Here is a 72,089-nt window from a genome sequence, read left to right as displayed (position 1 = left end):
GAAGTCCAACTCACCCACTTACTTGAAAAAAAATGTTGCTTCCAATGATTTTTCTTTTTTTTTTTCAAATTTTGCTATAGGACATCGCGACTTTGAGGTTTTAGCTATAGGACACTACACGAAGTGACTTTTAGGGAACACAATCTGTAAATGTGGTTATTTGCGAGGAGACACTTAATCCATTAAATTAATATTTTCATGCTGGCTAAATGAGAGGGTCCACTTTTTACATCATTTGACCAAATTACCCCTCCTTTCTCTTTCTCTTCTTCTTTCTCCCTCCTTTCTCTCTTCTCTGGTGAGGTCGGCATGTACGTGGCTGGCCGGTGAGTGCTATGGTTGTCGAGATGCTCCCGAAAGCGGCTAAGAACGCGACAGGGTTTGCTATTGAGGCATCGCAGCCGTGGCAGGCAATGGTGTCGAAGCTTTTGCAGGCGCATGGCCTCTGGCCTCTGCGGACGGGTGGTCACAGCGGAAGACAAGCTTGACGGCGGTGGCGGCGCCCAGAGCGCACGCGGCCTGCTCGGCGGCATGATTAGGACTTTGTACATGCAAGCTAGGCAAACGTCTTTGATATTCACATGTGCATCTAAATAGTAAAAGAGAACAGATCAACTTGGGATTAGGAATTTAGGATTGATTAGCCGTTGCAAGCCGCTCTCACGTGCTTGGAATGGGACGCCGTGAGCCGCTTGGATTTGGAGCCAAATTGTAACTGGTGTCCACTACAGCAAGCTGCTGGCAAGCGCTGCACGCTACTGGGTGACGAGACCTGCCAATCGTAAACTGTTGGGCTCTCGATCGAAGCATGAGCCGGCGCCCCGCGAAACGCATGGTGTGGACAGCGGCGCCGGGAGGCAACCATGCAGTGCGGATGAGGGCCAGGGGCGAGGACAGCCTATGCCCGGAGCAACCTACGCTAGGGGCGAGGGAGGTTCTTGGCCGCGACCAGCTCGGCCCCTGCCCAGCGGCATGGAGGAGATCCACGCTTTCACCGCCGGCCCTGCAGGAGCTTTGCCGCTGCCGCCGAGCAGATCGCATGCATCCGGGCACCGCCGCCATCGCCGAGCAGGCCACGCACATCCGGGTGCCGCCGCCGCCGCCGCCAAGCTGCGCACGCTCCGGCGTAGGCGTCGGTCGACGCCGCCCACCACGCTACCCACAGGGAGAAGAGATAAAGGAAGGAGAGAGAGGGGAAGAGATAAGGAAGAAGAGAGGAAGAGGAAGAGAAAGAGAAAGAGCAGGGTGGGGGGCAATTTGATCCAGCAGTGTAAAAAATGGACCCCCTCTCGTACGAAAATATTAATTTAATGGATGGAGTGTCCTCTGGCGCATAACCACATTTATAGAATGTGTTTCATCAAAAGTGACTCCGTGTGGTGTCCTATGACTAAAACCATGAAGTTGTGATCTCCTGTAGCAAAATTTTTTCGTCCGTGCATAGTTTGTGTCCTGTTCGGTGTCATATTTGTGTTTTCTTGTTATATCATCCGATACCTACTCAATGGCTGCGTGCGTAGGTGAGTCCGATTGCCGAGCGGCAGCGGGAAAGGGAGGAGGAGATCGTGGGCTATTTTTATACCCCACAGAGGAAGGCTAGATTTTTCACATTTTGGTCCTTTTCAAAAACTTATTTCGCAAATAGACCCTTGGAAAAACTTATCCTAGAAATGGTCCCTTTTGAGGCGCCAGAGTGGCTGGCGCCCCCCTCCAAAATTTTTTATTTTTATTTTATTTTTTTGATATTTTTTTCACGCTTAGGGACACACAAGAACCAACCATAGAAAAAATGAACTCAAATGGACGTAATATGTGACCTGTATAATTTTTCCTCTCCTCTCCTCTCTCTCCGAACTAGTGCAGAGGAGAAAGATGTGCAACTTTTTTATTTTTATTTTATTTTTTTGATATTTTTTTACACTTAGGAACACAAAAGAACCAACCATAAAAAAAATAAACTCAAATGGACAAAATATGTGGCATGTGGAATTTTCCAAAGCTCTACCGAAAAACTTCTCTCCTTGAAAACACAATCTTGCAAGCGGAATTTGGAGGTTTTAATTTCGCTGAACCCAGCAAAGCAAGGGAGAATCGGATGCAACTTTTTTTGTAGATGTCCGTGGATATATTATTTGCCTGATTCCGAGTCCGTATGAGAAAGTTACGCCTATTTTATTAAATGACATATTTTGTCCGTTTCGGTAGAGCTTTGGAAAATTTTACAAGTCACATATTTGTCCGTTTGAGTTTATTTTTGGTTGGTTCCTATGTTCTCCTAAGTGTGAAAAAGATATCAAAAAATAAAATAAAAATAAAAAATTGCATCTCTATGTACTATTTAACTTATGGCTATCATTTTATGTGGTAATATTTTGAATTAGATTAAGTAATTTTATATAGTGGTAGAGTGCATTATATTTAACATGCTGATTAAAGGGTTTTACTAAAGGTTATGGACTAATTTTGGTGAGGCTACAAAGTAGGCTAAGTGGTATGCTAGCTATTCTCAGACTTAGCTAAGTGGTATATTCCGTTCGAGTTTAAATTTTTTTTGTGGTTGGTTGTATCGTGATCCTAAGTGTGAAAAAACATCCGAAAAAATAAAACAAAAATGACACCGTTGCAACTCCATGCAGAGAAACAGGAATGAAGGCGAGGGGTGGGTGGTGGAGGGCGGCGTCAACCATGCTGGTGCCCTCCTCCTCCTGCCACGTCGGTTCGCGTGTGCCACGGTGGCAGGAGGAGGCTGGCGCCGTCCCGTTGGACGATGGCGCCAGCCACTCTGGCGCTCCAAAAAGGACCATTTCTGAGATAATTTTTTTCAGGTATCTATTTGCAAAATAAGTTTTTCAAAAGGACCAAAATGTGAAAAATCCAGTAGAGGAAGGTAGGGAGGCCCCGTGGAGCTCGAACATCGCCATCGATGGTGTCGTTCGTTGGAGGGAGTAAAATCGTCAATTATGGTTATTGAAAGCTCGATTGAGCGAGGAGAATTAGGGGCAACGATGCTCTCAACACAAGAAATTGATTTTCGCAGTCAATCAGAAGATGAAAGATCAAGAAGGGGCGGTGGTGCTAGCTAGGGTTCGTCCAGGAGGGAGAAAGACGAGTGGCTGGAGATGGAAGCTGACGCTCTAGCGTCCTGCGCCGGCTGGGCTATGCTCGAGTGAGGGAGGAGAGGGAAGCCTTGGCCTACTAGGTGAGGTGGGCCAGCGCGGGTACAAGGCGGCTAGGACCGGCCAGGGAGTGATGTGGACCAAAGAGAAGGAAGGGAGAGGGGAGGGGACGAGAAGAGGACTTGGGTAACAGATCGAGGAGAAGGAAGGGAGGACTTTGGGTTGCATTCGACCCAAAGAGAGGGAGAGAATTTTATTTTGGTTTTTTTTAATAAACTCTAAAATTGGTTTTTGTTGCTTTAAAATTAAGTATTTATTGTGCTCTTATACGTTTTGACTAGCTATGTAACTACCTATGTCTTTTAGTATTGGAAAAAATACAAATTACCCCCCTGAACCATAAAACTGGATATTTTTCAACCCCAACTATTCAAACCGGACAACTAGCCCCCCCTCCCCGCCTAAATCCGCGCTAGTTTTGGTCCTACGTGTCAATACAGTCAGCAATTCTTTTAATAAAAAAGTCGATGGGCCCCACTTGTCAGTTCCCCACCTCTCTCTATCTCTCTGTCTATCCCCAATCTCTCACTCTCTCTCTCTTCTCCCTCCCCTCACTAGCTCACCAGCACAGGCCATGGCGGCACCGAGGATGGTGGCGGACGACAGCGGCGGAGGCGGAGGTTGCTCGGCTGGCCGGGGGCAGAGGCTGAGGTCGCTCGGGCAGCCGGCGGAGACAGAGAGACAACAAAAGAGAGCGAGAATTCCACGAAAAGATTAACCTCTAGCTACTCCCCGCTTTTGGTTTTGGATTCACGTCGCCGTCATCGTGTCGCGTCGTGTCTCAACGTGCGTGTGCTGAGGAATCGAAACAAGGGAGGAAGTGGCTGGCGTGCGGCGGCGATAGACGGGGACATGAGAGCTAGTGGCGCCACGGCGTTGCTGTCGTCGCCGTCGTAAAGGAGCATTGATGGTGAGGACCACGGCGGTGGCGGAGGCAACCACGATGGCGGCCTTGGCCGTGCCACCGCCTCCCCCACGCACCTGCGGGTCCGGCCCGCTGGGTGACGACAACATGTCGGTGGCGACTGTGTTCGGTGGTGGGGCGGCGCGGAGAGCAGTCGAGCCGCTGTTGTCCTCAGGCCGAGGTTGGGAGGGGAGGGAGATCGAAGGGGAATACGAGGTGGTCGCCACCTGCCTCTCCGCCGCAGCTCCGCCTTGCCACCATCTCCAGCCACCATTCACGTCTCCACCACACCCCGCCTCGCCCGCCACGCCCGCAGCTGTGCGTGCCAGCTGCCCCTTCCACCTCCATCTCCTCCCGTCCCGCCATGAGCGCCGTGTCTGCGCCGATCGCCCGCGCGCCCGCCCCAGCGCCGCTGCCCACCACCTTGCCCCTGCGCGCTGCCCGTGAGAGAGGGAGAAGACAGAGGAAGAGGGAAAGAGAGTATGGCAGGTGGGTCCCATATGTTTTAATAAATAAAATGCTGGATTGCCACGCATACGCCATGTAGTACAAAACCGCTCTGGATTGGGTCGAGGGGTGGGGGGTAATTCGTCCGGTATTGAAAGTTCAGGGTAAGCAATGTCTGGTTTTCGGGTTCAGGGGGGTAATTCGGTCGACCGCGATAGTTCGGAGGTAATTCATACTTTTTCGTTTAGTAGTCCCTCCGTTTCATAATATAAAACATTCTAGTATTGATCATATTCATATAGATATTAATGAACCTATGTCTAGATTCATTAACATTTATATGAATGTGGGTAATGCTTGAAAGTCTTACATTATATAACGGAGGAAGTATTTAACAGTTATTTTATCCGTAACAAAACACGAGCATTTCGCTAGTAAGAAAGAAAAAAGAAAATCAAAAGAGGCGGCGTCTGCTCGCCCACATCCTAGGTGCATGCTCCTGGCGCGCGTGACTCCTGCCGCCCTTCCCAACTGTCAGGCACGACGCGACGACGCGCCCCACGGTGCACCTCCTTGCGCAGTGCGCTGCGCCCGTGCGGCTGGCGTCCTGCTTCTCCATTGCCGATCAAAATCCTTCATTCGTTCGGATGCCCCTTTCACTCCAAGAAACTGTAAGCGCATCTACCAATCATGACCAGTTATGTGCATCTACTATGGCCATGATGAGGCATTACAGCCATGATTCAGGGCTATATTATATCTGGCCTAATCATCTTCATCATTTCCCACACTGAGGTCAGACGACACTCCTTGATCAGAGCACAACTGTTGGAGTCTCCTGGAGGAACTCCTCTATCGACGCTCACATCGGCAGCAAGTCGGCTTCATCCAATCCATGTGCCTCTCTTGATGGCCACTCTAATTAAGCCTTACATTAAATAGGAAGATTGATTTGTTATTAACTAAATTGTCTGCTCTTTATGCAGGTTATGCGAAATCAGGTTTTGGTTCCCCCTTATTTGGCATAATGTTATAGGTAATACACTTTATAAACTTCGTTCGAGAAAATTCACGGCATTAGCTGATGATTCTTGAGCTACTTGTATATATACTAGTAATTGTACACCTGCAAGGCACGTTATGACCAATATGATGAAAATGCAAGCAGAACAGTATATTTATCTTTGAGAAACTAACAGTCAACTAATGGAAAGAGTATATAAGTGTCACACCCCAAAGTTTTTTCCCAAGCCTAAATTGAAAGTTATAAATGGTCTCAAGAAAATACTTGTGTAAATCAAGAGAAAACCCTAAGAAAGTAATACAAATAATAATCGAATTTGACATGTGGAATTTTTCTTGAGTTCTACATGTCGAAATTCACTAACAAGATTTTTAGTGGAATTTTCAGAGCCCTAGAAATAATTTTAACCAATTAAAATCGAGCATGCAATATTTTAATTCCAGGGAAAATCCTTTTCTTCCTGTTTCTTTTTCTTTTTCCCCCTTTTTTCTTTTCGGATGGGCCACCGGCCCATTCTCCTTCTTCCTCTCCCGCTGGGCCGGCCGAAGGCCAAGGCCCAGCTAGGCAGGCCGCCCCACCTCCCTCCTCTCCCGGGGTCGCCGACAGGTGGGGCCCACCTGTCGGGTCCTCCCCCAACCTCCCGCCGCCCGCGCCGGTCACCACCCCCGAAGCCGCCGCTAGCCGCCGCTAGGGTCGCTGCCGCACCGCGCCGTTGCCGCGGTCGGGTTCGCGAGGCTAAGCTCCACCCCGGCCGCCCCTTCCCCGTCGGGATTCATTTCCGGAATTCGCATCCCCTCGTGCTCCAGTGAGTTCAACCTCTACTGCCGCCTTCGGCCATGAATGCCGGTCGCCGTGGTTCATCTCCCTTCCTCTAATCTCTCTCTTCTCCTTCCTCAGGGCACCCCGAATACCGTCCGTCGGTTGCCGTCGTCCTCCCGTGGCTCGTCGTCGCCGTTCGCCGTCGTCTTCCTCCGCGCCGGCCACCCTCGGTGAGGCATCCCTCCCCTCTTTTCCCCTTCCTCCCCTCCTAGTGCCACGCCGCCGCTTCAAGTCGCGCGCCGTCGCCTTCGGCCGCCGCCGCCGCCTCCCGTGCCGCCGGTCGCCGCCGCCGTCGGCCGCATGCCGTCGCCGCTAGCCCTGGCCGGCCGGTCGGCTTTGATGCCGAGCCGAGCCCGGCGGCCGCCTCTATCGCCGCCCGTCCGATCGGCCCCGAGGGCGATCTGGGCCGTCGGTCCCGTGGACCGGCGGTGGACCACCCGCGTGGTCCCGGTCCACGGTGAACCGCCCCCCCCTTGAGTCGCTGCCCAGTGGGGCCCGCCTGTCGGCACCGCGCCTTCCCCCGTGCTGACGTCAGCCCTGGAAAATATTGCGCAATAAATGATTTAAGGACTTTTTGTTATAGTAATAAACACAGTGAATCTTCTAAAATTCATAACTAATTCATCCGAGCTCCGTTTAAGCCCATTCAAGTCTCAGTAAATCAAGAAAAATGTGTAGAATCCATTAAAAATGGTTTTGTTCTCTGTTTCAGTAGTCTTATAGCCTGTTTGCAATGTTTGCCTTGTATGTCGCTAGATTCCGGTTCTTCCGACGCTCCGGTGTACTTCGAGATAGTCGCCGAGGTTCCTCCAGTAGCAGAGCAAGGCAAGTCATGCTTGTCACTTGATCATATTGATCATATATTGCAAAGGTCCTAATGTTTTCTTTCAAATGCCGCATTTGTTTTGCAATTATACTATGGGAAGGTTACCTATTGTTACAGCCATGCTTTTTGGATACCATACTCCTTTGTTAGCTTGGGTTATAACATGATTAGACTTTGGACTAGGAATTGCTTAGTCATGCTTAGTTCAACTAGCACACAATGGGGAAATCTCATTTAAAACCTAGACTATAGGTTTATATGATAATGTTGGATTAGTATCACCGCTCTGGTGTTGGTTAAATAAAATGAATCACATGGTGGGCTGTGGGTGCATGGTTTTGCTAGTCGCGCCCTTGGCAATTAAGGACCGGTTCGCGGGATGCCCTGGAAGAACTTATCGTACTTACCACAAGCCAGCGTGGGCAACGGCTGGGCTTGTAGTGTAGCTTTCCTCTAGTCGACGCATCCAGGCAAGGGTGGGCGTGATGGAGCAGGGCGGGCCCTTCGACGGCCTCTGTCGCTTCCGGATTCACCTAGGCATGAGAGGGGACTGCCCGTTGCCCGCTGGGGACGGGGGTGAAACCTAAGGTGTGGTGTGCTTGGCTAGAGGGGGTTATGCGAAGGGTCCTGTCACGGCCTCTTTCCGGTATGCCGTGGTGGCATGTCGGCGCACAGAAACGTGTCGTGGGGCTGTGTCTTGTGGGTACAGTTGTACACCTCTGATCAGAGTAAAACTATTCGAATAGCCGTGCCCGCGGTTATGGGCAGTCAACCAGATTCACCGTGATTAGTCTCACCCTTGTTTAGTCTTTTGAAATTGGATAGTATAGGTGGATGGTTGGGCCTGTTGCAACGTAGGGTAGCGTTGGACAGTGGATGATTAATATTAATTAATTATTACAACTGTTTAAATCTTCCAACTTCTGTTTATAAATGCTCGCTTTATGCAAATGAACCACCCTAGCTCTCCTTTGATAACTCCCTGCATCATACCCCTATTCCGGTATGACCTGCAGTTCTAGTCAAGGCTTAGCTCCTGTTGTCTTTCGTTTTTCCGCTACATTTATGTAAGACTTTTATAATATTTGTAAGACGTGGATCTGAATGTCAACATTGTCGTTTGTGTACCCCGGCCGGTCCTGGATGGTGATTTTAATGCACATTCTGCTTGGAATTCTATTCGGGAATTTCTGGGCGTGACAAGTTGGTATCAGAGCCGACCTTGACCGTAGGACAAGCCAAACGGAAAAACCTAAGAGCCCTCTGAATCCTTTTCATTGCATATGTTCTTTGCAATTGGATTTGTTCCGGGAAAATTGGGATCTGTTCTTGTGGTTCAAGGGAAAAATCTTGGTCGCTCGTTTAAGTGAGATTTGTCAAAATAAGTCAGTCTAGGGTTTTAGTAAAATTATTTGGGGTTTATTCGTCAGTCAGTTGGGATTTGATGGGTGAAATGCATTAGGTCCTAGCTCAGGAATATGGGTTGAAAGGTATTTCTGCCTTTATTGTTATTATTAGTATGTATCTAATTTCCCCATTATTTTATCGTTCTGTAAGTCTGCCTTATTTATTCGCTCTCATGCAAAATGATCTATGCATAAAATTTCGCTCTTATTTGATTCTCTTATTTGAGTCCTTTATTGCTTTATCTAAATTTGGATTTGAGCATGCATTGATCCTACTCCTTTGTCTTCTTTAGATGGCCGGCCACCCACCCAACCACCACGGAGAAGGCATGATTGACTTTGTGGCAGAGTTAGCACGTATGACGCTGGTGGTGGGCTACCCCAACGCGCCAGAGTACACGACTGTTCCACCGCTCAGTGGCGAGCTTCCTCACCGTGTCCGCCTGGAGGTCCATGGCTATGTGGGCACCTGCCTCGCTAACATGGTGGTTGAGGCGTCTGGAGGCACAGCAGATCACGCATGTCAGGAGGCAGCATATCTGATGATGGCCAGACTGCGGGAGCGCCACAACTACATCTTCCACGACACGGCGTACCGCTTCCACCCTCGTTGAGCCAGCGGCAGTGATGTTAGTTCCTTCCGTCCGACAGCCGGCGAGAACGACACCACCTTTGGTCACATGTGTGCTGTAATAAGGGGATTGGATAGGATGCACTCGGACCTGCACAAGGCGTCAAAGGCCTTGAATGATGGGAAGCTCATGAGGATCGTCGCTCTGAAGGACGAGATCGCGCGCCTGAAGAGGGAGTCTCAGTTAAAGGGTCTTCCCACGCCAGGAGGAGTCCGGATTCGCACTACGCCCCGCAAGACGACGACTGCACCCGTGCGCATCCAGCTTGCGCCCAGGAACCCACCTCCGCCCGCAGTTCCCGCAGCTCTAGTGCCTGCAGCTCCAGCACTTCCCGTAGCTCCAGCGCCAGCTCCAGCTCCTGTTCCCGTGTCAGCTCCTGCCTCCGCTCTCTCCTTCGCTCCAGCGACAGCCGCCAGGGGTCCAGCCAGTGGCAACGGAGGTTGGTTGTCAGCTACTCCCAGTGGCAGCCGCGACCGTAGCAGCAGCAGCTCCAGTGGCTCAGAGCCGGGCAGCGGCGAGACTTATCTGCCAGGCTCCAGTAGTCGCTTAGAGGGACCTGGTGACGAGCAGGAGGACGCCTTCGACTCCACCGACCGCAGGAGCCGTTCCGAGCATTAGGCTCGTTTTCCATTAGTTTATCGACTGTCTAGCATTTGTTTGTTAGTTTGTGTGTTTAGGTTGCTTGCTCGTGGGTCAGTCGACGGTCGATATCATGTGCCTATGATATGGCTGCCTTAATAAGGATTTTTGCTTGTTTTTTTTAAGTGTTTTAATTCAGATCAGAACAATTGCAGTTTAAATTCCTATATAATAAAGCTTAGTTCTTGAGCATCTGTTTTTCTTCTTTTTCCCGTCTGCTCTTCCTCCAGATGGTCTACACCAGGAATGGTAGCCGTACAACAGGCGAGGGCAGCAACGGCGAAGAGCGCACTGATGGTGTGCATCCCAACGGCTATTCCGGCAATGGTCCGCCACTACTTCCCGAGAATCCGACGCTAGCCCAAGTGATGGCACATCAGACTCAGATGATGGCAGCCATGATGCAGCAGATGCAGCAGCAGCACCAGCAGATGCACCAAAGGATGCTGCAGCACGTCGAACAGCAGCACCAGCAGTTTGGTCCCCCTCCCCCTCAGTCCAAGTTGCCAGAGTTTCTACGTGTCAGGCCACCCACTTTCTCTAGCACCACCAACCCCACGGAGGCGAATGACTGGCTCCATGCCATAGAGAAGAAGCTGAATCTCCTGCAGTGCAATGATCAGGAGAAGGTTGCTTTCGCCACACACCAGCTTCAAGGTCCTGCGTCAGCTTGGTGGGACAATCACATGGCCACCCGCCCACCAGGTACTGAAGTCACTTGGGCAGAGTTCTGCCGTAGCTTCAGGAAGGCGCAGGTGCCAGATGGGGTCGTGGCACAAAAGAAGAGGGAATTCCGGGCACTCCATCAGGGCAACAGGACTGTGACAGAGTATCTCCATGAGTTCAATCGCCTCGCGCGATATGCACCAGAAGATGTCCGCTCCGACGCCGAGAAGCAGGAAAGTTCATGGCAGGTCTGGATGACGAGCTGACCAACCAACTGATATCTGGGGATTACGCTGACTTTGAGAGGTTGGTTGACAAGGCAATCCGTCAGAAGGATCAACACAACAAGATGGATAGGAAGAGGAAGGCCGCTCAGTTCAGGGCACATCAGGGAAGTCACCAGAGGCCGCGCTTCACTCCCGGGCAACAGGGTGGACCTACCACCATGATCATCCGCCAGTACCGCCCGTTCAACCCTAGCAACTTCCACCAGGGTGCCAGTGGCAGTCAGAACCACCATGGAGGTCAGCCCAACTGCGGTGCAGCTCCACGCCCACCAGTGGCACCGGCACAGTTAGGCCCATCCGCGCAAGCCAAGAAGGAGACTGGAACAAAATCAGGGTCCTGCTTCAATTGTGGCGAGCTTGGCCACTTCGCTGACAAATGCCCAAAGCCTAGGCGTGCCGGGCCAAGGTTTGTCCAGGCTCGTGTCAACCACGCATCTGCGGAGGAGGCACAAGCAGCACTAGAGGTCGTACTGGGTACGTTTCCTGTTAACTCAATCCCTGCAACCGTACTTTTTGATTCTGGTGCAACGCATTCGTTCATTTCAAAGAAGTTTGTCGGGATGCATGGGTTAATAAGAGAGGAACTTAGCACACCAATGCGGGTTCATACCCCAGGGAATAGCTCCACTTCGGTTCAATTCAGCCCTTCTATAACAATAGAAATTCAAAGATCACCATTTCTAGCCAACCTCATTCTTCTCGAATCCAAAGACCTAGATGTCATTCTTGGGATGGATTGGCTGACCAAGTTCAAGGGAGTCATTGATTGTGCAAATCGCACAGTCACCTTGACCAACGAGAAGGGAGAAACAGTAGTGTACAAATCACCAGACTCACCAAAGCAAGGGGTCTCTTTGAATCAGATTGAGGTGGAAATCCCAGTGGTCACCGAGGAGAAGAATTCGAGGAAATTGGAAGATATCCCCATAGTCTGCGAGTATCCAGAAGTGTTCCCCGAAGACCTCACTACCATGCCACCCAAGAGAGAGATTGAATTCCGGATTGATTTGGCACCGGGAACCGCGCCAATTTACAAGAGACCGTACAGGATGGCGGCCAACGAACAAGCAGAGGTCAAGAAGCAGGTCGATGAGCAACTGCAGAAAGGGTACATTCGACCGAGTACTTCACCTTGGGGTGCTCCGGTCATTTTTGTGGAGAAAAAGGATAAGACGAAGAGGATGTGCGTCGATTATCGCGCACTCAACGAGGTCACAATCAAGAATAAATATCCTTTACCGCGGATCGATGATTTGTTTGATCAACTGAAGGGAGCTAAGGTGTTCTCTAAGATAGACCTGCGATCAGGCTACCACCAGTTGAGAATTCGGGAAGAGGATATTCCAAAGACGGCTTTCACTACTCGGTACGGGCTGTATGAGTGCACGGTTATGTCTTTCGGACTTACCAACGCACCCGCATTCTTCATGAATCTGATGAACAAAGTGTTCATGGAATTTCTCGACAAGTTTGTTGTGGTATTCATCGACGACATACTTATCTACTCAAAGTCCAAAGAAGAACATGAGCATCATCTCCGTCTGGTACTCGAGAAGTTGAAGGAGCACCAGTTGTACGCCAAGTTCAGCAAGTGTGACTTCTGGTTGACGGAAGTCAAATTTCTGGGTCACGTCATTACAGCTCAGGGCGTGGCAGTTGATCCATCGAACGTGGAGTCAGTTACCAAATGGACCCCACCTAAGACCGTGCCACAGATTCGAAGTTTTCTTGGACTTGCAGGTTATTACCGCCGATTGATCGAAAACTTCTCCAGGATCGCCCGACCCATGACTCAGTTGCTTAAGAAAGATGAGAAGTTTAAATGGACAGCTGAGTGCGACAAGAGTTTTGAGGAGCTCAAAAAGAAATTAGTATCCGCACCAGTTTTGATTCTGCCCGACCAGATGAAAGACTTCCAAGTCTATTGCGATGCATCCCGCCACGGACTTGGATGTGTCCTAATGCAAGAGGGCAGAGTGGTTGCGTATGCCTCGCGGCAGTTGCGTCCACACGAAGGGAATTATCCAACTCATGACCTGGAATTGGCAGCGGTGGTTCATGCTTTGAAGATCTGATAGGCAACCGCTGCGAAGTATATACGGACCATAAGAGTCTGAAATACATCTTCACCCAACCGGACCTAAATCTCCGACAACGAAGATGGTTGGAATTAATAAAAGACTAGGATATGAGCATTCACTACCACCCGGGGAAAGCCAATGTGGTGGCAGACGCATTAAGCAGGAAGAATTACTGCGCTGCCCTATGCATCGAGGGCATGTGTGAGGAATTGCGGCAGGAGTTTGAGCATCTCAACGTGGGAATTGTTGAACACGGGTTCGTAGCCGCTCTGGAAGCACGGCCTACGCTCGTCGATCAAGTTAGAGCCGCTCAAGTTAATGATCCGGAAATAGCAGAGCTGAAAAAGAACATGAGAGTCGGAAAGGCTCGGGATTTCCTTGAGGATGAGCATGGCACAATCTGGATGGGGGAAAGATTGTGTGTACCTGACGACAAGGAGTTGAAGGATCTGATACTCACCGAAGCCCATCAGACCCAGTACTCCATTCACCCAGGCAGCACCAAAATGTATCAAGACCTCAAAGAAAAGTTTTGGTGGGTCATCATGAGGAGAGAAATAACTGAATTCGTCGCACTCTGCGACGTTTGCCAACAAGTGAAGGCAGAGCACCAAAGGCCAGCAGGTTTACTCCAACCTCTTCAAATCCCGGAATGGAAATGGGAGGAGATTGGAATGGACTTTATAACAGGACTGCCCCGGACATCATCGGGTCACGGTTCAATCTGGGTAGTCGTGGATCGACTCACTAAGGTTGCTCACTTCATACCAGTACATACGACATATACGGGCAGAAGGTTGGCGGAGCTCTACCTCTCGAGAATCATGTGTCTACATGGGGTACCCAAAAAGATTGTAACTGATCGAGGGAGTCAGTTCACCTCAAAATTCTGGCAGAAGCTGCAGGAAGAATTGGGGACCCGTTTAAATTTTAGCACGGCCTATCACCCGCAAACTGATGGTCAGACCGAGCGAGTCAATCAAATCTTGGAAGATATGTTGAGAGCTTGCGCTCTTGATTTTGGTGGAGCTTGGGACAAAAGCTTGCCATATGCGGAATTCTCGTACAACAACAGCTACCAGGCCAGTCTACAGATGGCACCGTTTGAAGCTTTATACGGCCGGAAGTGCCACACACCTCTCGTCTGGGATCAGACAGGCGAGTGTCAACTGTTCGGGACAGAGGTATTAGCGGAAGCAGAAGAGAAAGTCAGAACCATCAGGGAAAGGTTGAGGATTGCCCAGTCTCGACAGAAGAGCTACGCGGATAACCGCCGAAGGGAGCTTAATTTTGAGGCAGGGGATTACGTGTATCTTCGTGTCCCTCCGCTCCAGGGAGTACACCGTTTTCAGACGAAAAGCAAGTTGGCACCACGCTTCGTGGGACCATACAAAATCTTGGAACGAAGGGGGGAAGTTGCTTATCAACTAGAACTTCCATCCAATATGATCGGCATCCATGACGTGTTCCACGTGTCCCAATTAAAGAAGTGCTTAAGAGTACCCGAAGAACAGGATGATTCGGAGCATATTGATATCCAGGAGGACCTGACATATGTGGAGAAGCTGGTTCGTATACTGGATACCAGCGAAAGAAGAACTAGAAGCAAGGTGATGCCGAGCCGAGCCCGGCGGCCGCCTCTATCGCCACCCTTCCCATCGGCCCCGAGGGCGATCTGGGCCGTCGGTCCCGTGGACCGGCGGTGGACCACCCGCGTGGTCCCGGTCCATGGTGAACCGCCCCCCCGTGAGTCGCTGCCCAGTGGGGCCCGCCTGTCGGCGCCGCGCCTTCCCCTGTGCTGACGTCAGCCTTGGAAAATATTGCGCAATAAATGATTTAAGGACTTTTTGTTATAGTAATAAACACAGTGAATCTTCTAAAATTCATAACTAATTCATCTGAGCTCCGTTTAAGCCCATTCAAGTCTCAGTAAATCAAGAAAAATGTGTAGAATCCATTAAAAATGGTTTTGTTCTCTGTTTCAGTAGTCTTATAGCCTGTTTGCAATGTTTGCCTTGTATGTCGCTAGATTCTGGTTCTTCCGACGCTCTGGTGTACTTCGAGATAGTCGCCGAGGTTCCTCCAGTAGCAGAGCAAGGCAAGTCATGCTTGTCACTTGATCATATTGATCCTATATTGCAAAGGTCCTAATGTTTTCTTTCAAATGCCGCATTTGTTTTGCAATTATACTATGGGATGGTTACCTATTGTTACAGCCATGCTTTTTGGATACCATACTCCTTTGTTAGCTTGGGTTATAACATGATTAGACTTTGGACTAGGAATTGCTTAGTCATGCTTAGTTCAACTAGCACACAATGGGGAAATCTCATTTAAAACCTAGACTATAGGTTTATATGATAATGTTGGATTAGTATCACCGCTTTGGTGTTGGTTAAATAAAATGAATCACATGGTGGGCTGTGGGTGCATGGTTTCGCTAGTCGCGCCCATGGCAATTAAGGACCGGTTCGCGGGATGCCTTAGAAGAACTTATCGTATTTACCACAAGCCAGCGTGGGCAACGGCTGGGCTTGTAGTGTAGCTTTCCTCTAGTCGACGCATCCAGGCAAGGATGGGCGTGATGGAGCGGGGCGGGCCCTGCGACGGCCTCTGTCGCTTCCGGATTCACCTAGGCATGAGAGGGGACTGCCCGTTGCCCGCTGGGGACGGGGGTGAAACCTGAGGTGTGGTGTGCTTGGCTAGAGGAGGTTATGCGAAGGGTCCTATCACGGCCTCTTTCCGATATGCCGTGGTGGCATGTCGGCGCACGGAAACGTGTCGTGGGGCTGTGTCTTGTGGGTACAGTTGTACACCTCTGATCAGAGTAAAACTATTCGAATAGCCGTGCCCGCGGTTCTAGGCGGTCAACCAGATTCACCGTGATTAGTCTCACCCTAGTTTAGTCTTTTGAAATTGGATAGTATAGGTGGATGGTTGGGCCTGTTGCAACGTGGGGTAGCGTTGGACAGTGGATGATTAATATTAATTAATTATTACAACTGTTTAAATCTTCCAACTTCTGTTTATAAATGCTCGCTTTATGCAAATGAACCAACCTAGCTCTCCTTTGATAACTCCCTGCATCATACCCTTATTCCGGTATGACTTGCTGAGTACAGTGGGTAGTACTCAGTCTTGCTCTATTTTTTCCCCAACCCCAGAGTACGAGTATGTGTCAGATGGAGGTTTCTCCGAGGAGTAGGCTTCGTCCGTGCCGTCGAGGATGCCTGTCGAGTGGTGTTCCCGCTGCAGTTCTAGTCAAGGCTTAGCTCCTGTTGTCTTTCGTTTTTCCGCTACATTTATGTAAGACTTTTATAATGTTTGTAAGACGTGGATCTGAATGTCAACATTGTCGTTTGTGTACCCCGGCCGATCCTGGACGGGGATTTTAATGCACATTCTGCTTGGAATTCTATTCGGGAATTTCTGGGCGTGACAATAAGGGATCTAAAATGAATTTTAGGGGTATGGAAGGGACATAGAAGGGATTGGACGAACTTTCAGGGGTATACAGGGAATTTTCTCGCACAATATAGTCCGCATGATACTTTAGTAAGAACACGTGGGATATATGATATTCGAAATAAGGAAGCAACAGTAGTAAGGCACAAAATCTCATGATAGAGTGTAGCACATAGTCCGCATGATACTTTAGTAAGGCACAATAGTTGCTTACAGGTGCAGCCCCCCTAATTACGAGTAATTTAATAGCTCTTGTCCTGTTAGCCTAAGACCGGTGTTGACATTGTATTTAATCTCTATGGGTATAAAAAAGAAGAAATATTTAATCTAGTTTGCCGCTATATTGGCGTAAAGCTCGGGTAAAGCTCGGGTATGATGTCGGCGACTACCTGTCGTCAGCTTCCTCAGGAACTAACTCGATGGGATTAGAGGTGGCTTATAGTGCTGTGTATCTCTCACGGCTTGTCTTGTCTTGTTCCTTCCTTAAAATGGGTCTTGTATTAATACCTCGGTTGTCCCTTGTCAAACTATAATTACACATATTATCTAGGTTGTTCTTGTAAGGCTTAAATAGGACACTGACAGTAGTCCTTGAACTCTATTCAAACTTAGTCGGTATTGACGCCATCCGTAGGATCTCGATTGGACGACTGAGATTTCGTGAGCTTGGGACAAAACACACTCTTGCTGAAAAACCCTAACCCTAGGCCATTTCTCCACTTTTCCCCCATTTCTCCATCGTGAGTGAGGGAGACAACAGCGGCGGTGATTCAGCTGAGCGGGATGGGGTGCTTGTGCACGGTGGGGTTAAGCTGCACACGGCTACAGCTAAGGTCAAGCGGGCAGTGCGCCGTGGGTCAACATCCCCAAGTCCACTGAGTGGGGTGCCCATGTGTGCTAACGGCCAGCGATGACAAGGCGATGGTGGTGGTGGCGATGGCGCACAGTGGGCCGAGGTCAATAAACCGCTCCCCCACCACTATTCTCCTCCTCGTTGCGGCTGAGGCCACAACTAAGATGAGCCTAAGTGTCCTGCAACCAACTCGCAGGCAGGCGTGGGACCGGTCCAGGTGGTGGAGTAAGGCGGGTACACCATGGACCTGAAGCCGCACACCACTCGCATGAAGACAGAGGAGAAGCTAGGAGATGCGCACGACGACGGAGTTCATGCATAGCGTGGCTATCTCCTAAGTCCCAATCCAGTAAGCAAAGGCCCTAATTGCTTCGGAATTTGATCAACTTGGGTTTTTTTTGGGTTCATGATTGACTGATTTGTGAGTTTAGGGTTCTTGATTTTGGAGAAAATGCAATTAGAGTTTCGAATTTGAGGAAAACTGAAAATGAGGGTTTTGAATTCAGGGAAATTTCGGAAATTTTCTTGATTTCAATCCCATTCGTGATCACCTCCTTCTAATTGCTACCCAAGCCATGAATTCGGAGGCAAGATACAACTTAAATAGAAATTGAGCCCTAATTGCACTAGATCAGAACTTGAACATGAAAAGGGGAAATTAAGAACATGAACATGAATCCTAAAACCAAACAAGCTGACGGTAGCAAAAACTTGATGCGATCAGGAAACAGATGTGATTAAAAAAACTGATTGTTGTATCTATTTGGACTTGATGGTGGGCCTGAATGTGCAGATTGGGAAACGGATGTGATTACCAAAAAAAAAACTTATTACCCAAGGTGATTCTGCGTGCGATGGACGACGCACGGAAATCTTTACGTATTCTTTTATTAGGTGTATATATATATATATATATATATATATATATATATATATATGCACCATAAGAGCATCACCAATAATTTCCTTTATGAATCTCTAATCAGGATTTAGATTTTTAAAAACTAATTGTCCAAAATATTTGGCTCCCTAAACTAAAATAAAAATGTGTGTACCTTCAACTCCCCTCCGTGCGATCGTCCCTTTTCCCACTCTGCTCCGCACAATCGGAGATTGCGAGCAGCTGCGTGCACCCAACTTGTCGAGAGCGAAAAGAAACGGATACGAGACTTACAAATTTTTAGGAATTGATTAGGGAGGTTGTTGGTGATGCTCTAATTTATTTATGGTTACCAATTGTAGATCTTTTCCGGTACAGAGCCTTCCGCTGGCTCTGCAACGTGCAAGCCCTAGGTATGGGCTTTGTGCCATACAGAAATAATTATTTTTATGGGCGATCTACTAGTATGAGTAATGACTACTCGTGTTTGGGAGGTGAGGTTGGGAACTCACCCGCACGTAAAACGGAGCGACGCATTTTCTTATGGTCAATTAAGTTTTTTTTTGAAAAATGGATTAATATGATTTTTTAAAGCAACTTTCATATATAAATTTTTTGTAAAAAAATACACCGTTTAGCAGTTTGAAAAGCGTATGCGCAGAAAACAAGAAATGTGAGTTAGGAACTCAGTGGACACCAAGGTGAGGTTGAGTGTGATGGAGTTTGGTTGGCATCGGCTTAACGGATGATCAACTTCCGAATCCACCGTGATGCAAAGGGGATTGCTCACCTTGGCTATGGGTGAGGGTGAAACGTCAGAGTGATGTCGATGGTTAGAGTAAGATTATATGAAGGGTCCCTTGCAGTGAAGTACATCAGCAGTACAAATGCATTGGGGTTGTATATTGTGGGTATAGTTGTACACCTCTGGTCAGAGTAAAATTATTCGAATAGTCGTACTCGTAGCTATGGGTGATCAACTAGATTCATTATGATTAGTGTCAGGGTTATGGATAAGGCATACCCTCTACCCTACGACTTATGAAATATACCGATAAGGTATACCTTCACGTATACGGATCGTTTCCGTATACGCCGTTAGGAAATTGTCTCAAATTATGGAAATTCCATATCTCTATGAGTTAAAGAAATTGCCGAAGTCCTACTCGGAAGGGGTAAAATCTTTGTTATATCGTGTTGGTTTACATATCCCTGAGTCTTACTTGGGGGTCAAGGTATTCCACGGTATAAAAGGGACCCCTAGGGGGAGGTGAAGGGCATCGCATCTCATTGACCACACACCCACCAAAGTTTATGAAGCCGGAGTGCACGGAGCCAAGTCACCGGGAGATCTCGTCAAATCTCTCGACTACGATCTCGTTGGTACCATCTGTTTCGACTACTCTCTTTGTAATCTGTTTTCATCGTCATCAATCTCATATAAACTGGATTAGGGCTATTACCTGACAAGGGGCCTGTACCAGTATAATCCTTGTCTTCTGTTTGCTTGATGTCATACTACGTAGACCCTCATTCCAACGTACCCCAATACTTAACTCATCCGGTCCGCGAGTATCTGTCACGACCGGAAATAACCCAACGGGCGTTCCTTACGTGCGTGTATTATTCCTTGTCCCAGGAGGCAAGGTACACCAGAAGTTGATACAATTCAGAGTTTAATAAGCGGAAGCGTAAATAGTTAATTATTACATGGGCAGCGACGGCCCAGCACACTCAAAGACAATGGAAAACAGCGGAAAACTAAGGCGACGACCACAGGCGCTTGACGGCAGGCACGAGCTAGACACCAAAGCCTTCATCGTCCAGGGGCTCCTCTTCTGGGTTTGGGAAAAATTGAGCAAGACTGAGTACAACCACCGTACTCAACAAGACACACCCACAAGTGCAACATAAGTGCAAAGGAGTACAATGGAGTTATAGTATAGGGTTTAGGTTTTGCAATAAACAGCATTTTAAAAAAAAAACCCTTAGTTGCTCAAAGCTAAATTTAAAACACGATCCTAGAACTATTTAATATTATTAAACAAGGCCGTGAACCCACACGAACCTGTCTTAACCCAAGGCCTACGATGATTCAGACCGAACTGGCAACCCGACCCTGGGTCCCAGCTCGTCCCAAGCCAATCCAGGCCAACCATTCCACATTTTAGTTGTTAAGCAGGTTTTAAGAATTAAAACACTAACTTGGGTACATTGCTCGGCTTGCCCATAACCGAGGGCGCGACTATTCGAATAGATTATACTCTGATCAGAGGTGTACATCTTTACCCACAAGACACATCTTCCTCACGTGCAACCACGTGCCACATACCACCACGGCATATGGACGGAAGACATGACATAGTTTCCAACCCATCCTAGCCATAGACAAGAGTACCGACCCAACCCCACCTACGGCCGGAACCCCCGGGACAGGTAGGCAGGACTGAGCCCCTAGCAGCAGGACACCGGTCCTGTGCCATGACATCTCGACTACCGGGCGCGGCTCGTGTAGCCTTCATTTGTCCTAGAGATGTCCATCGACCCCCGACTTCGTCCATCTCCATCCGTGTACTTTTGTTTATAACCAGACTGAGCCACAAACTAAGCCTTACCCATTAGACATGTGGAAGTACGGTAGTGCTTTGCAACAGAGGCCCGAAGACCGGTCCTTATATGGCCAAGGTGCTACCATCAAAACCATGCACCCCGAGCCCAGCCTAAAACCATTTTGAGGGTTTTGAATAGAGGGAGAGGTGTGAATCCAATTCCACAATAATCCAACCATTCCATGGTGTCCAAGTGATATGAATATTCCCAAAGTCTAGAGTTATAAAACCACCCTATGTTGTCCTATTAAACAGCGAAACATCTACCTAACTTCATACTGGTGGAACCATGAATAAAATGTCCACTAGTTGGGGTTTTGTTTATCCTATGGTGAACAAGGTAATAATAATAACAATAACAATAATAAGTTCATAACAAAGGTAAATAGGCATGGCTAAATAAAACAGTGATAACGCGGGAATTTTAAATAAAGCGGTAATGCAATAATTTAAATCAAAATAACTTTATAAACTGGGATTCAATATGTTCAAGGATGATGTGACTTGCCTTGCTCGCTTTCCCAAACGTCGGCTTCGACCTCCACGAAGAGCGGATCTTCCGAAGCTGCAGCGTCTACACGACCAACGGAAAAATAAAAGGGCTTTTACTCTAATAAACTCCATATAACAAGCAGCAACAAAGCACAAAAATGGGTTCTTGACTTCTTAAGGAAAAATTAGAGACTTGAACGGTCCAATTCCGAGTTCAAATGGCCAAGTTATGGCCATTTGACGTTTATATGCTCTTTAAATGAATATTTACGAATTTCTTCATTTAAATTTTAATTTAAAAATATATTTATTGCGTCAGCCGGGAGAGAGGGCGCGCGGACCGGGTCCACGGGAGTGGGACCCACGCGGCAGCCTCACGGTCCACGGTGGACCGGGTGCACCCGGCTCACACCGGCCGGCGCCGTGGGCCCCACGCGTCAGCCGCACCCGAGGGCGCGGGCGGCTGACGGCCGGGCCCCACGCGGCAGCCGCTAGGCGCGCCCGGGGGCGGCCACGTCGGCGCGGCCGGCGGGAGGCGGCGCGCCCGCGACCCTATGGTCGCCGGCGGCGGCCATAGGCATGGCGGAGCGGCGGCCGAGAGAGGGGAGGGAAAGGGGGAAACGAAGCGGCGGTCCATGGCTCACCCCGGGTCGACGGCGACGACGGAAACGGCAACCGGAGCGGAGGAAGGCGGCGGCGCGGCTCGGGTGGACGGGGTCGACGGCGCTCCGGCGGTCGGCGAGCGAAACGGAGGGGTGGACGAGGTCGGCGAGGATGCGGTGAGGCCGAAGGAGGCGGCGCCGAGGTGGGAGGTGGTCCGGGGCGACGACGGCGGCGGACCGGAGCTCGGCGGCGACGGCGGAGAGAGAGAGCAACGGCGCGAGCTCGATTCCGGCGAGGAGAGAGGGCGGTGAGGGGCGGAAACGGTGGTGGGGAGCTCGGGGAGGGTTTATATAGGGTTGGGAGTGAGAGAGGGCGGCCGGAGGGGAAGGAAACCGGCGCGGGAGGTCCGGCCGCCATCAATGGCGCCGGCGAGATTTGCGGGGGCAAATCCGCCCGTTTGAACGCGAGAGAGAGAGGGAAAAATGGGGGGGAAGGGAGAGGGGATCACGGGGAGTGATTCCCCCCACTTTATTGCTTGCGGGGACGGCGGGAGGCGGCGGGATTCGCGGCGGCGGCGGCGCTAGGGCGCGGGGAGGCGGCGGGAGCGGCGGGAGGAAGGGGATGACGGGTGGGCCCCACCCGTCAGCAAGGGTGGCGGGCGGGCCCGCCCGTCAGCGGCGCGCGCGCGGGGAGGGCCGACTGGGCCGCGGGGGAGAGGAGAGAGGGGGAGGGAGATGGGCCGAATTCGGCCCATCAGAGGGGAGAGGGTGATTTTTAGGGTTTTCTTTTTATAAAACCTTTTTAACTTTGTTTATTTCTTAATAATTATTATTTGTGCTCTGAAAATTCCACTAAAATTTATTTACACATTTTAGGCTTTTAGGAAATATACAAAAATCCTCCAAGCCCTATTTGACTTTTAACTTTGCACATTTTAATTTTTGAAGGCTTTCACAAGCATTTTAATCATTCTAGGCATGATTTAGAGGATGTATTTTTGGGTCGATTTGGGACGCGACAATATCCCTCGTCGATAGTGGCGCGCCAGGTAGGGGAACTTGGTGCTCAAGGATCTACCAGTATGACTTCAGGACTTCCCGACAATAGTGCCATGGCCAGTGTCGATCAAGGAGTTTCTACCTCGACACCGCTAGTGTGGACTCAGGTGTCACACCCTAAAAATCCTAAATATATAAATTGTTGTTTAATTGGAATTATTAGAAATAATTTTAAAAGCCTTGAAAAGAAGATCTAATTTTAAATAATAAATTCCAATATAAAATGGGGCTAGATAAAATTTCATTAAATACTTTGCTTAATTCTATAAAATGAGCCCTCGCGCCGCCGTCGTCGCCGCCGCTCCAGCCGTGCGCCGCCGTCGCTCCAGTCGTCGTCGCTGCTCGGGAAGGTCACCGTCGTGGTCGCCGTCTCGTCGCCGTCCGTTGCTCCTCCGCTGCTACTTTGGTCACCGGTGAGTTCGCCGTGCCGTCCGCTACCCGTAGGTGCCCTCCGTTTGCGTCGTCGCGCCGTTGTTCGCCGGCGAGCTTGCGCGCCCGAGCCGCCGCCGGTGGTGACGTCATCGCCGACGTCATCGTTGCCGTCCGCCGTAGACCAGTCGTGGCCCGTTGGATCTTGGCCGTTCGTTTTGGATGGATCGATCTCGGCCGTTTGTTTCCGTGAGCCGCAGCCGTGCACCCGGTCCACCGCGAACCCTAGCCGCTGACGCAATAATTCCCTTTTCCTTTTCAAAAATAATTCATTATTGCGTCATAGCTCAATTAAAATCCATATAAGTGTTTTAATCCGATTTAATCTTTAAAAATTCATAACTAATTCATCTTAGCTCGGATTTAGTTGGTTCAAGTCTCTAATTTTTTCTAAAATTGAGATCTACATGTTAAAAATATCCACATGTACTGTTCATGCTTGTTTATGTGCTGTTTTGGTGTTTTTGCTCCTTTCTGTTAAGATTCCGACGTTTCTGGAGAGTCCGTTTTCGTAGGAGAAGAATTTGAGGAGTTCCAAGGCCAGCAAGGTAAGTCACACAGATCCCAAACAACCCTTTGAGCATGTTGATCCTGTTTAAAGCTATTGTTTCTATTCAACTATTGCATTTATTTTTGAATGTCATTGGGTGGAATTAACCTATTGTTTGTTATAGCCCTTTTGTTCTTGATTATTTTATTCCTTGATACCTTGGGTTATTATAACTTGACTAGTTGGGCTTTATATATTGGTTCAGCTAGATATTAGATATGATTGCTTAGCCATGCTTAGAAATATTAGCACACTATTGGAATAACTTATGACTCACTATTATGTAATGATGGCTTAATGATAGCTCATGATGGTTAATCATGATTGGTTAATTAATTAATTTGCCAACTAAAACCTGATAATGGTGGGTTGTGAGCACCTGGTTTTGATGGTCGTGCTCATGACAATTAAGGACCGATTCACGATTTTCGGTTGTGAAACATTAACCGTGTCAACCACAAGCCAGCGTGGGCAACGGCTTTACCTTTTGTATAGCATGGTTCATTGCGGAGCACCAGACTGAGAAGTGGCGGAGATAAGCCCACGGGGGTCGCTGGGGAGTCCATGCCTTGTTTATAAGGGGGTGATTATGATCCAGGAACGGTGCACAGTGGTGGATTGTGTTGTGTGAGGGGTACTGTCACAGCTCCTTTCCGAGGTACCGTGGTGGTATCGAGGCGCATGGTGACATGTCGTGGGGCTGTGTCTTGTGGGTACAGTGGTACACCTCTGGCCAGAGTAAAACTATTCGAATAGCCGTGCCCGCGGTTATGGGTGGGTCTAACAATGTCTTTCGTGATTAGTTTCACACTTCTCACCATAATAAAAGATGCTATAACTGGTAATAATTTGATTAGCTCCTGATTTGGAATGGTATATTCCTGGTTTGGAGATAGAACTATGCAGCTGGGATGGTTGTTCAGAATGGTTGGGCCTATGCAACAGGGTATGTTGTATAGCGTTGGATTAATATTGTTTAATTATTACTTAACTGTTTTATTAAATTCTGAAATGTTTATTAAATGCTGTTTATGCAAATGAAACCCTACTATGCCATCCTTTATTATCCTGTGCATTTGCATATTTGCTACGTGGCTTGCTGAGTATGTCATATACTCACCTTGCAATCATTCATCAGAGGAGTTCTACAGTGATGCTGATGGTGTGGAGGATTAGGTGTAGCCCTGGTCAAGCTGCCTGTGGAGTGGAGTCGTCTGCGCCGTTTATCTTATTTTCCGCTGCTTAGATCTTTATTGATTGAGAGGAACTATCTACCTCTGTAATGACATTTTATTCGCTTATTAATTAGAGTAATAATTGTACTCTATTATCAATTTGTTATTGTGTGCCTCGGCTGATTCCTGGACGAGGGTTCACACACATGTAAGCGTTTGGAATTTTGGATAGAAATTCCGGGCGTGACAAGTTGGTATCAGAGTCTCCTTGACCCTAGGTTATGCCAAATGGTTACCCATAGAAGCCCTCTAAAAATATTGGAAAAGTAGGACTGTTCTCCTCTCTTTCTCTTTTAATTAAACCAAACTAATGGCACATGCAGTTTATAATTCCTTTAATTGTTCTCATTTAAAAATTTACTTATTATTGTTGTGTTATTAGTACCGTACATCTATTACTGTACTAATGGCCCATTTACCAGCAAAAGTTTTACAACACTGTTTTATTTAATCTTGCTGCAATGAAATAAATTTAGCATGTTGATTTTATAACTTTCTTTTATTTCTTCTGAAACCTGTTGTTCAAAAGTGCAAAATTTGTGATCCTGTTTCCAACTTTTTCAACTTATCTTGCAAGCTTGGTTTACTTTATTTGTTTACTTACCTTTTACTTGGATTTTCTAACTTTATTCAAATTAATCCAAAAAACTTGTGCTATTAATTGGATAAATGTCTTAACTCCCTCCTTTCACTTGTCTTTAGATGCCACGCTACAAGCCTGAGTACTTGTTTGGTGTTGAGGGATTTGTCCGGGAGTTGCGTACGATGTCCTTTGCCATAGGATTTGGGACTGCCCCTTTGTATGCCCAGATTCCTCATGATCGTGATGAAGAGAAGTGCCGAGTCAAAGTCAACTTGAACAGTAATAGTGAAGATATCCCATCAGTGATGTTCGAAGCTGGAGGAGAAAACTACATTGATGCATGTCAGGAGGTGGCAAGGATCGCCATAGGAGAGCTCCGCGATCACTATAGTGATCAGTTGGCCGACACTGAGTATCGCTACCATCCTCGCCAACCCCAGGGAAGTGACCATGGTAGCTACCTTGAGAGTGAGGGGATTGAGAATGATGCTACCACAAGGCATTTGGTTGAGATGCTGTGGGCTATGGATGAGACCCGCGCGGAGGTTGTGCTAGCAGCTCAAGATCGTGAAGACCGGAATCGTGGAAAGATTTGCAAGCTAGAAGACAAGGTGGATCGTTTGGAGAAGGAACTAGCCGCATTGAAGGGAGAAGCACCGCCGCAGAAGGCCAGGGTTCGTCTTACCGCAAGGAAGAGAGCTCTATTCGTCCCTCGCTACCAATTGGCGCCAAAGGTCCGTGTGGTGGAGAAACAAGTTACCCCAGCCCTAGTGAATCCTCCGATCGTCAACGTAAGTGATGATGAAGGAGAAGAATCGAAGCGCACCCACTCAAAGGTCGAATGGGGAGCTACTCAAGATGATGGAGACGAGCCGAACGAGCCTTCAATCAACTCCGATGCCCGGAAGACCTAGAATGCCTTGTCAAGCCGTTGTCCTAGATCGTTGTGTTAGTTTGCTTGTTTTAAGCTTGGTTGTGTGTGGGTCTTGCATGTGGTTTACATCAGTGCTGGGATGTAAGTGCATGCGTTTGTTTGCTTTCGAGTGTTAGGTAGTTGGTGAGTTTAGTGGTGTGAGAGTTTTCAGTTTTGTAATAATGAAACTCAGTTAAGATCAATAAAAGTTAAGTTAGTAGAAAAATTAATTCTCTGTCCTAAGTAGTTTTCCCCGGTTTCTCTTCTTGTGCTCCTACCCATGCCAGATGGTGCTCACTCACAGCAACGGGAATGGCCCCAACATCAACAATAACAACAACAACAATGGAGAGAATCCCACACTTGCCCAAGTCTTGGCTCAACAGGCACAGCTTATGAACATGATGATGCAACAACTCCAGAACCACCAGAACCAGGGAAATAACCAAGCACCTCCCCAGAACAAGTTAGCAGAATTTCTTCGTGTGAGGCCGCCCACTTTCTCTAGCACCACTAATCCTGTTGAAGTTGGTGATTGGCTGCACGCCATAGAGAAGAAGTTGGATTTGCTTCAGTGCACTGATCAGGAGAAGGTCTCATTTGCATCACACCAATTGCATGGCCCTGCCTCTGAGTGGTGGGATCACTTTCGCCTTAACAGGACTACTGCTGAACCTATCACTTGGCTTGAATTCACCGCTACTTTCCGGAAGACGCATATACCATCGGGAGTGGTGTCTCTCAAGAAGAAGGAATTCAGGTCGCTCACCCAGGGATCTCGCACGGTCACCGAGTATCTGCACGAGTTCAATCGTCTGGCTCGTTATGCTCCGGAAGATGTGCGCACTGATGAAGAGCGCCAGGAGAGGTTCTTGGAAGGACTTAATGATGAGCTTTCTTACCCACTCATGACTGGAGATTATCATGATTTCCAGAAGTTAGTGGATAAGGCTATTCGTCAGGAGGACAAGTACAACCGCATGGAGCAGAAGAAACGCCGGATTGCTCACTTCAAGGCACAACAGGGGAATAGTCAGAGGCCGCGTTTTACTTTGGGACCCCAGTCAATGTCACAGGGAGGTTCTTCGTCTGTTGTTCGTCTGCAGCGTCAGTTCTTCAACAACAATGCTGGCAACAACAACCGCAACCAAGCTCCACGTCCAGTGGCAGCTTCGACACAACATCAGCCTGCCAAGAGGGAACAAGGAAACAAGCCCGGGGTATGCTTCAACTGTGGTGAACCAGGCCATTACTCTGACAAGTGTCCAAAGCCCCGACGCGTGAAGGTTGTCCCTGCCCAGAGCAACTCTACCGCACCAGCATCAAAGGCTCGTGTCAATCATGTTGCTGCTGCAGAAGCTCAAGATGCTCCAGATGTGATTTTGGGTACGTTCCTTGTTAACTCAGTTCCTGCAATAGTGTTGTTCGATTCTGGTGCTACACATTCATTTTTATCTATGAGTTTTGTGGGAAATCATTTTTATCTATGATTTTTATCTTAGACGTCCTTTGCTGGTTAGTACCCCGAGTAATCAAGCACTCTCTTTGCAACGTAGCCCCTCTGTCAGAATAGAAATTCAAGGAGTACCATTTCTGGCCAATCTTATCCTGTTAGAATCCAAAGACCTTGATGTCATCCTAGGGATGGACTGGTTAGCCAGATATAAAGGTGTGATAGACTGTGCCAACAGAAAAGTAACTCTCACCAGCAATGATGGTCGAGTTGTAACTGTTCATGCATTGTCTTCTGAGTCTTTAAGGTCAAGTCTGAACCAAATGACTTTGGAAGAGATTCCTATAGTCCGGGAGTACCCCGATGTGTTCCCAGACGATTTACCTGGTATGCCGCCTAAAAGGGATATAGAGTTCAGAATAGATTTGGTACCAGGAACCACTCCGATCCATAAGCGACCATATAGAATGGTGGCCAGTGAGTTGGCAGAAGTCAAAAGGCAAGTCGATGATTTGCTTTTGCTTCAAAAGGGATACATCAGACCGAGTTCATCTCCATGGGGAGCTCCAGTTATTTTTGTGGAAAAGAAAGACCATACCCAGAGGATGTGTGTGGACTATCGTGCACTAAATGATGTGACTATCAAGAATAAGTACCGCTGCCCAGAATTGATGATTTGTTTGATCAGCTTAAAGGTGCCACCGTTTTCTCCAAGATAGATCTTCGATCAGGGTATCACCAGTTGAGGATTAAAGAAGAAGATATACCTAAGACGGCTTTTACCACTAGGTATGGATTGTTCGAATGTACTGTTATGTCTTTTGGACTTACCAATGCCCCCGCTTTCTTCATGAACTTAATGAATAAGGTGTTTATGGAATACCTAGACAAGTTCGCGGTTTATAGATGACATTCTCATATATTCCCGAACAAAAGAAGAGCATGAAGAACATCTTCGCCTTGCATTAGAGAAGCTACGAGAACATCAACTGTATGCCAAGTTTAGCAAGTGTGAATTTTGGTTGTCTGAAGTGAAGTTCCTTGGTCATGTCATCTCAGCCGGAGGAGTTGCCGTTGATCCTAGTAATGTGGAATCCGTAACCAACTGGAAACAACCGAAGACAGTTTCAGAGATTCGCAGTTTCCTAGGCCTCGCAGGATATTATCGGAGGTTTATAGAGAATTTTTCCAAGATTGCTAAGCCCATGACACGATTACTTCAAAAGGATGTAAAGTACAAGTGGTCAGAAGAATGTAAGCAGAGTTTTCAAGAGTTGAAAAATCGCTTAATATCAGCTCCTATTTTGATTTTACCTGATCCAAAGAAGGGTTTCCAAGTGTATTGCGATGCATCCAAACTTGGGTTAGGTTGTGTTCTGATGCAAGATGGGAAGGTGGTTGCCTATGCATCTTGTCAGTTACGTCTGCATGAGAAGAACTATCCTACTCATGATCTTGAGTTAGCTGCAGTGGTTCATGCGTTGAAGATTTGGCGTCATTATCTTTTCGGTACTCGTACAGAGGTGTACACCGATCACAAGAGTTTAAAGTATATCTTTACTCAGCCAGATTTGAACATGAGACAACGGAGATGGTTGGAATTAATTAAGGATTATGACATGGGAATTCATTATCACCCAGGAAAGGCTAATGTTGTAGCAGATGCTCTTAGCAGGAAAGGCTATTGCAATGCTACGGAAGGACGACAGTTTCCATTGGAGTTATGCAAGGAATTTGAAAGATTAAATTTGGGAATTGTCAGTAGAGGTCTTGTTGCAGCCTTAGAAGCGAAGCCCACTCTAATTGATCAAGTTAGAGAAGCTCAAATTAACGACCCCGATATTCAAGAAATTAAGAAGAATATGAGAAGAGGAAAAGCTATCGGTTTCTTGGAAGATGAGCAAGGAACTGTATGGTTGGGCGAGAGAATCTGTGTTCCCGACAACAAAGATTTAAAAGATGCAATTCTGAAAGAAGCTCATGATACTTTATACTCCATTCACCCTGGTAGTACCAAGATGTACCAGGATCTCAAGGAAAGATTTTGGTGGGCAAGTATGAAGCATGAAATCGCAGAATACGTAGCAGTATGTGATGTTTGTCAGCGAGTCAAGGCAGAACATCAGAAACCCGCAGGTTTGCTGCAGCCTTTGAAGATTCCTAAATGGAAGTGGGAGGAAATCGGTATGGATTTTATCACTGGTCTACCCAGAACGTCATCAGGACACGACTCTATTTGAGTGATAGTCGACAGACTTACCAAAGTGGCTCATTTCATCCCAATAAAGACAACATATTCTGGAAGTCGGTTGGCGGAATTGTATATGGCAAGGATTGTGTGTTTGCATGGCGTCCCTAAGAAAATAGTGTCCAATCGAGGTAGTCAGTTTACTTCAATGTTTTGGAAGAAGCTTCAGGAAGAGATGGGTTCTAAGCTGAACTTTAGTACTGCTTATCATCCGCAGACAGACGGACAAACCGAAAGGGTAAATCAGATTTTGGAGGACATGTTGAGAGCTTGTGCTTTAGATTTCGGTGGAAGTTAGGATAAGAATCTACCTTATGCGGAATTCTCGTACAACAATAGTTATCAAGCTAGTCTCCAAATGGCTCCTTACGAAGCACTGTATGGTCGGAAGTGCCGCACTCCGCTTTTGTGGGATCAAACGGGAGAACATCAGGTTTTTGGGACTGATATCCTGAGGGAAGCAGAAGAAAAGGTGAAAATCATTCAAGAAAGATTGCGTGTGGCCCAGTCTTGTCATAAGAGTTATGCCGACAATCGTCGTAGAGATCTAAGTTTTGACGAAGGAGATTATGTGTACCTTCATGTCACGCCTCTTTGAGGGGTTCATCGCTTCCACACTAAAGGAAAATTGGCACCGCGTTTCGTGGGACCTTACAAAATTGTCAGTAGAAGAGGAGAGGTCGCTTATTAGTTGGAGTTACCTCAATCTTTAGCAGGAGTCCATAATGTGTTCCATGTGTCGCAATTAAAAAAGTGTTTAAGGGTACCTACCGAAGAAGCTAATCTTGAACAGATAGAAGCCCAAGAGGATCTGACCTATGTTGAGAAACCAATCCGTATCTTGGAAACAGATGAGAGAAAAACCAGAAATCGAGTTATCTGTTTTTGTAAAGTTCAATGGAGTAATCACTCGAAAGAAGAATCAACTTGGAACGAGAAGATGAATTGAAGTCAGCTCATCCGCATCTGTTCGCCAGTTCTTCCGAATCTCGAGGACGAGATTCTGTTTAAGGGGGTAGGTTTGTCACACCCTAAAAATCCTAAATATATAAATTATTGTTTAATTGGAATTATTAGAAATGATTTTAAAAGCCTTGAAAAGAAGATCTAATTTTAAATAATAAATTCCAATATAAAATGGGGCTAGATAAAATTTCATTAAATACTTTGCTTAATTCTATAATTCCTAGATTTTTCTGGGATTTATTTGAGCTAAGGAAGTATTTTTAATAAATGGAATTGCATTTCATGAATAATTTAAATTGGAAAAGGTTCTAAAAGTCCTCTTTTGGCTTTGGGCCAAAAGTCGGCCCAATCCATCTCTCTCTCCCTCGGCCCAAGCCGGCCCGCAGCCGCCGATCGCGCGCGTGTCCGCCCGCTGACAGGTGGGGCCCGCCTGTCAGGGTCGTCATCTTCCTCCCGACGAAACCCTAGCTGCGCCGTGCCGCCGCCGCCATTCCAAATCCGGCCGCCCCTTTCCTTTCCCGGTGAAATCCATAGAGGGGAAATGATCTCCGGGATCTCCTCTACCTTCTCCCTTTTGGAATCATCGTCTAAATCGCTTTGGAAATCCGTGGATTCGATCTCGAATCGGATTCATCTCTCTCTCGAACCCTAATCTTTCCTTCGCGTCGCCGGTCGCCGTGGGCCTTCGCCACCGCCTCTTTGCCCCTATAAAAGGACCCACAAGCCCGCCGCTACCCGTCGCCACCCTCGCCTTCGTCTCTCGTCGCCCGTAGAGCCCTAGCGCCGTGAGCCCTCGCGCCGCCGTCGTCGCCGCCGCTCCAGCCGTGCGCCGCCGTCGCTCCAGTCGTCGTCGCTGCTCGGGAAGGTCACCGTCATGGTCGCCGTCTCGTCACCGTCCGTTGCTCCTCCGCCGCTACTTTGGTCACCGGTGAGTTCGCCGTGCCGTCCGCTACCCGTAGGTGCCCTCCGTTCGCGTCGTCGCGCCGTCGTTCACCGGCGAGCTTGCGCGCCCGAGCCGCCGCCGGTGGTGACGTCATCGCGGACGTCATCGTTGCCGTCCGCCGTAGACCGGTCGTGGACCGTCGGATCTTGGCCGTTCGTTTTGGATGGATCGATCTCGGCCGTTCGTTTCCGTGAGCCGCCGCCGTGCACCTGGTCCACCGCGAACCCTAGCCGCTGACGCAATAATTCCCTTTTCCTTTTCAAAAATAATTCATTATTGCGTCATAGCTCAATTAAAATCCATATAAGTGTTTTAATCCGATTTAATCTTTAAAAATTCATAACTAATTCATCTTAGCTCGGATTTAGTTTGTTCAAGTCTCTAATTTTTTCTAAAATTGAGATCTACATGTTAAAAATATCCACATGTACTGTTCATGCTTGTTTATGTGCTGTTTTGGTGTTTTTGCTCCTTTCTGTTAAGATTCCGACGTTTCCAGAGAGTCTGTTTTCACAGGAGAAGAATTTGAGGAGTTCCAAGGCCAGCAAGGCAAGTCACACAGATCCCAAACAACCCTTTGAGCATGTTGATCCCGTTTAAAGCTATTGTTTCTATTCAACTATTGCAATTATTTTCGAATGTCATTGGGTGGAATTAACCTATTGTTTGTTATAGCCCTTTTGTTCTTGATTATTTTATTCCTTGATACTTTGGGTTATTATAACTTGACTAGTTGGAGATATATTGGTTCAGCTAGTTATTAGATATGATTGCTTAGCCATGCTTAGAAACATTAGCACACTATTGGAATAACTTATGACTCACTATTATGTAATGATGGCTTAATGATAGCTCATGATGGTTAATCAAGATTGGTTAATTAATTAATTTGCCAACTAAAACCTGATAATGGTGGGTTGTGAGCACATGGTTTTGATGGTCGTGCTCATGACAATTAAGGACCGGTTCACGATTTTTGGTTGTAAAACATTAACCGTGCCAACCACAAGCCAGCGTGGGCAACGGCTTTACCTTTTGTATAGCATGGTTCATTACGGAGCACCAGACTGAGAAGTGGTGGAGATAAGCCCACGGGGGTCGCTAGGGAGTCCATGCCTTGTTTATAAGGGGGTGATTATGATCCAGGAACGGTGCGCTGTGGTGGATTGTGTTGTGTGAGGGGTACTGTCACAGCTCCTTTCCGAGGTACCGTGGTGGTATCAAGGCGCATGGTGACATGTCGTGGGGCTATGTCTTGTGGGTGCAGTGGTACACCTCTGGCCAGAGTAAAACTATTCGAATAGCCGTGCCCGCGGTTATGGGCGGGTCTAACAATGTCTTTCGTGATTAGTTTTACACTTCTCACCATAATAAAAGATGCTATAACTGGTAATAATTTGATTAGCTTCTGGTTTGGAATGGTATATTCCTGGTTTGGAGATAGAACTGTGCAGCTGGGATGGTTGTTCAGAATGGTTGGGCCTATGCAACAGGGTATGTTGTATAGCGTTGGATTAATATTGTTTAATTATTACTTAACTGTTTTATTAAATTCTGAAATGTTTATTAAATGCTGTTTATGCAAATGAAACCCTACTATGCCATCATTTGTTATCCTGTGCATTTGCATATTTGCTACGTGGCTTGCTGAGTATGTCATATACTCACCTTGCAATCATTCATCAGAGGAGGAGTTCTACAGTGATGCTGATTGTCACGCCCGGAATTTCTATCCAAAATTCCAAACGCTTACATGTGTGTGAACCCTCGTCCAGGAATCAGCCGAGGCACACAATAACAAATTGATAATAGAGTACAATTATTACTCTAATTAATAAGCGAATAAAATGTCATTACAGAGGTAGATAGTTCCTCTCAAACAATAAAGATCTAAGCAGCGGAAAATAGGATAAACGGCGCGGATGACTCCACTCCATAGGCAGCTTGACCAGGGCTACACCTAATCCTCCACACCCTCAGCATCACTGTAGAACTCCTCCTCTGATGAATGATTGCAAGGTGAGTATATGACATACTCAGCAAGCCACGCAGCAAATATGCAAGTGCACAGGATAAGAAAGGATGGCATAATAGGGTTTCATTTGCATAAACAGCATTTAATAAACATTTCAGAATTTAATAAAACAGTTAAACAATAATTAAACAATATTAATCCAACGCTATACAACATACCCTGTTGCATAGGCCCAACCAATCTGAACAACCATCCCGGCTGCATAGTTCTATCTCCAAACCAGGAATATACCATTCCAAACCAGGAGCTAATCAAATTATTACCAGTTATAACATCTTTTATTATGATGAAGGGTGTGAGACTAATCACGAAAGACATTGTTAGACCCGCCCATAACCGCGGGCACGGCTATTCGAATAGTTTTACTCTGGCCAAAGGTGTACCACTGTACCCACAAGACACAGCCCCACAACATGTCACCATATGCCTCAATACCACCACGGTACCTCGGAAAGGAGCTGTGACATTACCCCTCGCACAACACAACCCACCACAGCGCACTGTTCCTGGATCATAATCACCCCCTTATAAACAAGGCATGGACTCCCCAGCGACCCCCGTGGGCTTATCTCCGCCACTTCTCAGTCTGGTGCCCCGCAATGAACCATGCTATACAAAAGGTAAAGCCGTTGCCCACGCTGGCTTGTGGTTGGCACGGTTAATGTTTCACAACCGAAACTCGTGAACCGGTCCTTAATTGTCATGAGCACGAGCATCAAAACCATGTGGTCACAACCCACCATTATCAGGTTTTAGTTGGCAAATTAATTAATTAACCAATCATGATTAACCATCATGAGTTATCATTAAGCCATCATTAAATAATAGTGAGTCATAAGTTATCCCAATAGTGTGCTAATGTTTCTAAGCATGGCTAAGCAATCATATCTAACATCTAGCTGATCCGATATATAAAGCTCAACTAGTCAATTTATAATAACCCAAGGTATCAAGGAATAAAGTAATCAAGAACAAAAGGGCTATAACAAACAATAGGTTAATTCCACCCAATGACATTCAAAAATAAATGCAATAGTTGAATAGAAACAATAGCTTTAAACGGGATCAACATGCTCAAAGGGTTGTTTGGGATCTGTGTGACTTGCCTTGCTGGCCTCGGAACTCCTCAAATTCTTCTCCTGCGAAAACGGACTCTCCGGAAACGTCGGAATCTAAACAGAAAGGAGCAAAACACCAAAACAGCACATAAACAAGCATGAACAGTACATGTGGATATTTTTAACATGTAGATCTCAATTTTAGAAAAATTTAGAAACTTGAACCAACTAAATCCGAGCTAAGATGAATTAGTTATGAATTTTTAAAGATTAAATCGGATTAAAACACTTATATCGATTTTAATTGAATTATGACGCAATAATGAATTATTTTTGAAAAGGAAAAGAGGATTTATTGCGTCAGCGGCTAGGGTTTGCGGTGGACCGGGTGCACGGCGACGGTTCACGAGATTGGACGGCCGAGATCGACCCATTCAAAACGAACGGCCGAGATCGACCGGTCCACGGCCGGATCACGGCGGACGGCATCGATGACGTCGGCGATGACGTCACCACCGGCGGCGACCGAACCGCGCGAGCTCGCCGGCGAACCACGGCACGACAGCGCGAACGGAAAGCCTCTACGGGTTGCAGGCGGCACGGCGAACTCACCGGCGACCAAAGCGACGGCGGATGATGACCGGACGACGTCGGCGACGAGGAAGAAGCGGCGGCAACCTTCGGCTGGACGACGGCGACGGAGTTCCGGTGGTCGACAGCGACGGCGGAGGGGCGGACGAGGACGGCGACGCGACGGCGACCACGACGGCGGCCTTCCCGAGCGACGGCGACGACCGGAGCGACGGCGGCGCACGGCTGGAGCGACGGCGGCGCACGGCTGGAGCGACGGCGGCGACGGCGGCGCTAAGCTACACGGTGCTAGGGCGCTACGGGCGGCGAGAGACGAAGGCGAGGGTGGCGACGGGTAGCGGAGACACCGGGGATCCTTTTATAGAGGCAAGGACACGGCGGCGAAGGCCCACGGCGAGCGGCGACGCGAAGGAAAGGTTAGGGTTTGGGAAAGAGAGACGAATCCGATTCGAGATCGAATCCTCCGCTTTCCAAACGATTTTAGCCGATGATTCCAAAAGAGAAAAGATAGAGGAGATCGAGAAGATCATTTCCCCTCTATCGATTTCATCGGAAACGGAAAGGATCGGCCGGATTGGAATGGCGGCGGCGGCGCGGCGCGGCTAGGGTTTCATCGGAAGGAAGACGACGACCCTGACAGGCGGGCCCCACCTGTCAGCGAGCGGGAGCGCGCGCGCGAGCGGCGGCTGCGGGCCGGCTTGGGCCGAGGAGGAGAGAGAGAAGGTTTTGGGCCAACTTTCGGCCCAAAGCCAAAAGAGACTTTTTAAAACCTTTTTCAATTTAAATTATTCATGAAATGCAATTCCATTTATTAAAAATACTTCCTTAGCTCAAATAAATCCCAGAAAAATCTAGGAATTATAGAACTAAGCAAAGTATTTAATGAAATTTTATCTGGCCCCATTTTATATTGGAATTTATTATTTAAAATTAGATCTTCTCTTCTAGGCTTTTAAAATCATTTCTAATAATTCCAATTAAACAACAATTTATATATTTAGGATTTTTAGGGTGTGACACTGATGGTGTGGAGGATTAGGTGTAGCCCTGGTCAAGCTGCCTGTGGAGTGGAGTCGTCTGCGCCGTTTATCTTATTTTCCGCTGCTTAGATCTTTATTGATTGAGAGGAACTATCTACCTCTGTAATGATATTTTATTCGCTTATTAATTAGAGTAATAATTGTACTCTATTATCAATTTGTTATTGTGTGCCTCGGCTGATTCCTGGACGAGGGTTCACACACATGTAAGCGTTTGGAATTTTGGATAGAAATTCCGGGCGTGACATCAGGTCGGATCTATTGTGTTTCCAGTCTATACTATGACACCAATCTCGGCTGGCCCAATCATCATCGGGAACGAGAGAGATACGGCAACGACAGAGAGAAACGACGTCCCGCCGACAATTCCTCCCACTCAGGTGGAGAACGGAACATCGACAGCCCCAACACCTGGGAGGAACCCTCAGGCGGCTGAATTTCACCCTCCATGTGAAAGATCAAAGCCGACAAGGATAACCACCCTAAGACCGAGATCTTGGTGTCCTGTGCATAAGACAACCAAGCATACTCTTGAGGACTGTCCGGTGATACTCCACGTGCAAGCTGAACTCTACGCCTGTTGGGAGCGAGGAATTCAGCGCACTTCACCAACGGGAATCACTTACCGTCTGATCTATAGATCTAGATCTCATGATCTCACAAACCGCAAAATCTTCCTCAGGATCCTCAAACCATCGCATCATCATGTCCAACAACGATGAGTTCAAACCCCGTGCGTTGCCAAAGAACCAGATGCGGTGCCGATTCCAGATCGGTTTGTGGGATTCGTCGGTACAAACGAGCCATCCGTGTTACACCTCCTTGAAGGCTACGAATCCTCTTCGCAGTCACCTAGGGATGTAAACGTGGTCGACAACATTGAGACAAGTGCGTCCGCAGCAGCGAGAACGCCCGCTCACCAGTTGTGGAACCTAGACGCGATATTGAGGGAAAGTCCTTTCGATCCAGTAACAAACCCGGACGCCAGCCAATGGGCAGAACGACTACCGGAGACTGTGACGAACCTCAATGTCGCATTTGCCGAAGCAGCAGGCGGCCCAGAGCCGCACAGGAACGAAGAGAGACCTACCGAAGACGCGGATGCAGAAGACCTCGTCGGAAGACATGCCACCGGCGACTGTTCCCCTCGAGAAAGACGTGATCCTACACCACCGCGCCGTGAAGATGGCGATCTTCACGAACATCTGAACGGACGTCGACAGAATAGGAGGGATCGAAACGAGAACGACCGTCGTTGCCATCACTCTCCTTCCCGTCGTGAGGACGGTACTCCGCATCGACAACACCGTCATCACTCTCCCTCGCGGCGAGAAAGAGACGACGGCCGAGGAAATACCCCTAACGAAGATCGAGACCGTCGGCCCCATAATGACTGACGCGACAACGACAACATCCGAGATCAGGAGAATAATCGCCAAAGACAGGAGAGGGACGGTGACAACCAACGAGATCGAAACTCCCAATCTCCTCATCCGAGTCTAGAACGAGGACGTGATCATCGCTCGAGAAGCCGAGCTCCTGAGCCAAGCGACCCTTCATCCTTGTCTTCGTCGTCCTCTTCTAATCGGCCTCCACGACGATGTTGCGACCACAGGCCACACCCTATCCCAGGAAACGGACGCAGGGCATTCACACCCGCGCTCCACAACGTGCGATGGCCCGAGAAGTCCACAATTCTCTATGCCGCTGGCGCAGACGACAATGCCCTGGCTAATTATTTGCCAGCGTTGAAAGGTTCTGCTCATTCATGGTTCGTCCATCTCCCGCCGAACTCGATCTCTTCGTGGGAAGATTTCTGGCAGCAGTTCATCGCCAACTTCCAAGAGACATACAAGCGCCACGCGATTGAAGACGACCTACACGATCTAACCCAGAACCTGGGCGAGTCATTGCGAGACTATATTTGACGCTTTAACGAGTGCAGAAATGCGATCCCCGAGATTACCGACGCTTCTGTCATCCGAGCATTCAAATCAGGCGTCCGAGATCGGTACACCACCCAGGAGCTGGCGACACACCGAATCACATCTGCCCGAAAGCTATTCGAGATCATCGATAGGTGCGCTCATGCAGACGATGTTCTGAGGCGCAAGGAGGGAAAAAGCAAGGCAAGAGATGAGAAGAAGAAGTCGACTAACAAGGATGCACCAGAGTCGAGCAAAAACAGAAGTCGCAAGAGTAGAAAGCACAAGTCCTCAGGAGAGGTCCTCGCCACGGAGCAAGTGGAACCGTCCAGATGCCCCAATCCACAGAGCGACGACTCGCGCAAGGCATGGTGCCCAATCCACAAGACAAGCAATCACGCCATGGAGGATTGTTATGTTATCAAAAAGGAGCTCGCGAGACAACTAGCGATCGAAAGGGGGAAGCGAGTACAAGTTGTCGAAACGGCAGAAGAAGCCGCCGCCGACAACTCCAACTTCGCCTTTCCAGAATACGACCTACACGTCTCGCACATCTTCCGCAGATCCACATCGTACACCTCTAAGAGAGAGTACAACAAAGCGGAACACGAGGTCTGCTCCACCTAACAAACGACAGCCGCCAAGATGAAGTGGTCCCAGCACAACATCGAATTCTCAGAGGCTGACCACTCTAAGATCGCGACTACGCCTGGTCGATACTCAAACGTGGTTGAACCCACCAAGGTGGTGAGAGTTCTCATTGACGATGGAAAGCTCGATCAATTTGCTTTTCGCCAACACTTTGGACGCGATGGGAATACCTCGAAGCGAGTTGATGCCCACAGATCAGCCCTTCCATGGAATCACCCCAGAATCGTTGTCCAAACCGTTGGGAAAAATTACGCTACCCGTCACCTTCGGACACGCCGAAAACTTCCGAACAGAGCAGATCACCTTCGACGTTGTGGAATTTGACAACGCTTACAATGCCATCATCGGGAGAACTGCACTCGTGAATTTTATGGCGGCGTCACACTGTGCTTACCAGGTACTCAAAATGCCAGGGCCAAAAGGGACGATCACTATCCAGGGGAACGCCAAGTTGGCGATACAATGCGACAAGCGGAGCCTCGACATGGTCGAGCATACTCCCAACCTGCCCGCCACAACCGAGAACCCCAAGAAAGTGAGCAAGCCCAAGAAGACACCAAAGCCTGATGGTGCCATCAAAATTATCCCGTTGTCTAGCGCCAAACCCGACAAAACTGTCAAGATCGGGGCATCGCTAGACGACAAATAGGAACTCGCGCTCATCACCTTCCTTCGAGACAATGCAGACGTGTTCGCTTGGCAACCATCAGACATGCCGGGAGTACCCAGGGAGGTGATTGAGCACAAACTGATGGTGCGACCCGACGCCAAGCCAGTGAAACAGAAGCTGCGGAGATTCGCACCCAACCGAAAACAAGGCATACGAGAAGAGCTCGACAAACTTCTCAAAGCTGGCTTCATAAGAGAAGTCCTCCACCCAGAGTGGCTCGCAAACCTAGTAATGGTATGCAAAGCCAACGGGATGTGGAGGATGTGCGTCGACTTCACCGATCTCAACAGGGCGTGTCCCAAGGACCACTTCCCCCTTCCTTGAATAGACCAATTGGTGGATTCAACAGCTGGTTGTGAGTTGTTAAGCTTCCTTGATGCTTACTCCGGTTACCAACAAATTAGCATGGCAAAAGAGGATGAGGAGAAGACAACGTTCATTACGCCCTTCGGTGTATTCTGCTATAACAAGATGCCTTTTGGATTAATAAGCGCAGGCAATAGATATCAGCACGGGATCCAAGGAGCACTCAGTAACAAGCTTGGACAGAACGTCGAGGCATATGTGGACGACATCGTCGTCAAGACCAAGAAAAGCGACTCACTAATCGACGACCTTAGGGAAACGTTCAACAACCTCCGAAGATACCAAATGAAGCTCAATCCGAAGAAGTGTACGTTCGGAGTACCGTCAGGGAAGCTCCTCGGTTTCTTAGTTTCAGGACGAGGAATCGAGGCAAACCCCGAGAAGATCAAGGCGATCGAGAACATGAAGTCGCCCACAAGGATCAAGGAGGTCCAACGGTTGACAAGATGCATGGCTTCACTAAGCCGATTCGTCGCAAAGATGGGAGAACGAGGACAACCTTTCTTCGCCCTGCTCAAGAAGCAGGACAAATTCGAGTGGAACCAAGAAGCCGAGAACGCATTTATCGCGCTCAAGCGCTACTTGTAAAATCCCCCTGTACTCATCGCTCCACACATCAATGATGAATTATTCCTGTATATCGTTGCCACGCCTTATTCTGTGAGTACGGTTATCGTCGTAAGAGGGAAAAAGTACAACATCCCGTGTACTACGTAAGCGAGGCCCTCCACGACGCAAAAATTATATACCCACAGATCCAAAAACTACTCTATACTGTGGTTATGACATCGAGAAAGCTACGCCACTACTTCGAGGCTCACTATGTCACCGTCGTCTCCTCCTTCCCTTTGGGTGAAGTCGTCAGGAATAAAGACGTGGTCAACCGAATTGCAAAATGGGTAGTTGAGCTAAGCCAATTCTATATCCACTTTGTGCCTAAAACAACCATTAAGTCACAGGTCCTCGCTGATTTCGTAACCGACTGGACTATCCCAGAGGATAGCCCAGCCGCCCAAATGGATAACGAAACCTTGTCACGCCCGGAAATTCACTAATAATTTCTGAACTAATTTGTGCATAAAATCCTCATCCAGGAATCAGCCGAAGTACACAAACTGACAATTTAATATACAAATCCATCATAATAATTACGTTACATACTTACAAAAGAAAAGAAAAACAGCAGCGGAATTAACGGTCTAGCGATGGCTTCAGCTCCACTCCCACAGGCAGCTCAACTGGGGTATAAGCCAAACGTCTTCTCCTTCTGGATCCTTTCTCTTCAACTGAGGTTGATTGATTATTGCAAGGTGAGCATATGACATACTCCGCAAGCCACACAGCAAATATGCAAGTGCACAATGATACCAAAGGATGGCATAATATAGTCTCATTTGCAAAAGCAGCATTTAGCAAATATTTAAGAGAAATAAAACAGTAGAGTACTTTAATCATTAATTTTAATCAACACTGAACAACACGCCCATGCTGCTCAGGCCCAACCATTTTGAACAACCATACCCGGCTGTAAAGATCTAACTCCAAACCAGGAGCTAAACAAATTATTACCAATTGTAGCATCAATAATTATTGTGAGAGGTGTGATACTAATCACGAAAAACATTGCTCAACTCGCCCATAACCGCGGGCACGGCTATTCGAATAGTTTTACTCTGGCCAGAGGTCTACCACTGTACCCACAAGACACAGCCTCAACATCATGTCTACCATGCGTCGCGATACTGGAAAGTACCCGAATAGAGGCTGTGACAATACCCCCTGCACAACACAACTCACCACAGTGCACCATTCCTGGATCATAATCACCCCCTCTATAAATATAACCAGAGGCATGGACTCCCCAGGGACCCCCACGAACTTCTCGCCGCTTCTCAGTCTGGTGCCCCGCAATGAATCATGCTATACAAAAGGTAAAGCCGTTGCCCACGCTGGCTTGTGGTTGGTACGGTTAATGTTTCACAACAGTAGCTCGCGAACCGGTCCTTAATTGTCATGAGCACGACCTTCAAACCATGTGCTCACAACCCACCATTGACAAGTTTTAATTATCAATTAATTATCATAACACGATTAACCATCGTGAGCTACCATTAAATATAATCATAAATAATAATGTAGTATGATTCATCCCATTAATGAGCTAACGTTTCTAAGCATGGCTAAGCAATTATATATATATATATATACATATATATATATATATATATATATATATATATATATATACAGCTTTTAGCTGAACCAAACCAATATATAAGGTTCAAGCTAATCAATTTGTTACCCAAGTTATCAAGGAATAAAGTAATCAATGCAAATTGGCCATAACAAAGGAATAGGTTCACACCACCCGGTGACATTCGAAAATAAATGCATAGTTGAAATAAATAGAGAATTTAAATATAGGATCAACATGCTCAAAGGATTTGTGTTTAGTATCTGTGTGACTTGCCTTGCAATAATCGGTCTTCAATTAATCTTCTTGAACACTTCCGACGCACTCACGAACCTTCGCAACGACGGAAACGGCAAGCTAACACGCAAAACAGAGAAAAAAACTAATAAAAACCAAATAAATAGTACATAAAAAATAAACAAACATGTAGATCATGATTTTAGATGAATTTAGAGACTTGAACGGCCTCATTCCGAGTTCATATGAATTAGTTATGAATTTTACAAGATTAAAGTGATTTTAATATTTATTTTTAGAAGGGAAAAGAGCTTTATGACATCATCGATGATGTCATCACCGGCGAGAGGCTCTGAACCATGAGGTCGCCGGAGCTAGAGGACTCGGCCGGGTCTTCCGAAGACTCCAACGCAAAGAGGACGACGACGCGAACTCACCGGTGCAAAGAACAACAACGGACGACGACGAACGACGGCCGGCGAAGAGGTTCGACGGTGGCTCGGCTCGGGTGCCCGACGGCGACGGCGCTCCGGTGGTCTTCGGCAGCTGCGAAGGGGTGGACGGGGTTCCTCTCCTCCGTGCGCACCCGACGGTGGCGACGGACGGCAGCGGCGACAACTACCGCGGCGGCGCGACGCGACTGGACGGTCGCCGGCGGTGGCGGCTAGGGCAAAGCGGCGGCGGCGGCGCTACGAGCGACGAGGGAGCCCAGGAGTTGGGGCAAACAAAAGAGGACGTCAAGGGGATGCTATTTATAGGCATGGGAGAGAGAGATCGGGCTTGGAACGCAAGGAATCGCGCCGGGAAAACCTAGGGTTTGGTGGAGAGATAAACTCGAATCTAGCTCGATTTCGCGTTGATTTCTTCGGGATAAAGTCCGATTCTTGGGGGAAAAGATAGAGGAGGATAAGAAGAATATTTCACCTCAACTAATTTTAGAAAAACACAAGGGGAAAGGTCGGATTTGGAGGAGAAAAACCGAGCCAAATCGGTCTCAGTTCGGCTGCTAGAGGTAGAAGATAAACAGTGTCGAGGGACGCAAATTAGACTTTTCGTCTTGGGCTGGCTGAAAACAAAGCAAAGAAAGAAAGAGAAGGGGGGAGCTCGGCTGGGCCGACTTGGGCTGCACGGCCGTGCACACAAAAGAGGGAGATGGGCTGGAAAGGGCCCAAGACTAGGAAGAGGATTATTATTACTTTTCCAATTAAATTAATCAATGAAATGATCTTTGAATTGTTAAAAATACTTCCAATGCTCAAATAATTTTAAGAAAAATCTTGAACATACTTGAACACTCAAAGTATTTAGGAATATTAAAACCAGACCATTTAATGATTAATTTAATATGTGGATAATTACTGAAATGTTCTTTGTATGATTAAAATTAGGAATTGAGCTCCGAAAAATCTGAGAAAATTCCAGAGAGTATAATTAACCATGGAGAATTTAATAAAAATTAAATCCATCCATGCTTTATATTTAGGAAATTTTATTTCCCACATTTAACTTCACTTGTAAACTAATGAACATTTAATATAAATTCTAGTAATAATTTATTAAATAATTTATAAATCCTAAAACGAAAATCAGGATGTGACAAACCTGGACCATGGCAGTCGACAGAGCACTGAACAGCCAAGGATCAGGTGCTGGATTCATCTTGACATCCCCCACAGGAGACCAATTCAAGCATGCAATCCATCTAAACTTCCGGGCAACAAACAACACGGCGGAGTACGAAGGACTACTCGTAGGGATAAGAGCTGCAGCTGCACTTGGCGTCAAGCGACTAGTCGTGAAGGGAGACTCCGAATTGGTCGCAAACCAAGTACACAAAGACTACAAATGCTCCAACCCCGAGTTAGCCAAATATCTCACCGAGGTCAGAAAACTGGAACGCAAGTTCGATGGAATCGAAGTTCGACTTGTCTACCGAAAAGACAACGTCGAACCAGACGACCTCGCACGACGCGCTTCTAGGCGAGATGCACTTTATCCCGGAACGTTTTTGGACGTCCTGAAAAAACCATCCGTCAAGGACACGCACGACGAAAGCACCACAGCCAATACCAGCATTTCGCAGGGGGCGGCAGAGGTCACAAACGTCGTTGCGAACATAGAGACGATAGACGACTGGCGCGTTCTGCTAATCAGATTCTTGGAGTCAGATGAGCTGCCGGATGATGACCTAGAGGTAGAGAAACTATCCCGTCAGGCCAAGATATATTGTATGATCGGCAACAATTTATACAAGAAAGCCCCAAACGGAATCCTCCTTAAGTGCATATCATCCGACGACGAAAAAGCTCTTCTCCTCGACATCCACGAAGGCATTTGCGGATCACATGCCAGCGCACGTACTCTGGTCGGAAAAGCTTTCAGACAAGGTTTTTTCTAGCCAACTGGTCTCAAAGATGCATGTGAACTAGTGCAACGATGTGAAGCTTGTCAATTTTTTAGCAAACACACCAAGTTGCTAGCACAAGCGCTCCAGACTATCCCTTTGACATGGCCGTTCTCATGCTGGGGCTTGACATACTCGGGCCATTCCCACGAGGACAAGGGGGCTACAAATTCCTGTTCGTGGCGAACAACAAATTCACTAAGTGGATTGAAGCAGAGCCGACAAGAGAAATTAAAGCCGACAACGCCATAAAATTCATCAAGGGGATATTCTGCATATATGCGTTGCCTCACCGCACCCTTACCGACAACGGGTCCCAGTTCACCAGCGGTGATTTCCAAGATTACTGCATCAAACTTGGAGTCAAGATCTGCTTCGCCTCAATGTCCCATCCTCAGAGCAACGGACAAGTCGAGCGGGCCAACGGAATAGTACTACAAAGGATCAAAACTCGCGTGCACGATAGGCTTATGGCCTACGACAAAAAGTGGGTTGAGGAACTCCCATCAGTTCTATGGGCCGTACGAACCACGCCGACAACATCCAACAAGTAAACACCTTTCTTCCTCGTATACGGATCTGAAGCCATGCTCCCAACGGAGTTACGACATCAGAGTACACACGTACAGAAGCATACTGACGAGGAACAGGACGAAAGGCGAAGCGACGATGTGAATCTTCTAGAGGAATATCATGAACGAGTTGCCATTCGAGTAGCCGCATACCAACAAGCCCTACGCCGATATCATGAGAAGCGCATCAGAGCTCGCACACTTACCATCGGCGATTACGTCCTTCGACGAGTTCAAAACTAGGCAGGGCGCAACAAACTCTCGCCTAAGTGGGAAGGACCATACACGGTGGTACAAGTACTGCGACCAGGCGCGTTCAAAATTGCAGATGGCGATGGCCGCGAGTTATCCAACTCCTGGAACATTGATTAATTACGTAAATTCTATGTATAAAGTCAATGTATCCCAAATGTGTGCAAATCAATTATCCAAAGGTATTTTGATCCCCTCATGAAATACATCAATGTTTTACCCAGAGATCCCTTACCACGATAAACACCTACTCTTGAAATCGAACCTATCGACCCTTTACGTCGTTTCGACAAGCCTCCGAGAAACCTACGGGAATTTCGGCTGGGGACACCCAGAGCAGATAAGGTCTTGTCGGATTCAAAGAGCCGAACGACCATGTAAGACCTGGTCATGTAAGAGTGCTCAAAAGGTGTATTAGCTAAGCCATGTAATCGGAAATTGGTTTTTCCAACTTCACGGCTGGGGGCTAGGCAAAATAGCAATTTCAGATAGGCAAGTTACGGGTCATTGAGCCTTCCCTTCCGAGAGCAGATCTCACCGAGGACAAGGCTAAGGGCTAGGGAGAGTACCTTACTCAATAATGGGCCAAAGGCAGCCTGTAGAAAGAGTAGTACTCGTTCACAGCATAACCTGTTTAACATTCACTAGATAGGTTTCTGCTCCGATTACAAATCCTTAATAAAGATAACAATATCTTACAAATTTCTGTTAGATGTTTTTCTTACAGGGACTAAAGCCTACCACGACGGCCATTGCCAATTCATGGAAGCAAAAACCTCCTCGGCTAGAGGAGCAAGGGATCGCGCCAATCGGTCGACCTCGTCCGCCGACAACCGCGAACGGCAAAAACCTCCGCGCAAGAACCCGAGATCCATCTGCGAGCGGCGATCTTGGATGCAGGCGAGGACGTGACCTCCAGCATAACGGCTGGCACGACGACATTCCTCCTTGAGACTGATGTCGATCCGCTGTCCTATGCCCTCAAGCTGAGCACACGCCCCCCTCATCTAGGACAAGTAGCCCACCGTACTCTCCTCGGGCTCCATGCCATCAACCTTTAGCTGACGACAGAATGTCGGCCATGGCATTGCAGCAGCTCTTAAGATACGAGTTCAACCAAACCTCGTGGCCTCGGAGAGCCTCCACGGCCTAGTCTTTCTTCACGACCACGAGTGACCGCTCAAGTTCGGCGACCTCGAACTTCGTCCTCCAGTACGCGATACGCCTATCTCGCTCAGCGATGACACCGTCGAGATCTACAAAGGGGAGAGGATGTAAGGGATACCACCTCTTAAACAAAATGACAAGTTTAAAAGGGTAAATTCTCTATGACATCGCACCCGAGTTCTCGCAGGGAAGTCCAACCACGCCGGATTAGGCGGGCCAGACGTCGTACCCACCTCCCCATCCTTATTAATAGAAGGGGCAGGCATATCGCTCAAGGAAGGCAGGTCGATTCTCGCGACATCAGGACATCCGCCTCGTTTATAGGAAGTCAACAAATGGCGCGAAGTAAAGGAAGTTGCTCCGTTCATAGGACAACAAAAGTACTTGTACAAAAATCACAATACAAGATGGAAAAGATTACTCCTCATAAAGGGGGAGGATGCTCTCCCCGAGATCTGACACGCTAGACATCACATCCTCCCACGTGGCATCAGCTGCCCCCTTCGACAAGATCTCCTTGAGATCGACGCCAGGGAGAGCTAGCTTCACACACGCGAGGACGTGACACGCCCCCGTGTGGATTCCATTGGAGATTTCCTCCAAGAACTTGGCGGCGTGCAGCGACAGGATGGCGTCCATCTCGCCCGCCAGCTCTGACAACGCCGATGTTAGGGACGTCTCGTCGGGGTACGTCGGGATCGAAGACTCCACGCCGCACGACAAGGCCAGCTCCTGCAGAGGGAGTCGCGGAGGGAGAAGAGGATGTCCTGCGTGTCGTTCATCTTCTTCTCCAAGCCCTGGCGTTGCATCTCATTGCCAGCCACGATTTCTTTCATCTTATGAAGGTTGTCATGGGCAACCTCGAGTTGCGCCTCCAGCTGGGCCACCCTTCCGTCCGACGCCGTCACGCGGGCCACCACACGATCCATCTGGGCCGCCACCGCCCGAGAAGAGTTCTCGAGAAGGCGGTGGCACTCAGCCACCATATCGGACCAAGTTGCCACTTCGGGCGGCGACGAGGCCACGGGTGTGGCAGTAGGCCCCACTAACTCAGCAACAACAGGGGCAACCTCCACGCGAGGAATGGAAGCGGCGGGAGATCCGCTCACAGCCGCCCCGCTCCCGCTTTGCGCAGAGACCGCCAATGCTTTCCTCCCAAGGACAAGGGATATCATCAGCGACATCAAACATGCGACAACGATGTGGGTCAAAAATTTCACTTACTTGCCGGCGGGCAGCTTTAATACCCTCCTCTTCGGGGGAGGAGCGAGCCTACTCGTGTCTTGCGTAAGATGGCGAATTAGGACCTCATCCTAGTAAAAGAGTTAAAGGGAGACAACGGTGCGTTTTACCTGGAGCTGGCAGACTTCTGCCGAGAACCGGCGGAAGCGCCCGACCTCGCCCAAGGCTTCCGCTTGGTCCCGCTGCTTCCTGCGATGGCAGGGACGGAGGAGATGTTGGCGACTTTGTTGGCAACCTTGTCCTTCAGCGAGACGGAGGTCTGGTGATCTGCGAGGGGGCCGACAACGTCCGTCAATGGCAAGACCTGCAAGAGTTGAAGTCACTTTGGCCCTTCAAAAGGATAATAACACGAGGTGCTCCCGATCTCGCTTACATTGATGGCGGCCGCCTTCTCGGCTGCCGACTTGTCGCACAGTGGTGCTGGTGGTTCGTTGGCTGTGAAGGCAGCACTGATCAAGACTTTCTTGACCCGCTACATCACGATGTCGGCAAGAAGACCTGAAATAAACGAAGATATAAGAGGGTCGGTTAGGCTTCGGCCTTAATGTCATCATCAAAAACAGGAGGAAGATCACAACATGAAGACAAGTACCCCGCGAAGAGATTCGAGTTATATCCTCCGCTCCTGTGTAGTCGAAAGTGGGGTTAGCATGGGCCTGTAGAGGTTGGATCTGACGGCTAACGAAATCTTTGACAACTTCGTAGCCGGTCAGCCCTCGCTCCCCAAGGTCACTCACGGCGTCAACAAAGGCTTGGAGGGAGGGTGTAATCGGGGGTTTAGAGGTCCAGTCCTCAGAACGCTCCGGTTGGACCTCGGGCACGACAAGAACCGGGTCGAGAGTTTTAATCTCGAGGTAGAACCATCTCGACCTCCATTGGCTTCGAGACAAGTGGCATTGGAGCGGGATGCACTTCGCCTTCATGCCATCACAAAGGCGGAATCCGCAACATCCCGAAACCCGATTTGGTTCCATCCACCGGAGTTCATAGAAAAAGCGGAAAAGGTCTAAGAAAGGCACTACCCCAATGTAGGCCTCGCAAAGATGAACGAATATGCTAAAAAAAGCGATGGAATTGGGGTTTAGGTGCAAGAGAGAAAGGGCGTAGAAGTTCAAGATTAACAAAAGAAATCCGGAAGGAGGAGGCAGAAAACCGCATCGGATGAAATCCTCTACCGCTACCATACGACCTAAGACGGGAGAAGGATCGGTACCTCCTACCTCCCTCGCCATGATCTGCTTCGGAGGGATGGCCCTATCGGCGTGCAGCTTCTTCAACGTAGTAGCATCGGAGGAAGACTGGTCGAAGTCTGCCATTGGAAGAAGATCGCTGGAAGAGGATCGCCGGTGGGAGGTGTTGAAGATTGGGGAAACGGAGAGTCCGAGGAAGCCGGGGAATAGTAAGGGTTTTCTGGCGAGTAGACCCGAAATGGATCCCAAAATTTCATTAAATAGACGCACTACCTGACGGTTCGTATTTTGAGGAAAGGGGAGATATTGCCGCTGAAAATTCCTAAGGCCCGTTGGAGACCGTTGTTCAGACTTCAGTTTAAATTCAAAATTCACATCGATGGGCTCCCTATAAGTGTGGTCGATAGCTCCATGTCTCTACGGTTAAACAACCGAGATCGACCTAGCGAGTACGACAACACGTTATCAGGAGAAGTCGCGAGCGATAAAATGAATTCATTTAAGTTGAAGTTGGGGGCTACTGTCAGGGTTATGGATAAGGCATACCCTCTATTCTACGACTTATGAAATATACCGATAAGGTATTCCTTCACATATACGGATCGTTTCCATATACGCCGTTAGGAAATTGTCTCAAATTATGGAAAATATCTCTATGAGTTAAAGAAATTGCCGAAGTCCTACTCGGAAGGGGTAAAATCTTTGTTATATCGTGTCGGTTTACATATCCCTGAGTCTTACTTGGGGGTCAAGGTATTCCACGGTATAAAAGGGACCCCTAGGGGGAGGTGAAGGGCATCACATCTCATTGACCACACACCCACCAAATTTTACGAAGCCGCAGTGCACGGAGCCAAGTCACCGGGAGATCTCGTCGAATCCCTCGACTACGATCTCGTCGGTACCATCATTTTCGACTACTCTCTTTATAATCTGTTCTCATTGTCATCAATCTCATATAAACTGGACTAGGGCTATTACCTGATAAGGGGCCTGAACCAGTATAATCCTTGTCTTCTGTTTGCTTGATGTCGTACTACGTAGACCCTCGTTCCAACGTACCCCAATACTTAACTCATCCAGTTCGCGAGTATCCCTCGTCGACAATTAGTCCCACTCTTTGTTGGTTGAGCCTATTCAACGTGGTCTAGCGTTGTTTGGTGGAGAATAATCTTGACTTAAATAACATTTGTTTTACTATTTTGAACTACAAATGGTTACAATTGCCTTTATACAAAAGAGCCATAGACCTCCCTTGTGTTGTGTTCGGAGGTATGGGCTGGGAACCCATACCTCTACATACAAAACGAATAGATTAATATAAAATAACTTTCCTATATAATTTATTTTTTGAAAAAAAACATATTGTTTTATAGTTTGGAAGTGTGCGCATGGAAAATGAGGGATAGGCGTTAGAAACCTAAACAAAAGAACACAACCTTAGTTCTCCCTGTGCATGAATGCATCATTAGTGTAGCTTTCTGGGAAGGGTGGTTGACTGGTTGTTACTCAACCTTGCTATAATTTTCCACCTTTCAGAAGTTAAGTGTAGTAGTGTTAAAAATGGAGTTAAAGGAATAAGGCTTATTCTCCTGTTGAGCATGCTTGTAAAGTAGAGTTGAACCAGGTTGGTATGGTCTTTCCGCTGCTACTTTTTCTTTTTAATAGGAGGACAAAGTACCTCTTGGTAAGTATTTATGCTTTACGATGGGATTTGCATATTAATTTTAATTTATTGTTTTGTGTACCTAATTTGATTCTTAGATATTTAATACACAAAATATTCTGTAAATTGAATAAATTTGGGCGTGAAAGATATGAATAATCAGGATGATATCTAATCCTTATAAAGTCTCCCAAATGTAGCCTAACATATATGCCCATACATTTGAGCAGGGTACCCTTTTAGTTATTCTGGATTGGTATTTCACTGTAAACACGCATCAGTATATAACTTCGGAGGTACCTCCAAATCGAGCGCTAGATCCTCTCAGAAAAATCGGTCGGTCAAATATTACAGGTGACCACCAACGAAACATTAAGTTATACATCGTGAAAAAAAATCAATCACTGAAATATTTAAATTTCTTGTGAAACAAAGTGAAAACACATATGAAACATATTGTTATCATGTATGAAACATTTAGTATTAACAGACTCAAACATATGTTTTTTCATCAGAATATAATCATACTATATCTTGTTGTAAAGATTTAATTACAATAAATATAACGGTGTTAGCAGATCGTAGATTAGATAAATAGTTTAGGAGAAAAATCATTTTGAAGGTTGCTAAATCCATGCATGCATGGATAGAGGAGAGAGAGTAGGGGCAAATAGTTAAATAAATTTTGTGAAACACACTGAATTCACACTTTGAAACATGTATTTTTCTTTTATCAAAATATAATCATGTGATATCTTATTGTAAAGATTTGATTGCAACAAATTCAATGATACGATAGGATCGTAAATCGGATAAGTAGTTTATGAGAAAAAATATTTAAAGTAATGAGAAAAAGAAAAAGAAACTAGCTAGTAATCATCTTGCATGCATGCAGCAGCAGTAAGGAGCCCGATTTTTTTTTTCTTCAAATCGGGCTACCGAGGAAGAGGATTCTCGTATCACTTCTTGAACAAAACATCCCTATAGGGCAAGCAGTTGATACTGCTGCTGCTGCAACAAAGTACTTTTGAGAAAACGACGACATGGTCATACATATATAAGCAGTGACAAAGAATGGCATTAACTCAAAACTCAATTCAACACAACGAAGAAATCCGGAAGAAAGTACCGTACAAGTGTGTGCTACATCCCTCTTGCTCTGAAACAAACTCAAGATCGTATCAGATGGCCTTCCCATCAACTTTGACAGAGACATATGGATGATTAGGATGAACCATCTCAGCGGCGTTCCTCACAGAAGCGATTGTCGCAGTGGCGCCAGCATCCTTCTGCGAGAACTCAATCAATACATGCTTCAGGCTAGGCAAATGCTCTATACCAGACACACCATTTGACCCATCTGAAATGCCTTTTTCGAACTTCAGCTCAAGAACTTCAACCTTTCGCAAGGAACTGTTAACAAAGGCCACTGATGGCAAGCTGCCCTGGATGCTCAGCTGATTAAGCCTTTTGAATCCGTCGCTAGAAAAAGAGACTCGTGTCTTATTATCACCAGAGATTTCAGAAGCATCACAAAACAGTTCCAATTCCCTCAAGTTGGCAAGATCAGCAAGTTCTGGCAAGACACTCCCTGTGTTCTTCCAGACATTGGCGCACGACAACGTTAGTAGGCCGTTCATCTTACTGATCTCGCCAGGCAACTTAGCATTTCCAGCAAGCAAATGCATTAGCTTTTCCAACCTGACAATGCTGGCAGGTAGCTCTTTCACCTTCGTAGATCTCACATCAAGTGTCTCCAGGCACCTAAGCTCCCCAATTTGTGCTGGGAGCTCGCTGACATCAGTTCCCCTGAGGTTCAGGTACCTCAAAAGAATCAATTTGCAGAGGCCATCGAGGCATACTGGACCATTGCAGCCTTCCAGATCCAGAACACGTAACACGCTCATATCATTCAGGCGAGGCACCCCATTGGCATGACCAAAGACAGTCACTGAGCGAGCATGCTTGATCAGATCATTTCGTGCACCAGCAAGATCCTGTTTGACACTGTTTTGAAGAGAGAGTCGCCGGACTGTGCCATTGTTGGTGGAGAGAGCTTCTTTCTTAGCATCTAGAACAGTGACAAAGTTCTCTTCCATGGACTTGACCACAATGAAATCATGTATTACTGGGTGAAGTGTGCAGCAGCTTGGGGTGCCATTATGTCTCAGATGCAATGCCTGGATCAGGTTTCTGCTAATGAGATCAGTAAGGTAACTTCTTGCTGTCTCCTCTTTGCTTGCATGGCGTGCATCAGCGATGAATCCTTCAGCAATCCATTGCCTCACCAAGCGCTCCACATCAATTTCATATTTATTTGGGAATATGCTTAGATACAACATACATGACTTGAGATGTGAAGGTAGATCGTTGTAACTCAGATTAAGTATTTGCTTCAAGTTCAGCTCATCGGAATGTGAACTAGGTAGCAAGTTAGATTCATACCTCTCCCATTCATCTTTTGAAAAACGATGTGCTAGTGAGCCAGCTACGCTAGATATAGCAAGCGGCAAGCCCCCACATCTTTCCACGATTATATCACAGAGATCCTTCAAATGGCTAGGACAATCCTTCCCTTTCCCAAAAGCTTTGTTGGAAAATAAATCTTTGGAGTCCGCGTCACTAAGGAGACCAGTTTTGTAAACTGATTCATCCGAATTGGAAGAACATTCCTTTGCCAACTCATCATTTCTGGTTGTGACCATTATCCTACTGCCAAGATTATCATCTCGGAAACAACACTTGAGTGTTGACCATTCTGTTCTACCCCATAAATCATCAATGACAATGAGGTACCTGTTTCGCAAAACAAAACAGATTAGTGAAAAAATGTAGCAGATCACCAAAAATCTTCATCACAGGATTCTAAACTCTTAAGCTGCATGTCACATTGCAAAAATGCTGCAAGTTGATTTTGCCCACCTCTTATCCTTCAATTCATCTCTCAGCATTCCGATCAATCGGCCAATGTCTTCGCCTCCTCCATACACATTGCCGATCTGGGAGAGGATGCCCTTCAGTGTCTTACCTACAATGTCCGGCTTCTGACCGACGGAGACGAAAGCGCTGCAATGGAACTTGTTCTCCTCCTTGAGTCGCCGGTGCACCGCCGCGGCAAGCGTCGTCTTCCCGGCGCCGGGCATCCCGGAGATGGAAACCACCTTGAGCTCAGTCTTGTCGCCGTCAATCACCATCTCGGACACCTTCTTCACCGGCGCATCCAGGCCGACGAGGGATTTGGTGTCAGCATAGAGCGCGACCAGCCTGGGGTCAACGGCCGCCGCGCCGCTCCGGCCGCCGGCGCGACCCGGCGGCGGATCGAACCTGTAGCGCTTCCGCTGCTTGCTCAGCTCGATGACCCGGTTCTTGAGCTCCTGGAGCTCGGTGGCGATGACGTGGCGGGCGGGGAGCGTCGTGACCTTGTTGACGCAGCAGCGCACCCAGGAGAGGAACCCGCCGGAGGAGGAGGAGGTGGTGGCGGCCGCAGCGCCGGGGGAGGCGGTGGCGGCGCCGCCGTCGACGCGGTGGGCGAAGAGGTCGATCCAGTCCTCGATGTCGTAGGCGAGGTCGCGGACCTGGGCGACCCAGGCCCGGGTCTGGACGTCGGGGCTCTCGAGGGACTCGCAGCGGAGGAGGGCGGCGTTCATGGTGCCGAGCTCGGACTGGAGGAAGCCGACGTCCCCGCGGGCGCCGGACAGCAGCGTGTACTCCTGCTGCAGCAGGTCGCCGAGCTTGGCCGGCAGCGCGTCCACCATGCCGGACAGGGCGCCCACCGCGATCTCCATGTCGACCGGATGCGGCGGCTCTCTCTCTCTCTCTCTCTCTCTGGATCTGGATTCCGGCGGCTCGCCGGCGGCGGCAGCGACGGCGAGGATGGGCGGGCGTGGACTTCGAACCGAGTCCCCAGGTCTTCTTCCTGATGTTTCGTTCACTCTTTACACCTCCAACCTGCTAATGATGGTGGGTCCCGCTGATGGTCTCCACTTGATGACAAAATAATTTGGTTTTTTCTTTTTCTTTTCTAGCAATCCTACATGCCAAATCATCCCATCTCATCTCATCCGTCCGTCCACTATCTCAGATAATCCCATCCATCCATCCGTCATCTGATCTAATCTATGTCAATCCACCGATTCTAACGATTTGGGGAGCCCTATCCTCTTCCCGGACGCGATGACTCCGCCCATCCACGTGCCCGCGGTCCTCCGCCCATCCCTGCGCGATGACTCCGCCCCGCGCTCCTCCCGCCTCCTCCTCCTCGCCCTTGACACCGCCGCAACGCTATTCCATGGAGCTTTCCTCCGCCCCCGTCGCTCCCAACACGCCGCCCACCACACCCCATGCGCCGCCACCGCTGCACTCCATCGACGACACGCATGGCTGTTCCGTCGTTGCTCCATCGCAGGAGGCCTCCCCTTCTAGCGTCTCAGCTGTTCTCCGTCCTCCACCCGTCACAGTTGGAGATGGGGTAAAGAGGGAGCCCCCCCAGTCGAGAGGTGCCGGCCGCCGGTGTCCCAAGCCGGCCTTGGTCTGGATCCCGCCGTTGCAACTAGCCCATCATCATTGCCTGAATAATGGATCCTTTGCACTAGGAGAAATAATGTTGTTCCTCGCCATTGTCTTCTCCATGTCATCACATGGTGGCTCTGATCCTGTAACGATTTTGCCCGCTTCATGTGCTTCCGGGCTCCGGCTAGGCGGCCACTGGTATGACCTTACTTTCTATATTTTTGTTTTCCAGGCGTCTCTTCACTGGGATCGAGAAAGATAAGAGGAGGTGAGCTGATCTAATTAGTGATGGCTTCTACATCCATTGGTAATGTTTGCTCGCTGTTGCCGCTGTGATCCTCTCACGACTCTGCAGTCTCTAATCGACCGGTCTCCTGATATCCACTCACGTCTTCACCTCTATCTGGAGCCTGCAGTCACACGCGCCTCTCTTCCTGATCAGCGCCAGCGGCGGCAGGTCGGCGCCCTTGACAAACGCAATCACTAATTGCGATGGCCACGACAAGTCCTCGACCGTGATGCTTTGCGTACTGACTGTTTTCAATAATCGCCTAACCAATGTCATTTCATCTTTTATACATGCTTATTATTTTTTCTTGCTCTGTTAAAAGTTGCCATTACAGTTGCAGCATGCAGGTGTCTTGTACTTTGCCTTCTCGGTTACCTTGGTTTGCTAGCTGCCATGGATAATTGGATATCCCAATCAGCAAATTTGTTGTTTTGTGTCATGATTGAGTAGGCGAGAAACTGAAGTGAAGAGAATTTGTGGGTGAAAAATTGCAGAACTGCATGTCCTCTCTTGATCTATAGACAAATCGTTAATTGTGCTTGCAATGTGTTTTTAGAAATGGTTTAACATAGTTTGTTGCCATTATTGGTAACAAGTAACAGATACAAGGTAATAACCTTCGCCTCCACACGCTGCATCACACTCTTGACCGAAAGTCGTGCCTCAAGATCGGTGGATGGCCAACAGCCTCGCTGCGGGCAAGCCAGTCTCCACGAAAGGCGTCCATGTGCTGTTACTGCTCTTGGCATGCTATTTGATTCTTTTGTGTGTAAATATCCCAAAAGTTTGATTGCATTTTTAGGTCCAGTTGCCATATAAACCAATATACTTGCAAGTCAAAGATATATACTCCCTTTGATAATCAATATATGTATTTTTAACACTAATTTTAGTTTTACATACACCATATATTAATAAACGGAGGGATTATATATATTGCATAGAAGATCTTTGGTACGCATTGACATCTTTTCGTTGGTGAATGACATGCAAAATGCAAATTTCAGGGGTTTGCCATTGCTCAAATACCATTATATGCATTGTTTCAAGTTGCGGAACCTTTTTTTTTTTAACGAAAATGCAGAACCACACTATTATCATTTACAGTATATCTAATTGTGCATTTATGTGTCCATCCATACTCTTTATAGGCTATTCTCAAGTCTCAATTACTAATGTCTCTACAGGAACAAGCTCCTCTTGATGATCTTGCTAATTTAAGTGCCATGACATTGTCAAGCTCTAAGGAAGGCCATGGGCCATGGCTATCTGGGTAAGCAACATGACATTATCAAGGTAATAATGGTCTCAGTACAGGGTAATCTTTTGATGAATGCTATTTGTCTTTCTATATTCACACTTTTGCTATAGTGCCTCTGCATGTTTGTAACAACACCTAAAAGGACATGGAGAGGTTATGCAGATGAACTGAGGATAGTCAATTTTATACATTGATCAATTTAGTGTTTCTCTAGGATGGAATATATATGGCATGGAGACATAAGGTGATGGTGAGAACCGCTATAAAAGGTAGATATTTATTCTTATGATAAGCTTGTCAGAATCAATGGCATGCAGCTGATCAGTTCAACTTCATGCATTTCGGATAGAAGAGAGCATCTTAGAGTTAACATGAATAGAACATAGTGTGTTGATTGCCCATAAACAGCTAGCCCAACATTTTTCTGCTCCGCTAGCTATAATTTGGATCCTAACTTCAGTGTGAGATATATGGGCAGTTACAAGTTGAACTACTGATAGTTTACTAGAATGGCCTGTCATAACAAGCTATAGTTACTTCTATGAATTTTGTGAAATAAAAGATGATCCATTTGTGACTTCCATTGTTCAAGACTAAAAAAAAACAGATTGCAAGATCAAAAGGCAATAATGTGAGGCAGGGAGAAAAATACTTTTTCAGCACAGTTATTCTGTGAGACTGTGACCATGTTTTCATCGGGAAACTCATTATAAAGAAATGAAATGGAAACAGCTTTCCATGGTGATTTCATTGACCATTGCTCAGATCCAGGGCATGAATGATGTAGGATATCAATGCAGTAATTCACAAAGTGCAGAATGCATGATTCAGTTGGAGGAAAGGCAATACATGAGGAATATGATTTGTACAATAAATTGTCTTAAGTTAAATTAATGCTTTTTTTCTCATCTGGTGTTTTGTCCCCTTGTAATACTCAAGCTGTTGTAATTCATCAGCTCAACCTTGTAGCAGTCTAGCAGAGCTTTAAATTTTGGCTCCCATCGGATGGCCTAATGAACCAAATTAAAAAAAAAGCCAAATTTTAAATTTCCAAACTTAATTTTGAGATATCTTCAACGTAGTTTATTTCTCAGCATTAACTTTTAAGTCATCAAGAACACGTATCTAAAAGTTTACCTACAAATTCATTTTTATTCCTCAATAAGCCGTTTTGGCTTATTAGGGAAAAGGCCAAACAATGAGGCCGTTTGCTCAGTTCAAAATTTGGGATAAAGCGAGAGAAGGGGATCTGTTTACAAATTTCAAATAAATTAGGGTTATAAAAAATCCAAGCAGTTTTAAACCAGACCAAGGCATTCCTTTCAGTTTTATTAACCCCTTTCCACATAGGAGGGAGACAAAAATTCTAAGAAATGGCATTTCTTTCAGTTTTATTGCCCCCTTTCCACATAGGAAACATTTAGAAATTCTAAGAAGAAATTATGTACACAACATGAGCATTTTTTTAGTTACAACAAGTTTTTCTGAAGGGTGTAATACTCAATCAATCAAGGGGCTGACAAAAAAAAAGAAAAAAAAAATTTGATGTCACACCTTGATGAATGAAATTACTACCTCCTTTTTAAATATGTAATGTTGTTGACTTTTGAACATGACGTTTGACCATTTATTTTATTAAAATATATATGTAATTTTAAATTATGCTTAAAAGTTCTAGGCATGACTTATATTTATTTTTTGCGTATTTATACTAAAATTTTGAATTATACAAATATTCAAATGTCATGTCAAAAAGCCAACAATATCATATATTTAAAATGGAGAGAGTACATGTGTTGTTTATTTGTAGCTTCACTCATTCCATTTATAATTTATCAAATATTATACCATAGATGGTTTTTTTACCTACGTAATTCCACGTATACACTTACATAGAGACATATATGTTGATAGTTGAATAAACTACACCTTTTTCTTATTCATAGAAAAATATTGCAAGACTAGGGATAAGCTTTAGTTACCTATGTTGACTTATTGAAATGCCCATCCTAGCTTTGGACGATATATCACCGTAAATTTGGTTTTCAGTAGAATATATTCATACAATTGTAACATATTGGACTGAATTCATATTTGTCACGACGTGCATTGCACGTGCACGATTACTAGTTTTAGTATAAAGTTCAAGACCGGTCTCAAAATTCAGACCATCCAGATTATAGAACTCATTAAAGCGTATTATTCTGGTTTAAGATGGCTACGAGCTTTGTGGGATCCTACATGGCACTGGTGTGGTATGTTATACAGAGGACGACTCATTTTATTTTTTGTTATTTTCTTATTTCATCCCTTTTCTCTTCTCTTCTTCCTTTTCGTTCATCCAGCTGCCTCCGCCTTCTCCATGCCCATGACTACGGCAGATGACGGAGATGACGGGCATGGTCTGATGAGGTACGATTGAAGGGGCTGACTAAGGGAACAAACTCTCTCGCGTCCATAACTCACCGGCCAAGACACGCAAGACGCCATCATCGTGCACCATCAATGTCCTTTCGGTGGTTTGTCAGAAGCGAAAGCTAATGATAGTCAAGACTTTTACGGTGGAATTAGCTCCTACCATGTCGGATATATGTTATTTCTCTATATCAGGACTACTGGTGATTCGTGGCATCTTAGTGTCCCTATTGATATATCTCTTTGTGGTCATTTCATTTCTGGCTATGTAGTTTGGGGTTGAGCTTTTGACGTGATAAGGCACTGGGCGAAGGCCTTTGCCTAGCTTTGGTAGATGGCATTGACCTTATTAAAGGTGATATTATAGGTGTGTAATGTTGCGCACCCTTGAGGGCCCTTAGATGAAAACCTAGATAAGTTAGATTGGATAGGCAGTCCGACTAGAAAAAGCTAAAACACATGGTCTAGTTTGATTCATAGAGAAGACCATCCCTTTGTTCTTACCGATGGAAACCGGTTGAACCAAACGATTTTTAGCTAAATCGAAGAAAAAAAAACTGATGGATATTGTTTCAATTACCGTGCTAGATTCAATAACTATATACAGTGAGTCCGCAACTTATTATAGGCTACGTTTGGTTCACGGTCTTGCATTGACGGGATATGGTCATCCACGTTTTGTTGGATATGGTGATTCAACTTTTTGTTTGGTTGTATGAATAGGATGGTCTGATTTCTTGTTTGGTTGGAGGAATATAGTTGGGATGGGATAAGTAAAAATTTAGTGGGGCCCATTTGTCATATATTATGTTTTATCAAAATACAACCATCCTAGATTTGATTGTAATAAATATAATTGTGTAATCGGATAACAAATTAGATAAACGGTTTTGGAGAAAAGTTATTTGGAGCTTGCTAACAGAAGTGATTAAACAAACCAAAGCCAATTGGAATAGGCCATATCACCCAAACCAAACATGGATGTCTTCATCCAGTCAAATCACCTAGATCCACTCATCGAGCATATTAAGGGAATATTTCCTTTTCTGGGCCACCCCATCCACCCTGCGCTTCCACCAAACATAACAAAAACAAAATCAGGCGGCCATCTCCTATCCAGCCTCACGAACCCCACCAAACACACCGCTAATGGATGAGCAAGTCCATTGACTTTAGGAATAGGTGGCTTATTCATTCCGGCTTGGTCATACCTCGAAGTAACTGGTGGTCGTGAATCCTGCGGTGCCATTGCAAGAGCATGACATGTGGTAATGATGATATGATTCCGGTCAATTTGGGTGGCATGGGTTAGGTCTGTATTTCATGGTTCATCCTATCTAAGTCGGAGACGCCCAATTGTAGATGCGATGATGACATAACCCGAAAGTTAACCCTATACATTTAGGCACGGGAGGTTATCTGGCAGCGGTGGACAAGACTGAGGTCACGGTGGAGCTTGTGACTCAGGACAGCTAGATTCATCTCTATGGCACGCGAGTGAAGGAGGTGGTTGGGGGTGTGGGAGGTCCTACGCTAGGGTTGGTGCATGGCTAAGACGTGGTCATTGGTGTTGAGGGAGTTGATGCGGAGGCGGCGCCATGTGATGATCTTTTGTCTTGAGCTTCCAGATCTAAGTAGCGACGACCCTTCTTGTCCTCTCACGTTCCAGGAGGCCGGCATGCTCAATGAGAACACATCGCTTCACCATTGGGAGCACGCAAGGGAGGAGCAGCAGAAGAGTGGATGGGTGCGTCATGAACTTTTAATGCTTTAGCCCAAGCATTTGGATGTTTCATTAGTTAGATAAAAATGTTGCATTGGGTTTTTCATGGTGCTTTAATTTTTGTCTTTGATTTTACTCGGATATGTTGATGTTTCAATAGCTTAAAATTATTTGTTTCATATGTTGAAGCAAATTGTTCTATTTGATGATTCGATTGTGTTTCATTATTTTGAAGAGTTGAAATATTCTTTTATTGAATGCTAGAACATTTTGTGTAACGGTTGAAATAACAACCATTTTTTGGAAAAAATATGGAGGGCCCGATTTATAGTTGTGTGGAAGTAAGCGAGCATTAGCATCTGACAATGGTGAAAAAAGAAACAAAAATGAGGCACCTTCTTATAATATAACATCTGACATTCTGACCATACTCTTAAGAAAAGGGCGATACACTATAGTGTGAGGTCAAGATAATGCGTGCTGGTGCAAATCGGACTACAGTTCGATACTAAACAATCAAATTAGATTGACTAAACGAGAACGACAACAAGCGAACTACTACCAGCTTATACTAGGCAAAAACTAACAATACGGCAATTGATACTACAACGCGGGAGCCACAGCCGACAGGAGACTTCACTGTAACAAACTACGGGATAATACGGCTTGGCGCCTCAGGCCTAGCGGTGATGCCGGCGTGCAGGAGCAGCGCCCAGAGCAGCGTGACGAACTCGCCGCCGCGCGCCATGGCTTCGACGTGCCCCTTCACGTTCTCCGACGGCGCGATGTAGAGCATCATCTCCGACCAGAAATCCGCCAGGAACAGACGCCTCGTCGTCCTCCTCGACGGTCGTGTACTCCTCCGCAAGGCGGCGCGCGATCTCCGCGCCGCGACGCAGCGCCTTGTCGCGCGCGCCGGCGCTCAGCGTCGCCACGAGCCGCTCGTACCTCTGCGCCGTCGTCGTCTCACCGGCGGCGCCGTCCTTGCCCAGCGCCGCGGTGACGTCGGCAGTCACCTCCCTGTACCGTTTCTCGGTCCACGCGGCGCTGTCCGGCAGCAGCTCCGGCGCGGCCGACGCCAGGTACGCGCAGTAGTTGGAGAGGTGGCACGCGGCGGTCATGTCCGACGATGATGCCGACGGCGTCGGAGACGAAGCGTGCAGCGAGCATCTCATCTCGTAGAGCCTTGTGGCGACGTGCCACGCGAGGATGATGTCGGTGATGCTGACGCAGCCGTCGCCGTCGTCGGACGCCCAGCTCTTTCGGGAGCCGTACCACAGCCAGTCGACCTTGCCGCCGACTCGCCTCTCCGCCGCGCTAACGCTTCCTCTGCTCGACCTGCCGTAGCTGCTCATCAAGGACCTGACCACCGTGTCCCTCACCGCCGGCGAGTCTTCCACCGACCTCATGAGCCCGGCGCGGCCGTAGAGCTTCTCGGAGAGGAGGCCGGACCGCCGGCAGAAGCGGCGGGGCTCCAGCACCGAGTTCTGCCCGATCTTGTTGCGCCACCGCCTCGCGGGCCTGAACCGCAGCACGGCGTCGAGCACCGCGTGGGCGCGGCGACACCGACGCCACTGTGGCTCGTGCCTGATGTAGTGGCCGAGCAGGGCCATCTTGGTCCAGTTGGAGCACACGCCGGCGACGATCTCCCATATCTCGCCGAGAACGACGACCAGTAGGAGCACCATAGTTATGGCATAGTACGGTCTCCCATCTTGCTTGACATCCGGCACTTGCGGATTGTCAAGTACTTTGAAAACGATCACCTTTCTGTCGATGTAACTCCGTCCCACGGTGGCAGCTCCGGCGACGATCAGCACGGAGCAGAGGTGGTTGAGCGCGGCGCACAGCCCACTGAAGGAGCATAGCGGAAGGCAAGAGTAGTAGAAGTCACTGGCGAACCAGAGCTCGTCGACGAGGACACGGAACACCCGGTCGGCGACGGCGCCGACGACATCGCCGACGCCGTCCATGCCTCGGAGCACGAAGTCAAGGGGCTCGCCGGAGCCTTCTTCTGCAAGTGGGTAGCCCGACAGCCGCCGGCGAAGGCTCTTGAACAGGGAGAAGGAGAGGCAGAGGTCCCTGAGCTCCAGCCGCTTGGCGAGGAGCCCGTCGCCGTCGCCGTGCTCCGCCAGCCGCCACACCCGGTCCAGCGTCACCAAGCCGCTGAACCTGTCATCCAGGACATGGCGCTTGATGCGGTAGCCATGAGGATTCTCCTCGACGTGTTCTCTCTTCTCCCCCATGACAATATAGCGCGGAACGTCCTCGCCGCCGCCGACCTCGTCGCGGTGTTCGACGAGCTGCGCCATGTAGCCGGAGACGAGGCGGGCGTTCTTGCCGACGGCGAACGAGCTGCTCGCCCTCCAGTCGGCGACGAGCTTGATCACCACCTTGGCGAAGGCGACCACGCAGAACGCGACGAAGATGGCTATCTCCCGTAGTTTCCACCAATTCCCCTTCTGGGCCACCGGAATGCACTTGGCGACAAGATAGAACAGCCAGCAATACTTAAACAGGTGCTCCACCGGAGGCCGGACCTTGTGCCCGTCGATGCTGACGTCGCCGGACGCCGGCGAGGCCGCCACCATGTGGACGGCGGATGCCGCCGTGTCGGCGTTGCCCTTGATGATGAGGATGAGAACAACCCACAGGAGGACCATCCACATGCACTGGGAGACTGGGTTTTCACTTCCCGGCACCACCATGGGTGGTTTTTTCTCGCAAGTTTTCCCCTTGGCGCTCTCCAACAACTCGGAGATGATGGAGGTGGAGAGGAGGAGGAAGACGGTGGAGACGCCCCAGACGAGGAAGCGGAGCGCCGGGTGGCGGCAGCGGCGGCCGTACGTGCTGAGCGCCACGACCAGCGCGGCGAGCACGGCGAGCACCGCGGCTGTGACTATCTCACTGTTAATGAAATCGAAGATCGCTTCGATGTTTCCGGTGCGTCCAGCCGGCTGTGATCCAGTGGACGCCATTGGATGCATGCTCTTCAGTTTAGATCGCGAGTGCGCTCTTCGGGTTTCGAAGAGATGGTGATCACTCTGATCAGTGTAGTGTGCAGTGCATAGATATCACATTACGGCTATATTTATAGACACTGCAAGTTAGCTGGGGCAACCTCTTTTGCCATGGCCTAGTCGATCGCTGACTCCGGAAACCCTGAGTTCCTGACCGTGGCCTTACGGCTATTTTATTTGTAAAATCGTGATGCAAGTGGGATGCATTGAGGTATATAAATACCACATTCAGCGTATAGCATCTTGATAGCGGATATATTAGTGTCTCGGTAACGGATTACGGATAGCGGGCGCTAAATTCCAATAACTGAATTAAAAAAACAAGCATAAATTTATATTGTACATCAATATTAACATGAAGTTTCACTTAAAGTTTAGACTGTATACTGTACTTAATTACTCCTTCATTTGATAACATAAAAATATTGCAATAATATATAAATATATAAGATAAAGAAGGAACATAATGCTAAGTCATCCTATTCAGATATGTAAAGATCATCATTTAAACATTATAGTGGTCCAATAAAGTCAATACCGAGCTGTTATCGCAATCACGAAGCGTTATAGCGGGTTGCTAGTGTGGTCGCAAAGCGTTATAGCGTCCCATAAGTTCCAACACACTATCTTCAGACCACTATGTACCTTGAAGCATTAACGGTAGAGGTCCTCTACGGTATTGCTATAGCTGCAGCTTTTGCGGCAGCTACGGACGTATTTATTAGCTTGCTTCCCAGTAATCGACTAATACAGAAACATAGATTGGTACTGGTTAGGACCCCACAAAGTTGCCAATTTCCTAACCGGCACCTACTAGGTGTCACTGATGTGGAGGGGAAATAGGTGCCGGTTTAGGAACCGACACCTTTAAGATATATTTCATGAATAAAAAAAATTGGCTCGATGCTGCATCGAGCCGCTCGCCATCACCCATGAGAACTCATCATGAACAAAAATTACATAACAAAGAATAATGAACACATAAACAAAAATCACAAAAATCATGAACACATGATTCCGACGCCACCTCGTCTGCCACCGGATCCGCCGTGGGAATGGTCGTCGATGCTGCCTCGCCCGCCACCGAAGCCACTGACATCGGATCCAGAGTAGGAATGGCGGCCAATGTCACCCCACCCGTTGCCGGATGTAGTGCGGGAACTGCGGCCGACGCGGCCCCGCCCGCTGCCAGCGTGCCTGCCGTCGGATCCATCGCGTGAATGGTCGCCGATGCCGCCTCGTTCGCTGCCGAAGCTGCCGACGCCGCCTTGCCCGCCATCGGATGCGGCTCCGCCCGCCATCGTCGTTGCCTAAGCCGATGAAGAGGGGAGGGGAAGGAGGATAGGAGGAGAGTGGATGCACGCTGAAGAGGGAGAGAGATGGTTAGGGGGGCGTGGCAAGTGGATAAGGTCCCTCTCACCCCCCCCCTCCTTACACTAAAAAGAAAGGAGAACCCGCACTTTGCTTGGCTCGGATTTTAAGGATGTTGGTATTTTTAAAACTGATGCTTATAATATATTGCGGGCTAAACTCTTTAATCATCTTGGTCACTTGGGAAATTTGGAAGCACTACCCCGTGCTTGGCCGATGTCCTCCGAGCCATCGCTAAAGAGGGTGCTTTTGGTGCTGTTAGGCTCCATGATCTCTTTAAGTTTGTGTTTTTTTTCCTTTGGGTGTGTGGAGTTCTATTGTATCATTGGTGGACGGGTGTCGGAGTCTTGCTCTAACATCGTACACATTTTCTTCTCTATCTTAATAAAATAATACGCAGATCTCCTTCGTGTTTAAAAAAAATTCACTTTCGTGTTTAAAAAAAATTCACTGGCACCTATATATAGTTTTGTTTTTTTTTAAATCGATACCAATAGTATATGTGTTCGTTTTTATCTAGAATGGCACCTATAGTTATTTAAAAGTGTCTTTTTTTATTATTTTTAACCTGTAGAGGTGACAAAAACACTATATGTGTTGGTTTTAACTATTCCGGTATCTACAAAGCTAACCTGTATGTGAATTTCTGTAACAGGGGAGAGATTATAACGACATGGTTATAATATGAGCGGACGAACGCATCCACAATGCTGACCAACTCCGATACGAACAAAAACCAATGAACATCTCTTCATTCTTCCAACAGAATATAGCACAGACATCATTGAACAAGGTGGTGAACCGGATCCCGAAATCTACACCGCCAATTTGAATACCTGCAAAAGAGCATTCATATATACACTTTATAGATGACCTTGCTAATAGGATAGGGCTTCACTTGGAATTTCGCAAGATCAAAGTGAAAAGCTGAAAAATACGATTGGTCTTATAAATGAACGGCCTGAGATTTATCCATGTACGTCATTAAGAGAAACAAAATTTAGTTCCAAATTTAGCCATGAGTAAAGATTTCCAAGATTTTATTCACAGTAAGAATTTTACTCTGAGTGACATGAACAAATCTCTAGTGTCCATTTTTTATTTTCCTACATATAGAGGAGGTTATCTATATATAAAATTAACTAGCTTGGATTATACACAATGGAGGATATTCATACAAAATAAAATTAACATATATAGCTCCAATAGATCTAACAAACTATTTTTGGCACAAATATTGTAACCTAACCCAGTCAACCCATGCACTCATACACCATTTGCTAATTTCTTATTAGAAAAACATTGTTTCACAAGCTGTCATTCAGTCAGCGCCCAATGTTGGACATAATTATTGCCTGCTCAACTTCGTGTTAATTTATAAAAGCTAAGTTGACCTTGATTATGGTCGACAACCAGCTCAGCTCAGTTCTTTAAAAAATTGATTATTATAGATCATATTTCTTCTGGCAAAGGGATGACCATAAAAAAGTACAGACTTACTAGATGGGATATCATTTGTCAACCAAAAGATTAGGGAGGTTTAGGGGTTCATAATTTGGAAATATAAAATAAGTGTCTTTTGAATAAGTGGTTGTTTAAGTTGATTAATGAGGAAGGTGTATGGCAGAACTTATTGAAGAGAAAGTATCTTTATAACCAGTCTATAACCCAAGTTAATAGGAAACAGGGCGATTCTCATTTTTTGTCAGGTCTCATGAAGGTCAAAAATACTTTCTTAAACATGGGTTCTTGGATTATGAATAATGGGGAACATATAAGATTTTGGGAGGATAAATAGCTAGGAAACCGGGCTTTTAAAGACAAATATTCATCTTTATACTCTATTGTCCGAAGGAAAAGTTCTACTATTGCCAATGTTATAAGATCTGTTCTACTTAATATTTCCTTTAGGAGAGCTTTATTTGGTCAGAATATTGAATATTGGCATGAATTGTGCGCTTCTATTGTACATATTCAGTTGAATCAATCCTCTGATTGTTTTAGATGGAATTATCACCAGAATGGTAGATTTTCAGTTAGGTCAATGTATCTAACTCTTATTAATAATGGTTATATTGAGAGAAATAAGATTATTTGGAAGCTTAAGATGCCGCTTAAGATTAAGATCTTTATATGGTACTTGCTAAAAGGGGTTGTACTAACTAAGGACAATTTAGCAAGACAAAATTAGAATGGCAGTTTAAGATGTTGTTTCTGTATGAAAAACAAGACCATTCAACATCTTTTTATAGATTGTCATTATGCGAAATTTGTTTAGAGAGCAGTTCAGTTCTCATTTGGTTTATACCTTCCTGGAACCATATCTAATATGTTTGATGGTTGGCTTTTGAGAGTTGACAAGAAGAAGAGTAAACTCATACTTGTAGGAGCATCTGCCATATATTGAGCTCTGTGGTTGAGTAGGAATGATATGGTATTTGACAAATCACCATCTATCTTATATTTGCAGGTAATTTTCAGGCAACATATTGGCTCCGGTGTTGGGCACAGCTGTAAAAGTGTGAAGATGATGGAGAGCTTATGAAGGTTGCATGTTGTAGGCTTGAGACGATAGTTATGCAACTTTTTGCAAACTATGGATGAAGATTCACAAATAGACTTAAATAAATGTGTACTCCTTATCTTAGTTTGGTCTTTTATTTCGGTTTGGTCTTTTATTTTGTTAGGTTTTTTTAATTTCATTTTAAACTACACTCAAACGTTTGAGTGATACTTTGTAATAATTGGCTGTAGCTTTGATGAGCAAAGGCCGGAATATTTTATTCCATTATCTTAAAAAAAATGTATGTGTATACGGTAGGAACGAGGCTTTGTTTAGGCCGCGATTATCAATCGGATAAGCAGCGCCAGTAATACCCATGCGCGTGCACCAAACACGGATTATATAGCTAAGTCAAAACGGAGAGCATGTCGACGCGATATTGATGGATCTGAAGAAGATACATTCATATCACATCAATCCATACGCGTCATACATTCAAAAACATTAATTATGTGCAGATTTAAAAATATATGGAGTTTGATGTGAATTGATCGGAGCTTGGTCGCATAGCTAGAAATGGTCGACTAATCATATATTCCAGCCTTCCAGCATGCATGCTAATCTCTGATCGAGTGCGGGATTATAATTAAGCAATTATACAATATTTAATGAATGCTAACGCGCGTGTAAACATGCATGCATCGTGCATGGATTGAGATGAAGACAGTAGTCGGCCGTTTAGGGGAACTGAATGATTTTATCGTCATTCTTACATGCATATGCCGATACGCGCTCTACATACTTATACCACTATGTGTTATGTGTAGTCCTCAGGTGGCTATATATATATACTAAGTTTGGCACTCTTATATACAGTATAGTATATCTTAATTAGTTTAATAGTTCTATTTTGGTATAACCAAATTAAATGCATGTCGATTGAGTGGCGGCGACGGCATAGTGCGCACAGACTCGCGGTGGTGGTGGCACCTCTTGGTGCTTAGAACGAGTGGACGACTACGAATGAGATCGAGCAAGGAGAAACATCTAGCGTTGTTTGGCTGCGCGCAGCAATTATATGGAATTTTCCCCGAGACGCGGCATTTCAAAAATCAAACGTTGTTTCACCAAATAGATTTAACATGTTTCACTAAACGCAGCAATAATCTTAAAATTGTTGCTAGCCGTGGTAATAAATAGCGTGGTAATAGGTTATTACAACAATTTTTATTTAGTTATAATAAATTTTGATATTGCCATAAAATGGATGTGGCAAAAAATATATATTGCAACATTTCACATCGTTGCAATAAATAACAATTGCCACCACCATTCCATGTGTGGCATTAGTTCTACATACCAAATTAAATATTTCAATATTAATTTATCATCTTAACTGTTTTCTTTTAATATCTTGTCATGGCCAGGATTCAAACCCAAGATCTCTCCCTCACGCGCGCTCTCCATGACCAACTCACCTACACATCATTTTTGTTTAAAAATGCACGGAATTTCATTTGAGACTATCTAACTGATATTTGAATCATGAATTTGGGTATTTAAAAGATTTCAAACAAAAAATTTAAGTTGTAGATCTCATCGAGAGATATAAATTTCATATAAAATTTGTCCTAAAACCGTGTCCATATGAAATGAATAAGTTAAATTATGAGATGATAATTTTTTTATTGCAACGAATTTGTTGATCATGGCAATACAAAATAGTGAAAAGTACCATGTACTATGCAAATTGCCACAAAAATTAAATGTGTGGCGATAGAACATGTTTTTTGCAATAGTAATGTTTTTTGGCGATAGCTCATTTCCTATTGCAACAAAAATAATGAATAAAACAACGATTGTAAATCGTTGCAACAAAGTATAGTTATTTGCCACAGAAAAAATATCATTGCGATATTATAATATATTGCCACAAATTATTTTCCGTCGTAATAAATTGGTGGCAATAGCTCAATTATCTTGTAGACATTTTGCTACAACGTATGAAACAACGGTTTCCAAAAAATTAGGCGTTGTTTCACCCTATATAAAAACAATGTTTCAGCAAATAACGAAAGAATGTTTCAATTCTTAAAAAAGTAAAACACGGTCAGATCGCTAGATGAAACATTTTGGTTCAATGTATGCTACAAACGATTTGAAGCCATTGCAACACTTAAATCCCGTATACATCAACAAATCACGTGTCCATCAAGATGAAAAATATTAAACAGTAAAAAATCCACTGCAGCATTTCTTTCATGCATAGTGAAACATCATTAGTACACTCGCTAAAACATTATTGGTGGAACAAAAAATGAAACCGATTCCGTTAATAGGGTGTTTCCGTAATATATGGATGATTTGTTGCAACGGCACGGAGGCGTGGGAGGCGCAGCCTGCGCGCGCGGGAGCGTGGACGCACGGCGGAGCGCGTGCACCTGATGCATGCGCGCCCTCATCGGGCGCCCGATTTGAGGCATTTCCGAATTTTCCCTAGACAATAGCATAGAAAGATAATTTTACTTCAATTAATTATTTAAGGGATTACATTCTATTCAAGTGAAATGATAGACCTTTAGAACATTTATACATTTAAGGGAGTAGTATATATTGCTATATATAGTAATTATAAATTATACCGTTCTGCGATAAGAAGTATAAAATAGGGGGAAAAACTCCCAAGTTCTACACGAGGAGCTCAGGAGCATGCACAGAGAAGAAGAACTGGTAGTTAGGGGTGAAAACGGTACGGAAACTTTTCGGACTCTGGACCTATTTTCGAAAACGGAATATGTCGGTTGGAACTTTTTCGGAATTTTTCGGAAACGGAAACGAATTCGGAAATATTTTCTCGGAAACGGAATCGAAAATGATAAGAGCAGTTTCTGTCGGAACTCGGAATTGGTCGGAAACTTTCCGGAAATTTTCTCAGAATTTCTTGAAATTTTGTGACAGAAATACCTTGGATTCTTTTTTAAAGTACTGAATAGTAAATACTATGGTGTTTGGCTGTTATTGTTTAAAAATATTTGTTATACAAATATGAAGTTACATAAGAATATTTTTTTTCTGCATTAGGATTTATCAACAGCATTACTCTCTTAAATTATTCCATAGATTGTGTTTTGTGATGTACTGTTGAGACTTAAAAATTAGACTTATATTGTTGCGTTTTATGATGAATTGTTGACCATTGAGACTTGAGAATTGGATTTATCAGTTTGAGGGGTTTTTTATTCCGATAAATTTTTGTTACCGTATTTGCACCGATTCGTTTTCGCTCCGTTTTCGATTTTGATAATATTCGATTCTGTTTTCGTATCCGGAGTTTCCAATTCCAAAAAAATATTAAAACAAAAGCGATAAAGGTAGTTTCCGTCCGTTTCCATACCGTTTTCACCCTTACTGGTAGTAAATGTTTGCTAGCACTACTATTACTACCAGAATGATTTTCCTGGACGGGAGTCATTTTAGATTGCACTACTATTACTACCAGAATGATTTTCCTGGACGGGAGTCATTTTAGATTGCAGAAGGACCGTAAGTGG

General features: G+C 46.6%; 1 protein-coding gene, 1 long non-coding RNA gene and 1 pseudogene across 4 annotated transcripts; 1 reads left to right on the top strand and 2 right to left on the bottom strand.

The window, feature by feature from the left end:
• Positions 1 to 52,431: 52,431 nt before the first annotated feature.
• LOC127760300 (disease resistance protein Pik-2-like) lies at positions 52,432 to 55,351 on the bottom strand. The gene is made up of 2 exons (XM_052284542.1): positions 54,370 to 55,351; positions 52,432 to 54,243 (listed from the first exon to the last, which is right to left on the bottom strand). The coding sequence occupies exons 1-2, from the start codon at positions 55,230 to 55,232 to the stop codon at positions 52,629 to 52,631; spliced, it is 2,478 nt and encodes an 825-aa protein (XP_052140502.1). The 5' UTR covers positions 55,233 to 55,351; the 3' UTR covers positions 52,432 to 52,628.
• A 266-nt stretch (positions 55,352 to 55,617) lies between these two features.
• On the top strand, positions 55,618 to 60,697 carry LOC127760327 (uncharacterized). Of its 3 annotated transcripts, none has more exons than XR_008015062.1 (3): positions 55,618 to 56,101; positions 56,189 to 57,775; positions 59,852 to 60,697. It is a non-coding gene; the product is annotated as an uncharacterized LOC127760327 (long non-coding RNA). The 3 variants fall into 3 exon arrangements; XR_008015063.1 differs by lacking the exon at positions 59,852 to 60,697 and having other exon boundaries at positions 56,189 to 56,972; positions 57,433 to 58,083; XR_008015061.1 differs by lacking the exon at positions 59,852 to 60,697 and having other exon boundaries at positions 56,189 to 58,083.
• Positions 60,698 to 62,049: 1,352 nt separating this feature from the next.
• Positions 62,050 to 64,687, bottom strand: LOC127759818 (uncharacterized; annotated as a pseudogene).
• Between the last annotated feature and the right edge of the window lie 7,402 nt (positions 64,688 to 72,089).

This window comes from Oryza glaberrima, chromosome 1 (assembly GCF_000147395.1).
Source record: "Oryza glaberrima chromosome 1, OglaRS2, whole genome shotgun sequence".
Lineage (NCBI taxonomy): Eukaryota > Viridiplantae > Streptophyta > Magnoliopsida > Poales > Poaceae > Oryza > Oryza glaberrima.
The sequence above is the reverse complement of the archived record's forward strand: the minus strand, read 5'-3'. Positions and strand labels throughout refer to the sequence as shown.

Excerpts from the sequence above, each read along its gene's own strand:
- LOC127760300 (XM_052284542.1), bottom strand. The coding sequence starts at position 55,232 with ATGGAGATCGCGGTGGGCGCCCTGTCCGGCATGGTGGACGCGCTGCCG. Across the intron at positions 54,244-54,369 it reads GATGAATTGAAGGATAAGAG|GTACCTCATTGTCATTGATG; the intron begins GTGGGCAAAATC and ends TTTGCGAAACAG.